This window comes from Pecten maximus, chromosome 12, assembly GCF_902652985.1.
Source record: "Pecten maximus chromosome 12, xPecMax1.1, whole genome shotgun sequence".
In the NCBI taxonomy this organism is placed as follows: domain Eukaryota; kingdom Metazoa; phylum Mollusca; class Bivalvia; order Pectinida; family Pectinidae; genus Pecten; species Pecten maximus.
Window position 1 is genome coordinate 35,941,391 of NC_047026.1, and position 64,210 is coordinate 36,005,600.

Consider the following 64,210-nt stretch of genomic DNA (forward strand, 5'->3'; position numbering starts at 1 on the left):
TTGTAAAATCCGGATCTTTTATTGTATACATATATACCCTTACACATAGTGATATGTGATTATATGCATGTATATAACAATTAATTTACTATTTACATCATAAACAATATCCTATCATAGATTTGTGCTGGAATTGCACATACAGACAATTCAACTACTAATAAAAGTAATACAACATATGTATGAGAAACATTATATGACTATACATAATTATTGGTTATTAAGCCATTCTAATTTTCTCTTCCTTGCAAATTTAATATATTTAGCAAGATTTGAGATATAACTTCTATTATTTCTTGTTAACAGCTCTATTAATTTGAACATGCTAGGTTTTCATACAATTATGAGATTTAATGCATTTCTTTCGTAATTAATACAAATAAGGACAATTTAAGATGAGATGAAATTGAATGGAGTGAAAATAGCCTTCATAGCGTAATTGACTTAATTACGTGGTGGTCTTAAAGTGTACCCGTAACGATTTGCTATTTCAAGTTTAAATGTGATTTAGGATGAAACTAAAAATGCTGAAAGGTCGACTTTCACAGCGACTTTAGTTTTAGAGTAATTGCGATTTTTCTCGAACCCAGAGCCGTTGACTACGTTTCGGTGACCTCTGACCTGTGACGTCAGAGGTTTAATGGGATCAGAGCCGTCATATAGGAAATATATATAGAAACAAACGTGAACACGTGCCTGCAATTAATGCGAATGAGACAACAATAATGAAAGTACTGAATAAACTTTTTGACTTATATTTGTGAGTTAGTTAATAACAAATGTTACCGAAACCAGAGGCATATAATTTTCTATTATAACGTGCCATATACAACATGTAACATCTTATTAATTTTCTATTATACCGGGCCAAATACAACGTGTATCATCTTACTCATTTTCTAATATAACAGGTCGTATATAACATGTAAAATTTGAATAATTTTCTATTTTAACGGGTCGCTGTAACATGTATGGCATTTGAATAATGGGTCGTTTACAACGACTTACATCATATAGCCTTTATTATGAGGGCATTTCCGGGTTGTTACATACCAATATTGATTTCGGTTATAATACTTCTAGTAATAGAAATTTAAAATACAATTCATACACGATGTGAAATAAAAGTTAAAAAATTGCAATTTTTATTAGCCAAAACAGCAATAGATATGTTGCAAATACACTTGAAGATACCGTTATTTGTGATTTTCGGAAAGATTCATAGAGTAAATTTTCAACATCGTGGGTTTATGAATGAGGTAACTTAGGTTAATCATTCTATAGACAAACCTTTAAGATACATTTTTTTCGCTTGAAAGGAAAACGAAACCCACTGAATTCCAAAAATAATATGTTTGATTTCAACAACTTAAAAATGCCTTCCCTATAGTAACACGCAATTCTTAATAAAATTCAAGCTCAATACGTACAACATGTAAAAGTATATCTTCGGAACTTTTTTGAAGTACATAGAAACCAAACGCGAGAACTCACAAGAATTATCGGCGTGTGCCGATTAGAACACCAGACACCTGTAGTGCAGTGACAGGTGTGACGAGCTTGTGGACCATAATTTCACACTTGGTAATTGTTTAGCGGTTATACTAAGCCACTCAATTCGTAATTCTCCGAACATGTTTCTAATCTTCTAAAGTCCTGTTTTAAGTGAAGATATGACTTGTGACACACGAATGGAAAGTAAAACCACAATGATTTCGATCACTTCACAATAATGACACAATAACAAAAAAACATTTTTAATGATAATAAAAAATAAATAAATAAAATTTGAAAAATTCATACACGAAAATTATTGCGAGTTAATAAGTTTTAGTATTAATTATGATTAATCACGATGAACTAAATTGTATGTTTTCTATATATATATAAAAAACGGAGCGAAAATGATGGTTTTAGTAAGAACCTATACTATGTACCTGTACATAAAGTATCAATTATATTATAATTGTTGCGAATCACTTTTATTTAATTTCACTGACAACGATCATATAAAAATTATATCTTTCTCAAGAATGTAATCGTCCGTTATCCCCGAGACCATGACATGTAAAATACCCTCGGGATAAAATCTGTATATGTAGAAGTTTGTTGCAGGCTCCAACACTGGTATTCATACGTGAGAGATTTAGTCTATTGTAGATCATGATGATTATAATATATTACTTTCTGAATTAAATGTTCTTCATGACTTGAAGCGGGTTTTGTATAGAATATAATGCTTAGATTTTATCTCGGCACTCGGCCAACCGATTTTGATGTGGTTCGCGACATCATTCATTGGTTTTTACAAAAAATAACATGTTTGAATATCGTTTTTTTGTTCTTGGTACACTTTAACACCGAGTTTCACCACGTCAGCATTTGAACACCAAGAACTTTAACTCTGTACATGTACCACTTGTGATATATACTGAAATGACTAAAGTTTTATATACATGTATGACTAAAAAAAAAAACCCACATTTTATGTTAAATATTTTATTAGAAAATGTTTTTAGATAATGCAATGAACTTTCAAAATACATGTCAAATACAATTGGTGTAATTCATATATATTCATAAATATATATGATCTCTAGCAATATAGTCTTTGGAAAAAACATTTGATTGTGTCACATGGATTCTAAAATAAAGAAATGCTTTAACAGCTTAATATGTAATACCTTGTATTGACATTCGTATGCGTGAAGTATCACTATCGAAATGGAGATCATTTACAAATCGTGTGCTTTTAACATGCATCTTATTGCCGTACTCAACAAGACAAACACCGTAACATGAATTAAATAACTTCCACAATTCCAATGATCGATGGTAAAATTATGGATTGATATACATGTATTTAACTCGTTATGGTCATAAACGTGATAAAACTAACTTTCTGATAGCAAAACTTTAAAAGAATAGTTATCATTTATTTGAAAATATATTTATCTGTAAAAGATTGATGCATAGTAATAACAAGACATTTCGTAACTGTCTTGTAAATCTTACCTGTGCACGGAGAATGACTTGTCAATCATTCTTATCAACCAATGAAATACGCGCAAAGCCTTTCCGCGGCGTTTGATTGACAGCAACAATGCTCACTGAGGTGTGACGAACTTCAGTGTCATCTGCTTTGTATAAGGTGACTTGTCAATCTAACCGATGAAATTCGTACAAGTATTAAGATTTTATAAAAATCATTGAAATCACATTTTTGATAGAATCAGTAACCATAAAATAGGCCAGAGTGAAAAAAAAAATACTCAGTGACATGATATTAATGTGAAGACATGAAACTGCCGGTACATTTAACACCCATATTATATGGTGCCCTAAGATACGATATATTGCAGGTTTTTGACTATGCAACCAGTATCATTACACATAATTAGTGTTATTCCCACTTATGATCAGTTTCATATGTGGAATTAGCCAGAGTTTCTATTGGCCTCGTCTTGCACACTACGATATGAAAACGTGGAATTCTCCGACAGCTGACAATAAAATCAGGAATGACATAACACTTACATATATGGATAAATGAGATATTTATTTACCCCAATATACCCATTTAGTCACATCTAGGTGATTTATTCAGTCCTTATAGACCCTCGCTTTACGCTAGTCAATATTTCATTCTGGATTCGACGCCATGTTGCTAACTATACATTGTAGGTCGCGGTCGGCCTAATTACCTAACCATGTGCGATGATACAACTTTTATTTCTATAGATTTTACCGCTTATAATTAAGAAATTATGAATTTTTGAATTTAATATAACAGGTTTTGTGAAATAATAAGCTTAGTTTTCTTGATTCAAACTACTTTAGAAGAAAAACACAATAAATTATATATGGTCTTTTCGGTCCATTGCGTTCCGATTCGGGTTGTTAGTCGTACTGTCACTTACAAAATGGCAGGTCAACAGCGTGAAATTTTGACTAGCGTAAAGCAAGGGTCTATACTGACGGAATAAAACACCTAGGTGGGACTAAATGGGTGATCTGGGGTAAATAAATATCTCATTTATCCATATTGGTAAGATACGTGCGATTTCACACCGGTTTTATTGTATTTACACCTTATATCTTAGCGACACCAAACGGTGACGGCACATTCAATGTTTTCATATAGTAGGCTAGTGCGTTCTGGCCCTACACCAGAAATGTATGCAAATTATATCCTTACTTGGATTAAAGTTGTTTGAAATGATAAATGATCATCACACAGTGATTCTTAGATCTACTACTCAAGAAATAACTTCCATCAAATCTACTTTCTTTTACCTTTCAGCGACACACAGCGGAATTTTTACAGTTCTTTATATATCTAAATATACTAGACATTATCTATGTCCCCTCTAGACTACGACTAGTGACAAAAAAAATCATCATATTTTCAAGCTAAGTAAAACTGATGTTTAATTCTACGGCATTTATAAGAGATGGAAACAATTAAAACCAATGGCAAATGGTTATACCGTACGTCCCTGGTCACATCGATCATAGCGTTGATGGGTGTCAGTTATATACATGTAATTACTCCATACCGATTTATATTACAGGTAAATTTTATCGCATGAGTCGGCACCGATGAGTCCTGCTGATCCTCTGTGATCCTCTGTGGTCCTCAGTGTCTCGATCGCGGAGGTTCACCGCGGCACGCTTGGTCACCGCGATCTTTGATGATTTAACTCCGGTGATCGATCGGCATAATTGGTCTATCACCAGGAAACACGGTGATTATTTCTCCATGTACACTCGTCACCATAAATCGCGGGGGAAAGGGTAGAAGTATTAAAAGCTACGGTCCTTACTGTATATGTACTCTTGCTAAGTACGATATATAAAATGGCGCAGTGCACTAACTCCAACGTTGCTGAGTCTCTCTGTTTAATTAGTTATCTAATAACGTATCACACGTCACCATAGTTTCCGGTCCAAAAATGATTGGATTCAAGCATTAAATTAAATTAAAATAAAGAATTTAATTGTTTGGTTTGACTTAATCGGGGGTGTAACATTTGATTTTCCATTTCAATCGGATGGTTCGCATTTACGAGTTTATGAGGTAATATCGATTTTCAGTAAGAATTATGGTTTCCTTTACAATTCGATTTCCTCTTGTTGTAGTTATGATGCTGAGATAAGGTACATCTGTACCGAGCATAAACACTGTAACATGTATACTATTTATAGATATAACCATTCACAACATATCTATAACCACAATTATAGCCGTGAACATATAATCCATGTGATTACCGATAATATGAAACAGGCAATGCCTGAAAAGAGCGAAGCTAGCTAGTATGCCAGTGTATAACATAAAAATATAGTGATAAACGTTTCGCCGTTTAATAACGAGAAAGTAATAATAACGGGAAACCAGAAAGACTTCTCTGAAGATGCCATTTTTCAGAAACTTGTGAAATGCTTTTGTAGTATTTATGGTCTACATGCAAAGGATTTTTTGTGAATTGGTTATCTCCATTGCTTTGTGCTCACTTTCAAAACCCAACATTTTTTTTTTATTTTCTGTTTGGGGTTGACCATTTGGAATTGTTGTCGCCCTTGGTTTTGCATAGTACAGTAAGTGTGATCATTACCAGAGACATGTGAATGATTTATTGCATATAATGTGTTTATATACCAGACATATATCTCTGTATATACCTTAAATGAGAGTTTTCTAAACAGCAGTTCAACTGTAGGTATATGGCCCCATGTATGATGTGTTTTGAACCAATTTTAATTTTTTCTTAAATCTTCCCAGAAAATCCAGTTTTTATACATATCTGTACAGATGTGCTTTCTCAGTCTTTGAGAAAAATCACCATGTAATGATCATGTAATGATCATGTAATGATTAACATAAAATTGCATCACTTCAACACCAATGGTGAACATGTAAACTTGATTCACAGGGGCATGTCTAGTCTTATATTTAAAAATAAATACATTTTGTAGCCAGAAATATCTATATGTTAATTTATATAGGTATTTCTAGCTATTTTTTTAATATAAGACAAGACATGTCCCTGTGGTTGATTAGAGGAACAATTGTTAAGTTCCAATGTAGACAGAGCTATAACCAAGACACTGGACTGTTAATTGTCTTTGATTATTTTCCCCTTATTAGCATTGATACAAAGTAGAATAATCAGTATGCTTAAATGAGTAATTTAAAATATGTAATACCCAAACCTGTATAGTAATTAAAACTATAAAGTGCAGTACAGTACAGTACAGGTCTAACAATGTTATTTCTAGTTATAACCAGAAGTGGATCCAGGATGGATAAAAAATCTAGACAACAGTTACAATTCAGGATGTCAATCGATTTTATTTCTGCTTAATTTCACTATCAATATAACACTTGAGAAAGATGTAGTATTTTGTTGTTCATGGTGCAAATTCAGCAGCTCATATCTATGTAGTTGTTGTTCTGGCCTCTTTATTTAAGCTGCTGCTGACAAAACTTCCAAAGCTGTATCTGAAAAAATACAATAGTTACAAATGTTTTTTTCTTTTATATTTTTCATTTAATGACAACACTCTTATTTAAAGCTAAAGCTTTCATTTTTCTACATGTCCGGAGTATGCTTTACAATATCTCAACAAATAGGATGTATATATTCTATGTATGTGCTATTCCCACCCTATACATAAAGTCTTTTGACATGCTTGCTGTTTACTTTATAGACAAGAAAATAGAAAACATATGTACATACATTTTACATGTATTTTAATTGGTAAATTAGAAAGCTCAGGATTCATATCAGGCAAGGTCATGGATGTTAGAATACTCAGGGGGTGGGGTCGGATAAGATATGTTTACTGATGGTGGATAAGGTCATGGATTAATAACACTCAGGGATTAGATTAGACAGTTTCAAAATTTCACTTGTATTATATTGTAGTTACTGATGTTTTTTTATAGAGGAAGGAAAATCAAATGCATACAATTAGTCAAGCTGTCACACCATTATGTTTGACTGGTTTATAGATTCAAATGTGGTTATTAAATATTTAGTTATAGAATATTTTCATTTTGACTCAATGCCAATATGATAATCAACAGGAAAGTGTTCCATTAAAAAAGTATCACATTATCATTAGATATCCCAAATATTAGTGCCAAATAGAAACATTCCAGTAATATACACATTTCATGTGGCAGTGCATTTAGTAATTTGTGAGGGGAAAATAAGGTTAAGTGTGAATCAGATGTAATTTTGCAACATTAATATTGTTGGTAACAGTAACATAGCTGGTAACTACAATGTAAACTTAATGTCTCTACCAACCTTATGTATATACTGTGTTCTATAGTAGAATTAGAAATACAGTAAGATTTGAGAGATTATCATCTTTTAATTAAAACTGGTATTGGGCACCATTGATACATGTATAAGGCATGATCTAAACACTATTAATTATACATATTTATTGAAAAAAGCTTAATTTATGGTACATCACTACAAAAAAAATCCTACTTTCAGTTTTGAAATATCAAGATGGACTGAGAAATCAACGGAAACAAATATTTTGGCATACTATTGAAATTAATAGCTAATGAATTTGATATAACCACATGGACATGTCTCGTCTTATATTTTAAAAATAGCCAGAAATACTTATATATAAAGTCTTCATATAGGTATACCTAGCTATTTTTTTTAATATAAGGCTAGGCATGCCCCTGTGGTATAAGTTAACTGTAATAAAAGCATGCATACATGATGAGTGTGTTTCAAATGGTATCAGATAGCCCGAGTTTCCTCTGTCCCTATTACTACACCAGACATACAATGATACATATCAGACTGCACGTTAAACCTTGCCACGAGAAAGTGAAAGTACACTGTTGGTGACTAAATACATGAAGACAAGACTCCAAACTTTCGCAGTAAATGCATGTACTTCACATACATGTACTTCATTACACTAGTCTTACTGTACAGTACACAACGGTGACATTACCTTGTTGCTTCTACTTTCGTTTTGACATGCTTTTGTACGCCTTCACCCACCCCCAGCTCATTTTTTATGTCGCTTTTACTTACGTTTTAGGTTCCATGAATTGTAGAATATACACCACCGCCCTCCAATCTATCAGGGTATCGGCCGTAACTGTTGCCAGTTCCCCACGAGCACGTTTTCACTATTTTCTGTTTACATATGTATTCTCGCGGTGTTCAACTGAGGTCCGACAAGTTGACGGAGGAAATGGCGGACAATCGACCTCGCGATCTGATTGGCTAGATTTATATAGCAACCACGTTGCCTAGGAACGACATGGAGGGTGCAACATCTCGGTACATTTTCGGCAATCATCGGAAATATGCCGCATGTTCCCAGTTCCGTCCTCGAAACCATAACTCGAGCTACATTTTATTCGCACACTATAACAGATATTTTTTACAAAAATAATTAGTCAGCATTATGAACACACCAACTGGATTTACGTAACGTTCGACTTTTTATACAGTTTCTGCAGACAACTGGAGCGGGTTGCACACACGCTCACTTCCGGCAGAAAATTTTCAGGCTGTACCATCCCGTACGACGTTATGCGAAGCTGGACTAGAATACTGTACATACGTGCACGTTAACGGTAAAGAGCTTCGCTCGGGCAGCTTCGCTGCCCGAAGAGCTTCGCTCTTATAATTGGATTATCAGTGGGTTTTCAATGAGAAGCATTCTATTTTCTGGGACGATAGTGTTGTTGAGCATTCATAATTTCCTGATTTCCTACTACAAACGAAATATTGAATGAATGCGTATTAATTTAAATGTCTTTCTTCTGAATATGTAGGTAGGAAAGATATCAATATTCTACCTGAGGGGTCACAAAATGTGGCAACACCCCAGGCCTATCGAGGGTTTTACGATGTTTTGAACCCGAGCGTAGAAAATCAATATCCTTCAGATCTACGAGCAAAAGACTATTTTCCCTCATATCTGGCTTTTCTATGCAATTTCCCTTACCTGCATTCAGATATTCTGCCATTTTAATTATCAACTATTAAAGCTTTGCTTTTCAAGATTACCCTGACTTGAAATGAATTTCTCATACCTGAAAATAGAAACCCAAGGTATCGAGAAAAAGAAAAAAAGAAAACAAAGAAATACTATATTTTCTTTTATGAAAACGATCGTGGTTTCAGAAATGACTCTAAATTTTGATGGGAGGACGGCATTCTGTTGACGAGGTTGATGATAATTGGGGCCTTTACTCCTTATACAACATCCCTCCACATTAGCTGTTTTCAATCATCTATGATGTCGTAATATTTTTATTGTTCGGTGAGATGGTCTTATCGACACCCATTGTTCTCGAGTTTGCTTTAGAGAAAAACCTGTATCCTTTCCTTCAACCTGTTACCGTCCTCTTTCTTCCAAAGGAAGGAGTCTCCCAAGTCATCTGAGCATGCGTCATACGGAGTTAAATGATTGTATGTGCCATATGTCTTTGTATGGCACATCAAATAATTGAACTTGTTTAATAAAGACTATATATTTATGAAACATAGCTACGAGTGAAAAACTATGGTCATTGCATATCTGATGTTAGTGAGGATATAAGTCGAGACTGTATGTTTTTTTCTCTATAAAGACAAGCGAGCGACGTCGTATAGTTATCATGACGTCATGCAGCATTGATGACTTCACAGTAGTGTTATTGCTCATGCGTCTTGCGATGTAAATGACACAGCCATATTTCATGGTAGACGACCAGTTATGTGATAAAGAAGGTACATTTTTTTTTGGTATATTCATATTCATTGGAATTTATCTAGATATATCGCTATTCTGTGTTATTCTAGGATGTGTCTATACTTTCTCCTTTCAACCCAACAGACGGCGGCGAAGCTGTTCTGTTAACAAAGGTGAATCCAGGGTGTTCTCTCTACAGAGACAATCAGCGACAAATATATGTGACTATTCTATGTATTTCGATATTATTAATTTTTCTTTGTTTTCATGGTAAATACTCAAATGTGATTGGTCGAAAAATTCTTTTCATTTTTCTATGAAAGAAATTCCGAGAATGGCGCGAAAAATGTGACGTCACAATACGACAATTGACGTTGCGTATTGATTTGAGAAAAATAATCCCATTTAAAACCAGTAAAATTAGGGGATAGTACGTTGTTTTTCGTGGCTATACTGGCGATTAGAACATGAAATTTGGTTTGAACTCGAGATCGAGACTATCCCCATTCTAACACGTTTACTATCGCCTATATTTAGAAACAATGTTTTACATCGCTACAAGTACGCTGTTAAGTACCCTGTGACCTCCGCTAGTGACGTGTCATACTGTGGCGGATTGACCAATCAGAAAGAAGCTTTCAAAGTCGGTCAATTGGCCACGCCCATACTGGCGAGAGTTTGATCTGTATGTTGACGAAGCGGTGTATTTGGATTGTTGTAAAAGTCCTGTTACCGAAGATTAAACGACATATTTGGATTTACTCTGCAGTATGCATAACGACATGTGCGTTTTGACAAAGTCAGTGTCGATGTGTTTCTACAGGCTGAACCGTTATGTGAAGTTGTGTGCACTTGTTCCATTTCATTACGGATTTTACTTGGCTAGATGCCTACACACGAGTCGAACTTGACGCCATATTGTTTTGATTAGAAACGGGGCGTGGCTTAACACGATAGATCATGGTTCTATCGCAGATTAGAACATGGTCCGTAACCAATAAAAACACGCGTTGCAAACGAATCGTGTTAGAATTGTACATAAAACATGTTTTAAATTAGAAAATCATTTTCAAAAATTAATTATAAGCGTTGATGTCAATTATTTTTGGCGAAAGTGATATATCGAGTTATCTCCCTTGTTAAATGAAGAAAACTTTTTGAAGATCAGCCAGAGAGTTATCAGGCTAAGTTTATCAAAAATGTACTTGCTTAAATACTTTATTTCTTCACCCTCCCATAATCCCTCCCTTTAGGATAGGATCTGTGTTCTGCTGTTGTTTTTTTCTTTTTTGTTATAGCTGTGGTGTGAGAAGGCAGGATAGTCATAGCTCCTGACCCCTTTTCGACGACGGATTCACAGCCCCAATTGAAAACTATTCCTTAGTGACGAGCATTGTGACCAACTTCAAATGGCGGATTTCGCGTTACAAACTTTCAAAAGTCAATTTGACTTGTTCAGATTTCGCGGTACAAGCTTTCACAAAGTCATTCGACTTGTTCAATTATTGGTGATTATTGAGTTATTGATTGATATTGATTGATATTGATTGATGTATATTGATTGATATTGATTGATGTATATTGCTTATATTGATGCGAATCAGTTGATATCTGTTTCCCAGTATCTACTGATCATTATTGTCATCTGATTGATTTGTAGTCAGCTGAAATCTGTTTCCCAGGATCAGCTGATTAATTGATTTGAATTGTGTTGTTTAATTGGTTAAGAACTGTTTCCCAGAATCAGTCAATTAATTTGTTTGATTGAAATTGAATTTATTGATGGCGTGCCATTATGGTCTATTGGCAGACCGGTCGCCATATCTTTGCAATAAAGCTGTGACCATAAATCCAAATTTAAATTGTTTGGGATATATTTAACACAGGATTGCAGACAGACTGAAATCGCGCGTTATGATTAATCCGTCTGCAATCCCATGAGAAATATAGGAGAAAGCGAAGGCAGTTGATGACTTATATTTCCGTTCCAGATTTCTGTATTCTATTTCTTATATTCATTCTGTAACATTGATTTCGCATTACAAAATAAAATTTCACGTTGTCGTTTATACACGTGACTAATTCCCGACAAAGAAATGTAGTTCGTAGAAATAAACACAAAATCATCAATTTAATTTCAAAATTATTATCAAGATATTCCACCGAAAGGATATTCACTGTTTACGGCAGAACAATAGAAGCTGTTGCGAGTTACATTGATCAATCAAGTTTTAAATAAAATAAATACTTTTAGCATATAGACGTCGGACAAACGACGTAGTTTAATGACGATGTCACGACCATTGTTCTTCATATACCAACACCTACATTGTATGGTGATTAGGTGAGAGTTATGGGCCGATAACTTTATATGTGTATTACGTTTGCTTTATATTTATAGAGACAATGGAGAGCAAATGGAAATAGCTCGATACCACAAGGACAGTTATGTGATTGTGTCATACCTGATGTATATATCGATATGACCAGGGTATATTGTAATTATGTGGTTGTGTCATACCTGATGTATATATCGATATGACCAGGGTATATTGTAATTATGTGGTTGTGTCATACCTGATGTACATTGTATATATCGATATGACCCGGGTATATTGTAATTATGTGGTTGTGTCATACCTGATGTATATATCGATATGACCAGGGTATATTGTAATTATGTGGTTGTGTCATACCTGATGTATATATCGATATGACCCGGGTATACTGTAATTATGTGATTGTGTCATACCTGATGTATATATCGATATGACCAGGGTATATTGTAATTATGTGGTTGTGTCATACCTGATGTATATATCGATATGACCAGGGTATATTGTAATTATGTGGTTGTGTCATACCTGATGTATATATCGATATGACCCGGGTATACTGTAATTATGTGGTTGTGTCATACCTGATGTATATATCGATATGACCAGGGTATATTGTAATTATGTGATTGTGTCATACCTCATGTATATATCGATATGACCAGGGTATATTGTAATTATGTGATTATTTGATAACTTCCAATGTGCATTTCGATATGACCCGGGTATATTTCAATAAGTTGATAATTTTATATGTTTCGGTATAACACGGGTAGTTATATTAGTTATACGTCTAGTATAATTTATACACGTTGTTCACCCTCGTTGTTAATCAAAAGTAATTATTACAGAATCGGGATAGTGTGCCTTCCAAACATGATTTAGACATTTCTTTCGTCATCGAGTTTCCTCTATCGCCTCAAGGTATCTACACATTTTTAATTGCGTTTTATCAGTAAGCTAACTCTCATTTTTTGTTTGTTTTGTTGTTGTTATTTTCATATATATATATATGTATATACATGTAACTGGCCTTTCAATAAATGCTCATTTTTGTCGACAACCAACGTGGTTATAGTGGTATGGCCAATAAATATAGCAGTGTGTTTATGTGGTTAATGTATTTGTTACAACATACGAAATACGCTGGTTTAGAGACAGACTTGATAGTTTAATTTACCGTTGGCTATACTGTATAGAACTCTCTAAATGTAATAATATCTTGTGTGTCTTTTGCACCCTCCTTTTTATAATATTCGGGTATTACGGTATTACAAACATCACTAACTCTGTAGATGTTTACCATATATCCGATTGATGTTGCTCACTATAATACAGTAATGTCCTATTTCTTTCCCTAAAAACAAAAGCAAACACAAAATGTTACAAACGACATATTTACGATCAATTATAACAATTTATCCTAACAATTTTATTAGGATACAAAATGGCACAAGGCACTGTATTACCGCGGTTTGTTGTTGGTTGGTTCGAGGACCTTACGTCAATTAATGTTATTTAATAAGGGAAAGCTTGGATAATCGAGCCAACGATGGACACCTTTATAGTGTTGTCACACTGAAACGTCGCACCTGGGCATAGAAGCGTATCGTCACAGCCGGTCGATTGCACTAGAATAGAGGTAACCAGTCCTTACAGACGGACACTTTACAGTGGTATCATACTGAAATGTCACACCTTGGCATAACACGTGACGTCACAACCGGTCATTTACAGCAGACACTAGGTTACCAGTATTGTCGCCAAATTTCAAAGCGTCAAGCAGTAGTTACCGATTTTGCAGTCTGTGTACACCGAGACCAATTCCAAGGTATTATGCCCATTATGAGAAATATGTAATTATATGGTGTATATCATGGATCTTACTTCGTCAGTATGGTACATTTTTTTAGATAAATACATTTTAAAGGTATTGTCTTGTGACATACTATGATTATGTTTTATTCATTACATATAAAAATTCGAATGTATTAAACATCAAATGATGTAAAAACTTGATATATTTCCTTTCTTAAGAAATATTTATTCAGTTGCACTTTTGAATATGTAAATGCCAACGTGTTTTAGACACCTTAAATACCACAAGACAGCAGGTGTAAGGCCATAAACATGAAACATCATAGAAAACACATAACATCCTTCAGGAGTACCAAGAATGTTAAAGTCAAGTTCAAGTTACAATAACTGCTGGCTTTATTTCAGATATCATATGTCTAGATGAATGGAAATATCCGACCGTATGACGAGCGACCTTCATAAGGTTTACAACACATGGTGTTGTAGCCATTCATGATTATATACACATACCTGTGTTTTATACATACCTAAAGGCACGAAGGCATTGACGGGTTTTGTTCAGGTGCGAAATGAGTGACTGGCTTGATTTTGACATTTGCATATGAGCCATTGTAGATAATTACACGACAATCCAGATGAAGGTTTTATAAAGGAGATGATATCTAGAGATATTGCATATCTTGTTCTGCTGTGTAACACGCGATATTACAGGGTTAGATCCCGGATCATCCAATTAAACATGCCATGTTTATATGATTACTGATAAGTTGCACATATTAAACATAAACAAAAGAAATGCTGTCTAAATATCCATCTTCATTAAGTCCAAGTCTAAGTATTTTGCACCTTCAGACAATGGTGAACATATTTTTGTGTCAAAAAGGGCTTGGCTATATCCTACACTTGGCACGTATTTTGCTGTATACAGAAAAACAATCCCATTTCGTACTGATGGTTGCATATACAATGGTGGCCCGAGTTTCCTCTGGCCCTTACACCATACACCGCACCACACATTGTGTCAGGGCCAGAGGAAACTCGGGCTAATACAAGGGCAAGCCAAATGGTCAGCTATTAGGAGAGTAATGTCCAGGTTTTAATAAGTTATATTGGATCATAAATGTTCATTAGATGTGTTATATCTTTTTTTTTTAGATATCCAAGTGTTAACGTATATATTTTTATATAATATAGGGACAAGGCATTGCATATCAAACGTGGCGATACATGAATTGACATCAGCAGAAGAAAGAAATATCGGAAAAGAATTAGTATAAGCGTTTAGTTTTTTTCAAATCCTTTATGTATATGTGATTTGTATTGTGATGTTGTGTGAAAGTACTTAAATATTAATAAAACATTGCTTAAAGTAACCAAGGGCGTAGCGACAGATTTATTATATAGTAAAGAAATGACATGTTATATAAAGAATATCATGTTAAGTTATGATATAGAGGAGTATGCTGTGTATTGTATTGAAAAAAGGGGGAGGGGTGTATTAATTAGTTTGGAGTATAAGTTATTGTTATGTACAGGGGGTATATTGTCGAGGTGTCTGAAATGAAAGTGAAAAAGGATGAGTTTGGCTACCTTTTTGTTACCTGTCCCGATAAACGATAAAGTATGACACTGTAGGTTAAACGCTTTACTGTAGTTGTAGCAGCACTGGATGACAATTATAATTACACGTTGTAAGCAACAAGTCCTTGATGGTAATATAACTAGACAATGATATTACTATGACTATACGAACCGTCACTATTTTGCTGGGATTGCATGCTAACAGAAGGATATCTTTAACGCTAATCTTTGCCGGATTAATTGCGATCTAAATGTACTTTGATCGACCTAAATTTGTAGATGACACGACGTCAGCAGGTCGCTTGGCCTTTGTCAGCTTCAGGTATTTACGTACTGTTACGTACGACTGTTAGGGAATGCGAGAGACATGCGGCAGTATAGCGTGTCCTACGCATGCTTTCGTTCGGGACCACATGGATGACTTTCTCATTCATGTAATTCTGATTAACAAAAGTGACGCTGGTACCTGTTTTACAATCGATTGATGTGAAAAGCTCGTTAGCTTTATTTGTTTTTACTGGGCTGTGTGACTCTCTAAAATGTTACACATCCGGTATTAACACTTGAGAACCGTAAGGTATGGAAACTCATATCTCACAAAGTATAAACACAGAGTAAAAGGTTATACCGTCAAGTGCTTGGTAACGAAAACAATCTGTATAGAAGACAGAGATAAATCATACCTTGGCGGGGTTAAGAGGTTATAGGTCAATTAAACAATCCGTATAGAAGACGTAGAGAAATCATACCTGGGCGGGGTTTAAAGGTTATAGGTCAATTAAACAATCTGTATAGAAGGCAGGCAGAAATTCATACCTGGGCGGTGTTAAGAGGTCCAGCCTTATCATAGTTCTAGGGGTCGGACTTTCCTGCAATTAAATGGGGGGAAAGGATACATAAATACATACATGCACCTTTTCATTATTGGTTTAAATATACAATTGCATTCATTGTGACGTCACTTCTAATGCATTACTATCAGTTGGAATTCATATTGATTATGAATGACAGCGGATCTTACAATGTATCGGTTGACATTCATAAAGCAGTATAGATGGCAACTGGAAAAAAGGCAACCTCCAAGAGAATTAGTTGGGTGCCGACTGATAACAGCCCATTACGTATATTTAGCATTTTAATCTCGAATATCACAACAGTCAATCTATCTACCACGCTGATATACCTTTAGACTCGACACTGTCTCTGGGATATAAAAACCATCAATATTTTGAGCCTCTATGGTATTCCATGTTTTAAGAGTTAAAAGAGGAGACCGTCTAGCAATCTTACGTGTCTGTTAAATGCCCATTAAAAGGTCATTAATAACTACTGTATGGTGATGTTAGCGTCTAGAGTTAAACTCGGTATAGTATATCCGATCGGGTAAATGTCATCATCGTATCACCTTCGTACACTGGTATAACGTGTCGGTATGATCTCTTTACGACAAGAAGATGACGCAATCGACGAGAATGCCACCCCACCTATTTATAAATATATATATACCATGTACGTAACTCTATCCCCGTCATTCATATCAGACATTCTTTTAAACTACTACACTCAGGCCCACACTTTCTATTTAATTATCTCAAATGACGAGACAGTCGCATCACCCACGCAAGGAATAGTGTTATGGGTATGTGTTGCGTGTTGTGATGTCTTTAAAGTGTTATGGGTATGTGTTGCGTGTTGTGATGTCTTTATAGTGTTATGGGTATGTGTTGCGTGTTGTGATGTCTTTGGTTCTTACCTTTGCTCTCTACACCATTTGATTTACCGAAATCCTGCGAACACATATTGTTAAATGTCAATGTTTTATTTTGTTCGTTAAGTTTCCATTTTATTTATCTTATTATTTTTTCACAACACTCAGTCTTGATGCCCGGATGAAAACTGGAATATCATGAAAAAGTCAACCTGCCCAGGCGACATGGCGAAAGACGAGCCTGATACCCTCTGAGCCATTCGACCAACCGCTGTTTAGTTGGTAAATGTATCTGTTAAGTTTTATGATACATTAAGATTATTAGAACAAAACAATTTTCTCTGTTGATGGCAATACAAAAATCCTCAAATAACAACTTAATTCTAAATATCCGAAAAAAGGGAATCAACATTGAATGTCAATGCAAAAACTGAAGTATTGTCGTGCCAAGGTGGTGCGTTGACTACTTGTAAATAACAATATAAGTCGCAAAGTTAGGCTCACGTTTATTCGCGGCAGACTCTACAGCAACAACGGCGGGAATTCAATCACGGCAATATATATGTAAGAAACGGAGGACCGGGCCCAAATATCCGGACAGCTAATAATATTGGACCCAGACCTAATATACATGTATCCGGAAACGTCTGAAGTATTGTTCGGAGTGAGTTCAAACCAGGTAAGACAAATCCCTCAATTTTCAACACTGTAATATTTCAAAAACCATTAAAGGAAAATAAGACCTAATAGCCTTGAGGAAAGGTCAGTCTGCTTCCCTGCACGTATCTTCACGTTATTCTACTAGGTCAAGTGATAACCAGAGTATCGCAAACATACACAATGGTATCATGTCGATCATCCCCTCTTTGTCATTCCAACGACTACGGTAATAGTTAGCGACTGGGCCAATTTGTCGTACATTGGTGCCTTGTTTTGATGATGCGTTGCTATCGGGGTCAACAGCACATTGAGTGTGGCCAGGTCAACAGCACATTGAGTGTGGCCAGGTCAACAGCACATTGAGTGTGGCCAGGTCAACAGTACATTGAGTGTGGCCAGGTCAACAGCACATTGAGTGTGGCCAGGTCAACAGCACATTGAGTGTGGCCAGGTCAACAGCACATTGAGTGTGGCCAGGTCAACAGCACATTGAGTGTGGCCAGGTCAACAGCACATTGACAAAAACAAAAACAATAAAAAGGTACAAGATACAAGAAAGTGTATTTATAGTCGTATATACGAAACAATCCATAAGCTTGTAGAGCTATTATTACGACACACATAGGACATGGATATCAGAGTAAGGTAACAAGGTATTAAAACTACTATCGCTTAATAACGGGAGATAATTATGATATATATGCTAATATAGCAAAGTATAAAAAGAAAGACCGAATAAGGACTTGCATAGTACGATCTAAAATGCATACAGACTTTGAAATAAGGTTAAGAGGGGGAAATTAAACATAAGATGACAACCAAACACAAAACATAATATTATTTTACATAACTACAGTATATAACAAGCAGCTCCAATAACTCCAAAGCAGTACCAGTGATGTAAACAAGATACTATTGTATTATATTATATATTACGAGGTTAAGTACATAGGATATCATATGTTAAAGGGGTGTAGTTATGAGATAAAGCTTGTGTTGTAATTGTTGTAAAATAGGTGAAGTTTACATTTTAAAAAGGCAACCGCTTAAAAATGTTAAAATTGCTCACTGAATGCTACCTTATCTAACATTTCATATAATGTACCATACTTATATTTGCTTTTACGCATTGATTTCAATCCTCGAATTTTTGAAAAATGATAAAAAAGGATTAAAACGGTATATCTTTCCTAGATGCGTCGGGAATGTATATAAACACATCGCTACACAAACAAATAAAATATATAATGTAGTTTTTAACAGTGAAGGGATAACTAATACAACCAATTAAGCACGGCAGGTGTCGTTGCAGGTATTGCTATCCTCAGAAACAAAAATACCCGTACTCAACCTTGATCGAAACAACCATGCAATCAAAACAAGGAAAACAACTCACACCAAATTGTTAACAATTGATATTATTATCACGCAAATTTCGTGAAAATCCATACCGTCTCGTATCAAATAATCCAGTGTGTGGGTTCTACAGATAGCACATATATATGCCTTTTAAATCATTAAAAGATTGCAACATAAAAACAAAAACATTGATTTGCATAAAGAGAAAAAGTAGAAGGAGAATCAGACAGGATGCTCTAACAGAATAAGCCTTTAGGTGGACACTTCAGTTGTGTTTGTGTTGTTCTGTTTACATTATAACCAAACGTTAGGAAGTGGATTTTGTTGAACACAAATGCTGATTTAAAATGTTTGTATAATTGGGGAACGTAACTCTACAATAGGTTCTGTATGTGATACACCAATCATGTGTACAACCAAAACACCATCACACCAGTCTACATTTAATTCCATAGAAACACGTGGCATTCAAACTCAGTTGAATTCGTCCTTTTGAAATATAGCTGCTAAAACATACAAATATGTAGACTTTGGTTCGATCGATATCACTTCGCTGTACAGTAGATTCCATTTGGCACCAGTCTGTATATATCAGTATTAACCGATGTATGCATTTTAAAATGATATTGAAGCATTTGCAGGAAAAGTAATGATATTGCACTCTGTCATACGCTTTTTGTACCTATTCCGTTACGTTATCATCGCGTAATCCTCGTGTAAAATAAATTCTGTATTAAAACAGAACAACGAATGATGATAGGTATCTAGTAGTACAAGCCCCTAGTTGGAACTCCGTTATAACATTCGATGAGGATGAAATATTGAGTCTGAACTTCATTAACAATAGTCGGTATCACTATTGACAGAAACATGACATAGATGACTCGTGTTTTGTACCTGTGTGACCCGTTGGACCAATACCAAACATTGCAATAAGGTCATATTTAGATCATTATGTGGACGATAAATTCAAAACATTCCAGAGGATCTCAATATCATGCACTGACGCTGTTTGTACCGATTCAGGAAAACTGATGTGATGTTCGATGTTCTAAACTGAACAAAACTTAGCATGTTTTGATTGGAAGCGCCGCTCTTGAAGCGGCCATACCAATTTTTATTTCGTAACTGAAGACATAGATCCTTTGGTATTTAGCTTTACATATTAATATTTGTGTTTTTTATGCAATTTGAATTTTTAAATGCACACATCTTTATGTAATAGAGTAGTTGGATGGAACTATTTCTTTTCCGGCTAGAAGTTTTGTTAACTATGATCAAATCCATCATCGATCAAAGCCATACCATACATTAACAGTAGTTGATTTATCTTTGACATCACTTAGTCCGACTAGATGTCAATTTACCCGGCTATAAACATAAGCATGACTCTTTTGAACTTTGTTCGGTTGAATAACTGCACTCATTGTTTCCAAAACAATATTACCGTGATTTTTATAAATTCTTTCATGTTGCAATGCTATCTTGATGAACATAACCAGGAAAATATTTTGAACAAACGGTTGTCTGATTGATTTGATATGTAGATATGGATTTAATATAGGTTGATCACATCCTCTATTTTGATTGTAGTGTAGATCAGACGAACATCGAATTACTTACTATAATCCTAACGCAAGTATATTTTGGCAGCACAACAATCGTATGTCATCGATTCTATCTTAATTGTTTATCAGTTGATTGATATGAATTTTAATTAGATAAAATGTCGAAACATATATTACGCGTGAATAATTCAAAACCACAAAATTTGTGCCGTGTTATCAGTCACTTTACACGGAACCACGCGCGTTTTATCTACATACAATAATGTATTGATTAATTATATCAATTTGTCATATAAAATAGAATCGCTCGCCAAATAATGACTAGAAATATTCAACAACAAAACCTTTCCGATATATATGTTGACAGCTGTAAAGATAAGAACAGTACGCTTTTCGTGGGAAATTAGACAGCACATGCTGTGGAACCGTGCCAAAATGGTCTGGCATCTTATAATTGAACTGGCTGAACTAGCACATATTGCCAATTATGACTTAATGACTGATTGAGAAAGATACTAATCAAATCTGTTTAATTAATTTTGAAAAAACACCATTTTCTTATCTTCCATTATGACTTCTTTATTTCTCGCAATTGCAAAGTATATACCTGTAATTATGACCTAAGATACCCGATCATCTATACGATAATGTGGGGAGTTTAACCCGGTACAGTCTATGCACATTCCCGTCTGATAAAGTCACTAACACTAATTGTCTCGTAAAAAGATATTTAAACAATCGAAGCAAAATTCATATTCAACACTACATTTGTTTCTGCATACGTACACAAATAATATACGTTTTAAAAAATGTCTAAAAAGATGATAGAAACACAATATCATACTCTATAGATATAATGGTTAACGTAACGGTATCCACAACTCTTTATTAGTCCATCCGATTTATGTGACATATCTAACTCTACGAATGACCTAAACAGGGCTTAATTGCCCGCATTTTTTGTTTGTAGAAATAAGACATATTTTAGTACGGAATATGTTTTCTTTTTAAACATGACATTAAAAGATATTTTTAATGGGTTAATGTATGACGATAAAATTGCCATCACTGCCAATGACGATGATGCCGGTGGTGGCGGTGTTTGTTACTGTGGTGATGTTGGTGACGGTGGTGATGCTGGTGACGGTGGTGATGTTGGTGACGGTGGTGATGTTGGTGACGGTGATGTTGGTGACGGTGGTGGTGTTGGTGACGGTGGTGGTGTTGGTGACGGTGATGTTGTTGACGGTGGTGATGTTGGTGACGGTGGTGATGTTGGTGACGGTGGTGATGTTGGTGACGGTGGTGGTGTTGGTGACGGTGGTAGTGTTGGTGACGGTGGTGATGTTGGTGACGGTGATGTTGTGTGACGGTGGTGGGTGTTGGTGACGGTGGTAGTGTTGGTGACGGTGGTGATGTTGGTGACGGTGGTAGTGTTGGTGACGGTGGTGGTGTTGGTGACGGTGATGTGGTGACGGTGGTAGTGTTGGTGACGGTGGTGGTGTTGGTGACGGTGGTAGTGTTGGTGACGGTGGTGATGTTGGTGACGGTTGTAGTGTTGGTGACGGTGGTGATGCTGGTGACGGTGGTGATGTTGGTGACGGTGGTGATGTTGGTGACGGTGGTGGTGTTGGTGACGGTGGTGGTGGTGACGGTGGTGACGGTGGTGATGTTGGTGACGGTGATGTTGGTGACGGTGGTGATGTTGGTGACGGTGGTGACGGTGGTGATGTTGGTGACGGTGGTGATGTTGTTGATATTGACGGTGGTTGTGGATGTAACGGTGTTGGTGTTGGTGATGGTAATGGTGTTGGTGTTGGTGACTTTGGTGTTGATAACGGCGGTGGTCGACGTAGTGGTGGTGACCATGGTGATGTTGGTGACGGTGGTGATGTTGGTGACGGTGGTGATGTTGGTGATGTTGGTGACGGTGGTAATGTTGGTGACGGTGGTAGTGCTGGTGACGGTGGTGATGTTGGTGACGGTGGTGATGTTGGTGACGGTGGTAGTGTTGGTGACGGTGGTGATGTTGGTGACGGTGGTAGTGTTGGTGACGGTGGTGATGCTGGTGACGGTGGTAGTGTTGGTGACGGTGGTGATGCTGGTGACGGTGGTGATGTTGGTGACGGTGGTGATGTTGGTGACGGTGGTAGTGTTGGTGACAGTGGTAGTGTTGGTGACGGTGGTAGTGTTGGTGACAGTGGTAGTGTTGGTGACGGTGGTGATGTTGGTGACGGTGGTGATGTTGGTGATGCTGGTGACGGTGGTGATGTTGGTGATGTTGGTGACGGTGGCTATGTTGGTGGTGATGGAAGTGTCGGTGACCGTGGTAATGTTGGTGACGGTGGTGATGTTGTTGATATTGACGGTGGTTGTGGATGTAATGGTGTTGGTGTTGGTGACTTTGGTGTTGATAACGGCGGTGGTCGACGTAGTGGTGGTGACCATGGTGATGACTGTGGTGGTGATAATTGTGGTGGCGGTGATGTATTGATAACGGTGCTGGTGACAGGCATAGTGTGACTCTTACGATACAGTACATATTTGTTAGTAAAAGGCGAAAATCCTTACAGTTTCAATATTTATTTGGTATTGGTTTATCAAACAACCTTAATTATTTACATATTACACGGTACCAAATCGTCATCTTGAAAACAAAGATAAATAGAAATTATTCTTTGATAAAGAAATCTCTACCTAGGCAGAAAAGCATTGTATGATGTACATATTTATTCTTCAAACGTTAATAATTTATAGCGTTTCTGTTCTCTACTAAGTGTTGTAAGCTAGCTGTCAACACAATAGGGCGGCCATACGAAGCCTTTCGATGGTAACCAGGGCGAAGTTCTCGGACAATTGTGGTTGGCAGAGAGCGGTGTGTTAGATTTGAGCAACTGTACATGCGATAGCAGACATAAAATCAACACATTAAGTGATAAGATCACTATCCTAATACAGGAGGCTCATAGGCTTATTTTTCTTGCTGATCAAACTTTCGGGAAAATCAGTGTATGTTCATTTATATCAAATTTCAATAATTGTTTAAAGGTTGGTCGTGGTTATTGAATTTACTTGATAGCTTACTGACCAAACATCATTGTTACCAAAAAAAAAGGTTGTTTTTTCGAAATGTACATGTACATGTACATGCTATCTTGAAAGCCATTCCATTTCCCCCCAAATTTATGCTGTTCACTTATCGTATATAATTATTTTTTCAATTTAACATTCCATGTATATCACGGGATCAAATACTTTATTTACATTAATTGTCTAAATTATATGTTTGTATTTAATCTTACCACAACTCAAATTTGGACGGGGTGACATTTATTTGAAGATGACATTTCAGGGTAAGAATGCGATAATCTATAAAATAATAATAAATTAGATACAGGGATAGTTAGGCTCTTGCCTATTCAACTGGTAGATTAGGATTTTTAATTAGTGATAATCTTATTTTGACTAATGGGGGATAACAGGCAGGCCGTCAATCATTGTTCTGTACAATCGGTGCACTGATTTGTCGTAGACAGTCATAATGAGACCGGCACAATCCACCTATTGTCATTGTACAATCGTATGTAGTTTAATTTGTTTAATATACATGTTTGCTTGGCTGCATCATCACAAAGAAGGAAGATGAATAAAATATCTTTAATGGTAATTGTAAGAAAAAAAATGTCCATGGTCATGTATCAAAGAGAACTTTTTACAACAGTTGGATAAGAATTATAATTTAAAAAATCGCATTCGTTATTTTCATTAGAGAAACGGGTTATTTTGTAATATTTCTATCAAAGAAATATGCTGTCAATTAGAAAAAAAATTTCCATGTAAATTTGAATATTTTCATGAGATAAATGATATGTTTATTTATGATATTTTCATCAAAGAAACGTTGTGTTAATTTGTCACATTTCAATAGGAGAAATTCGTAATATTTCGATCAGAAAACGTTCCGGTAAATTTTAATATTTTCATTAATACAAGTTTTGTTAATTCGCATTATGTTGATGAGTGAACGGTTTGTTAATTTGTAATATTTTCCTCAGAGAAACGTTTTGTTAATTCGTAGCACTTTTCACCAAAGAAACTTCAATGTGTTAATTTGTAATATTAAAAATGATTTCTTAAATATAATTCAATTTATCATATGAAGACCAACTTATCAATTTTGGGGCTAGTTCGATACATTTTTATAAAATTTCTTTTTCTAGTATGCACAGGAATTATTCATTGCTTTGTGTGGCGTACCAGGTTACCTCCCCTAATCTTGGAGATATTCCCGTTCGCACAGTATATCCGGTAGCCATATTTGGACAAGCTACCGAGACAGGTAAAAACCCACCCTCCCTTCCTATTTTAACATCCTTCTATCTGAAAATTGCTGGATACTTCGATTATATACTAAACGTCATGTCGGTGAGATTTAGTAAACCGAATAAAACAATAGCTTTCGTTGCGTTGCAAAATTCCAATTATATATATACGGTATACACGACGTCATGAGCATTCTTTCCTCTTTGTCATGTTGCATGCTAGTAATAATTGTAACAAGTTCTATCTCGCTACACCAATGTTATATATTTGCTTTCACTATTACCAAGCATTCACATCTACGCCAATATTTGACAGCTTAGTGTTGGTTATTTCCCCAAAATTCGGTAAAGTGAAGCATCGTTTTACAGGCGTGTCTGCTTTTTCCTGCTGTTACTACACATTCATCAACCATTGGCAAATATCACCCGTCCATTATTGTATAAGAAAACATGACCAGTATCTTGTAGTTAATTTCCCGAAAAATCGATACCAGTTGTACATGTTCATGTTCAATGTTATTACTATTTTTCAAATTTCAATTTTATTTACCCGAATTTTCAAATTCCGTCCCCTATCATATATAATCAGCTACTTTATTCTTGACTTCCTACTTGCAGACCTGATATTTGTTTATAATATTGTTTATTTTTAAATCATCAAGACAATGGTCCCTTGTTCCAGTGCAATGTTACATTGGGCCGTTCTCGTTACCTCCCAGGTAAAAACACACATGTAGTGTGTAGTATTTGTTGAAACATTACATTAACTAATGTCAGTCGGCTGTCAGCGACTATTAAGGAATCTTTTCGTTCGTAACCAGGGCAAAGTTCCCACATAATCCAGAAGGAATTTTATACCGTATGTCTGTTCTTACCTTTTATGTTAACTATGGACGAGCCGCATTGTTAAATCAACACTATCGTCTTATCAATGATTGGTTTATTTAAATCAGATGGCTGCGATGTAAATTTAATTAAACATGGTACATCTATTATTAAATGTAATGTTTTGATGTTAATGACTTACGACAATATGATTTATACTGTAATTAATGCCGACTAATAAAAGAGATATAAAGTTCGGTATTAACCCCATCGCCTCTATCAGATAGGAGGCCGGGCTTATTTATTGGTAGTGCTGATTATAACTATTTGTTCAGTATAATAGCTACGCATCAAATAAGGACGGATTAAAAAGGAATTGACATTAATATTGTCATATAGGTGTGCTTTTACTTCTTCACTATCATATTAATATTCGTAAGTAAATATAGTAACATATATCAATCATCACGTACATTCAAATTCAGACTCTTTTGTCGTGTTTCAACGCACGTCTGCATACATGTATGTAATAATTATCTTCATGTGATGTACGGCACATTGCAATTTGTGCAATGGAGAATGGACAACATCATTCTATTAATTATTTTCTCAAATTAGCTGCATCATTTACAAACAAACTCAATAGGTATTACTTTTTTGTACATGTATATCTGTAGCTCTTCAAAGTTTTGACCAGGTTATTTTTTTTATTAAAACATTTTGATATTTCTCATTCAAAACCCTTGATACAATGCGCACATTTAGAAACATCTTTGTATAAATACAAAGTTACACAATTTAAGTAAAGTAGCCTCACACTGACATTTTTAGTAATGCAGTCTCTCACTTACTTATATAGTAATACAGTCTCTCACTTACTTATATAGTAATACAGTCTCTCACTTACTTATATAGTAATGCAGTATCTTACTTATATAGTAATGCAGTCTCTCACTTACTTATATAGTAATGCAGTCTCTCACTTACTTATATAGTAATACAGTCTCTCACTTACTTATATAATAATGCAGTATCTTACTTATATAGTAATGCAGTCTCTCACTTACTTATATAGTAATGCAGTCTCTCACTTACTTATATAGTAATGCAGTATCTTACTTATATAGTAATGCAGTCTCTCACTTACTTATATAGTAATGCAGTCTCTCACTAACTTATATAGTAATACAGTCTCTCACTTACTTATATAGTAATGCAGTCTCTCACTAACTTATATAGTAATACAGTCTCTCACTTACTTATATAGTAATGCAGTCTCTCACTTATATAGTAATGCAGTCCCTCACTTACTTATATAGTAATGCAGTCTCTCACTTATAAAGTAATGCAGTCTCTCACTTATAAAGTAATGCAGTCTCTCACTTACTTATATAGTAATGCAGTCTCTCATTTACTTATATAGTAATGCAGTCTCTCACTTATAAAGTAATGCAGTCTCTCACTTACTTATATAGTAATGCAGTCTCTCACCTACTTATATAGTAATGCAGTCTCTCACTTATATAGTAATGCAGTCCCTCACTTACTTATATAGTAATGCAGTCTCTCATTTACTTATATAGTAATGCAGTCTCTCACTTACTTATATAGTAATGCAGTCTCTCACTTACTTATATAGTAATGCAGTCTCTCACTTACTTATATAGTAATGCAGTCTCTCACTTACTTATATAGTAATGCAGTCTCTCACTTATATAGTAATGCAGTCTCTCACTTACTTATATAGTAATGCAGTCTCTCACTTACTTATATAGTAATGCAGTCTCACTTATATAGTAATGCAGTCTCTCACTTACTTATATAGTAATGCAGTCTCTCACTTATATAGTAATGCAGTCTCTCACTTACTTATATAGTAATGCAGTCTCTCACTTACTTATATAGTAATGCAGTCTCTCACTTATATAGTAATGCAGTCTCTCACTTACTTATATAGTAATGCAGTCTCTCACTTACTTATATAGTAATGCAGTCTCTCACTTATATAGTAATGCAGTCTCTCACTTACTTATATAGTAATGCAGTCTCTCACTTACTTATATAGTAATGCAGTCCCTCACTTACTTATATAGTAATGCAGTCTCTCATTTACTTATATAGTAATGCAGTCTCTCACTTACTTATATAGTAATGCAGGCTCTCACTTACTTATATAGTAATGCAGTCTCTCACTTACTTATATAGTAATGCAGTCTCTCACTTACTTACATAGTAATGCAGTCTCTCACTTACTTATATAGTAATGCAGTCTCTCACTTACTTATATAGTAATGCAGTCTCTCACTTACTTATATAGTAATGCAGTCTCTCACTTACTTATATAGTAATGCAGTCTCTCACTTATATAGTAATGCAGTCTCTCACTTACTTATATAATAATGCAGTCTCTCACTTACTTATATAGTAATGCAGTCTCTCACTTATATAGTAATGCAGTCTCTCATTTACTTATATAGTAATGCAGTCTCTCACTTACTTATATAGTAATGCAGTCTTTCACTTATATAGTAATGCAGTCACTCACTTACTTATATAGTAATGCAGTCTCACTTACTTATATAGTAATGCAGTCTCTCACTTACTTATATAGTAATTCAGTCTCTCACTTACTTATATAATAATGCAGTCTCTCACTTATATAGTAATGCAGTCTCTCACTTACTTATACAGTAGTAATGCTATATCAGTAATGCAGTCTCTCACCCTTACTTACAAGTAATGCAGCCCTCACTTATTTATAGTAATGAAGCTCTCACCTTATTATATAGTAATGCAGTCTCTCACTTACTTATATAGTAATGCAGTCTCTCACTTATATAGTAATGCAGTCTCTCACTTATATAGTAAAGCAGTCTCAACTACTTATACATAATGCAGTCTCTCACTTACTTATAAATGTGAGTAAGCAGTCTCTCACTTAATATAGTAATGCCTCTCTCACTTTTATGTTTTGCAGTCTCCACTTACTTATATAGTAATGCAGTCTCTCACTTACTTATATAGTAATGCAGTCTCTTACTTACTTATATAGTAATGCAGTCTCTCACTTACTTATATAGTAATGCAGTATCTCACTTACTTATACAGTTAAGCTGTCTCAAACTTCATTTATAGTTAAGCAGTCTCACACTTACATAATCAGTTAAGTAGTCTCACACTTACATCTATAGTTAAGTAATATCACATTTACATCTATAGTTAAGTAATATCACATTCACATCTATAGTTAAGCAGTCTCATGCTTACATTTATATTTAAGTAGTCTCACACTTACATCTATAGTTAAGTAATATCACATTTACATCTATAGTTAAGTAATATCACACTTACATCTTTAGTTAAGTAGTCTCACACTTACATATTTAGTTAAGTAGTCTCACACTTACATCTTTAGTTAAGTAGTCTCACACTTACATCTATAGTTAAGTAGTCTCACATTTACATCTTTAGTTAAGTAGTCTCACACTTACTTCTATAGTTAAGTAGTCTCACACTTACATCTTTAGTTAAGTAGTCTCACACTTACATCTTTAGTTAAGCAGTCTCACACTTACATCTTTAGTTAAGTAATATCACACTTACATCTTTAGTTAAGTAGTCTCACACTTACATCTTTAGTTAAGTAGTCTCACACTTACATCTATAGTTAAGTAGTCTCACACTTACATCTATAGTTAAGTAGTCTCACACTTACATCTTTAGTTAAGTAGTCTCACACTTACATCTTTAGTTAAGTAGTCTCACACTTACATCTTTAGTTCAGCTGTCTCACACTTACATCTTTAGTTAAGTAGTCTCATACTTACATCTATAGTTAAGTAGTCTCACACTTACATCTTTAGGTAAGTAGTCTCACACTTACATCTTTAGTTAAGTAGTCTCACACTTACATCGTTTTTTAAGTAGTCTCACACTTACATATTTAGTTAAGTAGTCTCACACTTACATCTTTAGTTAAGTAGTCTCACACTTACATATTTAGTTAAGTAGTCTCACACTTACATCTTTAGTTAAGTAGTCTCTCACTTACATCTTTAGTTAAGTAGTCTCACACTTACATCTTTAGTTAAGCAGTCTAACACTTACATATTTAGTTAAGTAGTCTCACACTTACATCTTTAGTTAAGTAGTCTCACACTTACATCTTTAGTTAAGTAGTCTCACACTTACATCTTTAGTTAAGTAGTCTCACACTTACATCTATAGTTAAGTAGTCTAACACTTACATATTTAGTTAAGTAGTCTAACACTTACATCTTTAGTTAAGTAGTCTCCCAAATTTTAGAAAAACCCCCCCGGGGGGGAAGAACCCCCCTTTACTTAAAGAAGGCAACACACTTTTTGAAAGCTACACGTAATTTTTTTTAAGGCCCCCTTTTAAAGGAAGAGCCCCAAAACCAATTTTAAGGCCAAAAAGAAGGCCACACTTAAAAAGGGGTGCAACCCAAAAATTTTTTTAAATTTTTCCCCCACACTTTTGAATTTCCCAAAATACAAAAGAATGTACCCCAAAAAAAGTAAAAAGTTTTAAAATTTTTTTTAAACCCAACACTTTTGGTTTAATATTCCAGTAATTTGGGGTTTTGTTTAAAAAAAAAATAATTAAAAAAAAAATTTTTACCTTTTAAAAATTTAAATTTGCCTAAATTTTTAAAAAAATTTCACACAAAATCTTATTTTAAATTCCGAAAAATTTTTTAAAGCCAAAAAATTATTTTAAAAGGGAAAAAAATTTTATTTTTTTTTTTCCCCCCCCCCACAAACTTTTTTTTTATATCTTTAGTTAAGTAGTCTCACACTTACATCTTAGTTAAGTAGTCTCACACTTACATCTTTAGTTAAGTAGTCTCACACTTACATCTTTAGTTAAGTAGTCTCACACTTACATCTTTAGTTAAGTAGTCTCACACTTACATCTTTAGTTAAGTAGTCTCACACTTACATCTTAGTTAAGTAGTCTCACACTTACATCTTTAGTTAAGTAGTCTCACACTTACATCTTTAGTTAAGTAGTCTCACACTTACATCTTTAGTTAAGTAGTCTCACACTTACATATTTAGTTAAGTAGTCTCACACTTACATCTTTAGTTAAGTAGTCTCACACTTACATCTTTAGTTAAGTAGTCTCACACTTACATCTTTAGTTAAGTAGTCTCACACTTACATCTTTAGTTAAGTAGTCTCACACTTACATCTTTAGTTAAGTAGTCTCACACTTACATCTTTAGTTAAGTAGTCTCACACTTACATCTTTAGTTAAGTAGTCTCACACTTACATCTTTAGTTAAGTAGTCTCACACTTACATATTTAGTTAAGTAGTATCACACTTACATCTATAGTTAAGTAGTCTCACATGCTTACATTGATAGTTAAGTAGTCTCACACTTACATATTATAGTTAAGTAGTCTCACACTTACATCTTTAGTTAAGTAGTCTCACACTTACATCTTTAGTAAAGCATTCAAACACATGCATTTTTAGTTAAGTAATATCACATTTACATCTATAGTTAAGCAGTCTCATGCTTACATTTATATTTAAGTAGTCTCACACTTACATTTATAGTTAAGCAATCTCACACTTAACTCTTTATAATCAGACTTACACTTACAGTTATAGTTAGGCAGTCTAAAACTTACTTATATCGTTAAGTAGTCTCATTCTTACGTTCAGTGTTAAGTAGTTCCACACTTAAAACTAGAGTTAAGTTGTTTCACACTTACATTTATAGTTTAGTTCTCTTACACTTACATCTTGGATCTGCTGCTAAGTACCATAAGTCAGACACTCACTTACATCTAACATATACTTACATCTAAAGGTAAGTACAATCAGTCTTACACTAACATCTACAGTTAAGTACACATAATCTTAAACTTATATCTTAAGTTTAGTACAATTATTCATACACTCACATCAAAAGTTAAGTACAATTAGTCATACACTTACATCTAAATTTAAGTACAATCAGTCTTACACTTACGTCAAAAGTTAAATACAATCAGTCTTAAACTTACATAAAAAAATAAGTACAAATAATCTTACACTTATATCTAATGTTAAGTACAATCAGTCCTACACTTACATCAGTATTTAATTACAATTAGTCTGACACTTATATCAATAGTTAAGTACAATTAGTATGACACTTATATCTACTTTTAAGTACAATTTGTCTTAACCTTAAATATAAAGTTAAGTACCAATAGTCTAACATTTACATGTGAAGTTAAGTACAATTAGTCTTACTCTTAAATCTACTGTTAAGTACAATTATTTTTTACACTTACATCAAACGTTAAGTACAATCAGTATTACACTATAGACTACACATGTGTATGTCGTCTTGTATGTTCATTATATAATATATCGATGCAGCAACCTTTAAAACAGTTTAACCTGGCAATATGTAATGGTTCAATTGTTTGCGGGATGTTGTTATTGAAATAGATCTCAAAATATTTTTACAGCTGATATAAATCGTGTTTTGTGTTTATTGTTTCTGGTGGTGGAACTTCTTGTGAGTCAGCCTTAGATGTCAACGAGGGGAGATGGGTGTCTTTAATAAGCGGTTAAGATATGTAAGTCGATACGTCATGCCATACCATTGCTGCAATAGTATGACAAATATGTTGAAACAAAAGTAAAAACATTGATGCGGTGTATATCCTTCATTTTTGTACACTTGTGTTTATATTGCGTGGTAATATTTACCTTTATATACTGTGTATATATGTCATCATAAACTTCACATAACATGTAAAGAGACAAAGTGATGGAAACCTTATAAAAATATTTCTGTTGTTTATATTGTTTATAAGCAATTTAAGCTAATTAAGATTAATTATGAACATTATAAGTGTTGTTCTCTACCGTGTATTTACATAAAAAGGTAAGTCCCTTTCTCTCTTGGGGACCAACACAGGGGTCTATATACACTGACACAGTGTATGGTCAGGAACAGGTATATCTATGTACAGATTTATTGAAGGGTTGGCCACCATAAAACTTGTGGGGGAACAAACGGCAAGACGTGTACCCCACCTCATCTAAACCAACAAGAGATAGGGGGCAAATGTACGGGGGGTCCTAATCCTTATCAAATTCAGGACTTTTTTTGCGAGTAATTTTACAACTGTTTAAATGTCCTTGAGATATAAAATACGACTATGAGTAAGTCACCGAGGGCATCTTGATCAGAGATTTAGAGGAGACGTCCCGAGTTCATTCATGAGTCCGGTATGGATATTGTTTGGTGGAGCGGTCGTGAATGAATGGACAAGCATTGAGTTATCAATGATTTACTTCCGCTACGGAAACAATGTACCCAATACACAGGGTCACAATGGGACGACTTAGGATATGACCAACGTCCTCGTATAGTTCTAGTCAAACAATCTCACCTTATTGCATCGTTAGGTAAAATCGGCAGTTTTTATATAATCATTACAGATTAAAGTTAAAACAAAAACAACAAACTGTCAACCGACAATAGATTTTATAAAAAGTATAAAAATCCAAATGTAGATATAAACATTGAAACACATCATATAAAGGAATGTTAAGAAGTTTATGTTTTATTATACTTGACCAGGTAACAATAAAAGGATATATTAAAGTTTCATTATTCATGTTCAGACATCACATTAACTTAATTCTATATTCGGCAATTTAATATATATCATTCTGTGCAAATGTATGAATCAAATTCCATCACGACTTTTGTTTTTATTTGTACAAGGAAACTACAATTCATCCTGATAATGGCATAGGCAGTTCTAAATATTATGTTGTCATGTTGTTCGGTAGTCTATAAATGCTAAATTTGCCAATAGGACAACTCCGTTGACGTGATTGTGTATGTTTGTCAGTGCACAGGCTAATGAATTGATGCTATTCGATATAATAGTGCCACTACGTACATTGTAAGTCAGACTAACTCGGCTTACCTGAGAAATGATATATCTCTTGTTTCGTGCAATGCAGACATTTGTTTTGTGTAAAGTTTATGAAGTCTCATTTCATTTGACTATCATTAAATGTCATCTGTTAACAATATACTTAGCTTATCACTGACCTAAACTACCAGTTAGTGACCTGAAGAAGGCTAACAATACGCCAACATTAGGGTATCATCTTCACAATCAATTAACACGACAAGCTTGTCGCTCTTCTTATGGTAGATAAAATGATAATACGCGTCAAACAATAAGAATCTGTTCTCAATTATGCTGTCGACTTATCTCGTTAATTTTATGGGTTGATATTAACTGAATCATCTACACAAATGTAATAATTCTATCAAATATTTAATTAATTGTAATAAATCCTTTGAACTTTTTGCCAGTACGCTATTCAATATCTTTTATAATAACAGGTGATTTAAGCAATTGTTCTGATAAAAAACATATTTTGAAGTCATTTTTGAAGAGAAAAAACAGCAGACAAGCTGTCATTATGTGCATTTCAAAGTCATTAGCCATACATATTGAAGCAAAAACAACCGAATAATAGTTTATATCAATGAGGATGATTGAATGCATTGTAAAATATGCCAAACAACTTCAATAAAGTATAGCTTGTCATTCAATGAAACAGGACAATATTTTTCTGCTGTCATGGCCTCGGTGTTATATTATTAGTATCGTGTAATGATTGGACATGATAGCTGTTATAAAAAATCAAGATATAACAGCTTTGTTTTCATGCTCAATTTAACAAGATCAAAGGTTGAATGCTGTAGATCCGATTGTGTCTGTAGAGTGACAATCACATTACCTATATTGTTGTAGAATTATTAGTTTATTAGAACACAGTCAAACAGGGGAAGTGCGAGATATAAGGAGATCGTGACGCTGAAGGCTATCAAAAATACATGTAATATAATATCACTTTGATAACTAACTTTTTTTTGACGAGATATTAAAAAATCAAAATATTTATAACACAATTATTGCATCTGTTGACATATTTGTGGAGGGGTGACACAATAAGATGTTCTGTTGATATATGGTGACCAGACAGGCTGAGTGGGGTGACACAATACAATGCTTTATTGATATATGGTGACCAGAAAAGCTGAGTGGGGTGACACAATACAATGTTATATTGATATACAGTGACCAGACAGGCTTAGTGGGTTGACACAATACAATGTTATATTGATATACAGACACCAGACAGGCTTAGTGGGGTGGCACAATACAATGCTTTATTGATATATGGTGACCAGAAAAGCTGAGTGGGGTGACACAATACAATGTTATATTGATATACAGTGACCAGACAGGCTTAGTGGGGTGACACAATACAATGTTATATTGATATACAGTGACCAGACAGGCTTAGTGGGGTGACACAATACAATGTTATATTGATATACAGTGACCAGACAGGCTAAGTGGGGTGACACAATACAATGTTATATTGATATACAGAGACCAGACAGGATGATGATATGTGTGTTTCAGGTGATATATCTAGAATCCGCGCGTAATACAATCCCCTTCTATTGAGTCATTGTTAAAAGGTAAAATAGTTTTGATTCTACAATGCACGACTTCACAGATTACACATGATTTTAACATTTGTTTTGCGCTGGCTCATAAGTTACTCAGCTTGATTGAGATGAATCGGGACAGTGACATTTAAATTAATATTAGAAATATAGTTCATGTGACACCATCGATCTGCCCAATGTGCATTTAGTAATACATGCAATTCACACAGAATCATGAGCATAAAACTATCATGCATCTGGTTCGATTTTCTAGGTCTTCTCGGTAATGTTCGGAACCAATATTATGGAAATCCGGTGGGAATGGTAGAAAATCAGAACGGACTTAATACTTGTATGAATATAAACGGACTTTGTAATTAAATCAATCATTTTTATCAGCTATGACTTGATATGATTTAACTCTAACATAATCTAAATGAATGTATTATATGTATGTAAAATTATATAGGGAAAGGGCTTAAAGAGGCTTACCCGCAGACGGACCGGTAAACGGCACATCTCCGATCACTAAATAAACTTCAGTACACGTTTCTATGTGACAAAATTAGAGGCTTTCCGACTTTATTTCTTGAAAACAATTTCAGAATATGTATTTAAAAGACGTTTTAAAACTCAACCTGAGAGGGAAATGTATGGAATATAACGGCAAATCTTCTTTGTAAATCGCCGCTGCCTTTGAAGTTATCACTGTGCGGCACTGTGCACGTGCTTGTTTCTTTGATGTGTCAATCAAATTAGACTTATTGCGGGTTGCGATTAAATAAATAATATTTAAAAATGAGGTTTTAATATCACTTTTCAGCGTTTTATAAGGAAAATAAAATGAAAAACTCAACAATTCCAACAATCTGTCATGTGTAAAAAATCTTTTTCTATCAGCCAAGCCTCTTTAATATAAGTTTGATAACTTGTGCCCAATTCCCATGTATATATTAAGATACAATAAAATATGTTTCAATCAATAATCTGGACAAACAGCTGCATTCGGGGTCAGTATTATGTACGATACTATGACGGAAATATTAAGACCGGTCTCTATTTCCTTTTATTTCCTTTTCAGTATAAACCAATGTATCACCAAATGTACCAGGATGTGTTCGATTGTGGTTCTTGGTTCTGTTTTAAAATTCAATATACAAGACGAAGTAATATTATAATAGATGAAAGTGTTTGATGTATCTACATATTAGTAGTATGGGTATCCAGATGTGTAATGTTCAGCTTTGTCCTCATATATAGATCCCCCCTCAACCACCCACTCTATATAGCATTTGCGATATAATAAAAATAACAAAAGTGTGAGACTAATATTTACTTCTCCTTCAAGCACTTTATCATTTGATTGAAATGGACCAGTTACCTTAGGGTATGATAGACCATCCAGATCACCCACGCAATGACCTTCACTATTGTACAGGAATGGCGACTTATTGATATCCACGTTTAGTTATAATTTCACTCATTTTAACGTAGTTTCCTGGCAGAGGATCTTGTTAATGCCTATCTTATCAATCATCTCTTCAGTGAATGGCATAAAGCGCCTTGAATTATGAGTTATTGAGACCATAATAGACAAGGGCTAGTGCCTTTGCCTGTCTCCTGCCCTGTGTCTCTTGTGGTGATAATCAGGATATTTCAGAATTGCTTCGGTTTCGGATTTCCTGCATGTACTAAACTGTTACCGGGCCATCGTTACAAAAGCATGGTTCTGTCCTAACTTCACCTTTAATGGGCTGAAGAGTATACCAATTTGATTTCCAAAATAGCTAAATATATATATATATACATAACACACCTGAAGAGCTTGCTCTCAAAGCATGTGAAAGCGTTTGTGTTTTTTATTATTATTACTATATATGTATATATATATATATACATACAATTAGATAAAAACACAAGCCAGAAAATCACAGGCGCTTTCGCTTACTTTCAGAGCAAGCTCTTCAGGTGATAAATATGTATATATACATATAATGTTTCGATTGATTTTATTTGTTGACGAGTATTAGGAATATGAAAGAAAATGACTTGAATTAAGCTATTTCAGATATAAGTTTCAACATAATATCCTTGTTTAAGAAGAATTGCAAAACCTGTTATCTGATTATAATTTATCTCCCAGAATGTCAGATCAGTAATACCAAATATAACACCACTCCATCAGTCGTATTATCATCAGTTAACTTTAGTTAGTAAATGTAGGTCGCCTTCTGCCAAAATCGTACATATATTAAACCTCTGGTAAAAGGCTTCCGTTAGTTTTCGTATTGAATCTCAATTAGGTATTTTTCGTAATAATGAAAATGTTAGATTTTCTGAACGCGAATCAATTTCATCCTGAACTTGCTTTCCTTATGACCTTGTATTTTCTTCCATATAATCAACTTTGCTCCCAGTAACTGTTTTGAGTGTATGAACCCCTTGGTAATAATCCATTAAAAGATGCAGTAGTTTAACACTACATTACGGATGATATTTAAATCGCCCGTCACTACGTGTCCATGTAGATCTGATGAGATGTGAACAGAAAAGTGTAAACGAACACGTCATTCTTCCGTCAGTTAAAGTTAACGTAGTCTCGTGTTGGAATCAACGGAAGAAATTAGGAAGGAGATGTTACCTTAAGGCACCCTTCCCACCGGAAGTACGATTCCATGTTACCTCCCACATGTCTGCTGTTTAGATGGTGATGTTCTCGGTATCTAACTGACTAGGCCTAATACATTATACAAATGTACATATTTCATATCAAGACGAGTCACGGGAGCTTCGCCACTATCCATATATACCATAACACAAAGTAACCAATCGATTATTTCTCTCATCAATCATTTTAGAATTTTTCCTCGTGTACTTTTAATTTCCTCCTTGAAAGAAAATGTTATTAAATGTAAGGTTGAAGCGACTAAGGTCAGTTATACCCGAGTAACCACTGAGTTAAAACTGAGTAACCACTGAGTTACCACTGAGTCTCGGGGGACGCTTTGGTCGAAAAGTTAATTGGTGTCCCGAAACATTATCACTAGCCCTTCACCTCTGGGTTGCGACCTTTCGAAAGAATCTTACTTCATGCTTGTATCTTTTCACAAAGCTATACTTCCATGTTGCACGACTGGTATACAAACTGTGTATGGACGGTGTCAAATGATCTCTGACTAGTTAGCTATGTCTAAAGACATAAAACTCACATGGATACATGTTACGCCATTCAAACTTATGAACCTTGGCCCAACAGACCCCTTTAAGACTTTCATTGCCTAATCTACAGTGTGATTCCTTTTTCGTGTTTTATTTATGTATGTATAGTTCAACGATTAAAAATGAAAAAGAAACTTAAAAAAAAAAAACCAAGACGAAGTAGAAAACGAAACAAAAAGAAACAAAAAACGAACTTTTCCCTTAAAAAAAGCCGAAAACACATTAAATATGAAAACTATATTACTTAATGAAAATATCCTAATTAGACAAAAGACTCCCACCAAAAGTATTAACACCGCAGCAATATTCTATCTGAACGATCAGCTTTGCAGAAAATACTACACGACTATCTAAAACATCATTATTTGCGTCTGGACAATATCGAATAAATAATGGAAGCGATTGTGTCTGTACGTGTAAGTAACATACAACTCCAATGTCACCAGTGTGACTTTTTCTACACATATATTGCGCGTGATATTGCAATGTTAGGTAACAGATAACATCCGTGACAATTCATACTGTGCTATGTATAATTGCGTTTATTCTAAGCTTTGAACTCAGATCATATAATCTACATCCACTTCATCAAGGACCTATCCTTTATCTTTATTATAGTAAAAATAATATACATAATAAATTATATAACTGATGTATTTGTATGTTTGTATATTTTACGTACGTCAACATTGGCGTCACTTTGTATGTATTATTTATGTCAAATTATTGTTTAAATGTATGTATTATATATTTTCATGCTCATCATGTTGGAGAAAATAAAAACGACAATTAGTAACCATCACTATAAACATTCGGTGAGGCATTAAGATTCCCAACAATTCTCTGTAATTATGACTAGTGGTGGCAATGGAGCTTATATGTACCATATGACATTTTGCTAAAAACATATTATAACAGTGTGATTTCAAAGTAGTGTATAGTGAGCCTCTGTATTATAGGAGTAAAACCAATGTCTTCCCTATGCAACGACACATTTCAGGGTCGACTAATGCAGTGATGGGTCTGAAAAGCAAAATACCTCTGTTCTATTACATAATCATTGGGCCGACAAGTTTGATCGAGGTAAGAAATGTATCTGGTCTTTTCGTGACCCCCAGCTCCCGCGGCGGGGAAGGTTTGCTGTAAATACAATCAAGGTCACTAACTGCTCTTATGATGCATAATGCAAGTTCACACGTGCATGTTCCATGAGTGTAGGTCATCACATGCGTACCTATTGCAAAGGCTAATTCACGGTAAACCTCAATAAACACTCTTTTTGTATTCGCCGTGAAAGTCGCTCATTGATATATCAGAACTAACGAACATGTTACAATACTACTCTAACATAGTGATGCAGAGCATTTACTTAATATCGTTAAACTTGGTTTCAATCTAAACTACCACGATCCCCGTCTACTAAAATGAACAAGAGACCTTAAATCCGTAAAAACGTAAACAAGGACATAGTAGTAAGGAAACAGTCAGTTCCCGTTGTCTTAACCGTACTCCGCTGGGTATCGTGCGAAAAAAGATGGTGACTTCCGGGTCATAGTGTTTATCTCACCCGTCATCAGTAAATGGTTTTATCAATGAACTGTAAAATAATAACTTAATGTAGACAACGCTGTTGAATTGCTACAAACTCTCGGACAGAGGGATTTTTTGGGGGAAACCATAATTAAAACAGCTTTCCATTTGTTGTCAATTTCACCAGGTGATTCTGACTCACTGGTGTTCGAGGTAGATGGAATATAATCTACTTCGATAAATACTTAACCATGAGAGTCAATTTCTGGTTCGATACCAAGGCAGCGAATGTAAAAAAAAAAACTCTTAAAAATTCGATAGTGAGCAGAAAATCTCATAATGCAATAGATTTCATAATGTTTTATATATGATATGATTTGTGTCATAGGCCAATGTCTTCAGATTCCAAATTGTGAATACATTTAAACCGGAAATAGCTCATTTGGTATCAGTTCTTAGCGCTGCTATACTAAAACTTCATCTTACTGTGGAGTAACCTCTGAACATTATCGCTCACACTCTTCCCGTATCGGGGCAGCATTGGAGGAATCTAGACTGGATGTCGGTGACGAAATTATCTAATATTGGGGGAGATTGCTGTCGCGGGCATTCATGTTGTAAAATAGGGACACTACATAGTATAATGGTTGTAAAGTTGGGAGAGAAGGAGCGAGTGGGAAGGTTTCTCGGGGCATATGTCATGATCAGCCTAAAGCGATTAGCCCACATGAATGATAGGTCCTAACCACTGCCAGGGAGGACAGGTTCATAACGCGACATAGCTGTGTATGTGATTTCATCCCGGATGACGGGTACTACTAGTATTGGTGAATGAATTACAAGTATGATATTAGGCCTGGGCTAAGGTTGCGCCAACCCTATAATACATGGGGTGAACGTTAACGTGTCAACACCTTCAGTACCCAATTGACGCAGTCAGTCTTTTTTTTTTTTTTTTTGGGGGGGGGGGGGGGGGGGGGGGGGGGGGGGGGGGGGGGGGGGATCTGCTGTTGCCAAATTGAATTACTTCAGTAAATATTGGAGGTTTGACTGGATAAAGCAGCATTAATAGTATCAATACATTTTGTATATGTAACATAAATGTTTTCTTTCATAATCCTTGAATTCATTACACATTATAGGTTTGAATATAACTGTCCTGGAAAATACATTTTTAAAATAATTTTATCGTAGATATTAAGCGCGATTTTTTTTCTTTCCTCTTATTCTTCTTTCTTGTTTTGGTTTTCATGAAAATATGGCTCGTTTTCTCCTTTTGGAAATCCTTTGATGCAATCCAGACCGTGTCGTCTCAAACTTTTCAAACAAAACTATTGTGGCAAGAAAGACAACTCGTGTTCACCGAATTCTCATTGTAAGACACACGGATGGGACATTTGGTATAGTACGGTACGACAAATCACCGAAACCGACCGAAACGGAACCGAAACGGATCGATTAAAAACTTAAAAGCGAAGAAACGTATAACATATATGTTTATTTTTAATAGTAAGTGACGAGACATGTATAACGTTATATCAGAACTAGAATATAGACGTCTAGTTACATATACGCACGGTATGTTCAACCGAATCGGACCGAAATAGAATCAATAAGAATCAAAAGAAACAAGGTGTAATTGTTCACGTGTATAGAGTATTTTTTATAACAATTTAAAAAAAAAAAGAAAAAAAAGGAATATTTGAACAACACCAAAAATGCATATGTAGTTGTCATGTCAACAACAAAAATACATGTAATTCCAATACAGTATTCGCCTATAAATCATGTCTGCAAATATATGACTACTGTGACAAATGTATATTCCATATGAAAAATAGAAATAAAGAAAGTTACGAATGTTTTATAATTACATATCGATTATTCAAAGGAACAAGGACTTATCTCCAAAAAATAAAGGGTCTTATCTCAATTTTATCTAACGGTTTTTAGATTTTAATAAATTGCAATAACGAGTGAGCTTTTCTTTAGATTTTGTACATTATATCAATTTCGGTCCGTTTCGGTGATTCGTCGCACCCGTATAGTACATCAGTTAGTTTGATGTTTTCATTGCTTCCGTATATATATTTTACCATTGGTATACTCATAGTGTAAACTTTTCTGAACTTACATGAATCTTCATTTTTACTAATCTGTACCTGTCTAACTCTCTGTACCTGTCTAACTCTCTGTACCTGTCTATCTCTCTGTACCTGTCTATCTTGGTGATATATTGCCCTCGTTTAATCGGCGATTTGAGTTTTAAGTATGGCTGCGTTATTATGTCGGTATTCTTTTGTCGTTTTGTCTTTTTTCTTTTCTTTTTGCTACATTAATTTACTATATGATTTATGAATATTAGATCACGGTCGATTTTAACCCTGCTAATGTCTCACTAGTTTCCCCTGTAATTTGATGTTCTCCAATTGTGGAATGTGATCCTTTTATTTATTAATACATTTATTTAAAGGATTAATTGTCAATTTTGTTGCTTGCATGGACTGATGAAGGCAAATGAACCGCGTGCAAATAGAGTGAACTGCGAAGCAGTTCATGTACCATTTGCACGAGGTTCAATTCCCTTCATCAGTCCATGATGAAGGCAAATGAACCGCGTGCAAATAGAGTGAACTGCGAAGCAGTTCATGTACCATTTGCACGAGGTTCAATTCCCTTCATCAGTCCATGATGAAGGCAAATGAACCGCGTGCAAATAGAGTGAACTGCGAAGCAGTTCATGTACCATTTGCACGAGGTTCAATTCCCTTCATCAGTCCATGCAAACAACAAAATTGACAATCAATCCTTATATTTACGTTAACTAAATTAACATCCTCGCCGTCAGATTGCAAAATTCGGTCGCACGGTATGAAGTAAGGGCGTCACTTTGTAACATTGTTATACTTATCGTACATGTGTGTACAGTAGTGGAACAGCAGACAGTCAGCTATCCTCGTCGTCAATGCAACACAAAATATAGTCCCATACACGTTTTGATTATTACGATGTTGATACACATAAATACGATATTTTCAAGGTAAGCTATTCATTTATAACAAATAGTTATCATATTGTATAATAAAAACTTAGCAATACCCATATAAATACGAAATTAAAGTGCAGTGTTGACAGTAAAGTATGTGTGTGATTTGGTCACTCGAGACACAGGGACTCGATTAAAAAAAATGAGCACAAGGTTAACGTGACGACAGTTCGGTGAGATATAACAACATTAAAAAAAACAGTGTTTATACATGTATAAATCGAATGAATGTTGGATTCTTAGTCTTGCAATTATTTATAGATGTCATATGATACTCAAAATTTAACACCGAACCCCTGTGACCGTATGTGATGCAGTCTAATAGCCGGGATACAATGTGGATTTATGTCGCGGGTTATCTGATTCTGTATATGGTGTTCTTTATAATACAAAAGTAACTCGTTAAAAAGCAAAAGTAATGCGTTATTTTGTACACTCAAAAGTCTGCCCTGCAGGTAGGGCGTAAGAATTGTACCTGCTGCCCCCATTGCATGATCGTAAGAGGCGACTAAATTTGGGATCTTATCTTTTCTCTTCTTTCTTAACAGCTTTCTTCCTAACGTCTCCCTTGACAATGCCTCACTTTTGGCCTTTAGTTGAGCGTTCGCCCCTGTGAGGAAGGCTTTGGGTTCTGTCCCCTGGCCGAGACATACCAGAGTCTTTAAAAATGTAGTTGCTACTCCTGCTTAGCGCTCAGCATATTTGGAGTGGGGCGACTGGTTCGCCCGTTGTCAGTATAATGTGACCGGGTGGGGTGTGCTGCTGGGTGTCTTCGGCAGTATGCTTCAGTGAGGTAGCACTATAAATCGGCAAAAGTTCCGGCCTATCACAAGGAGACTTAACACGAACATACCGCAGCCTCCCAAAACACACATACGCACTCACCACACGCATGCATGTCGCACGCACGGGAGGCCGTCCTTAAATGACCTTGGCTGTTAATAGGACGTTAAACAAAATAAACAAAACCAAACCAAACACTCAAAAGTAACGCGTTACTTTGTACACTCAAAAGTAACGCGTTAAAACCAAAAGTAACGGGTTACTTCGTAAATACAAAGTTTCTGAAACTGGTCAAGAGTTTTCAAGATAAAAAAAAAAGCACCATCATCATCTATACAGGACAATGGCAGAAAATGAAACAGAACACGTTGAATTAACCACTCTGTGGCGCATTGGATAACCTTACTTATACTAATTCAGGGTTACCATCTCATAAACGGCCAGCTAACTTATACTTATAACCACAGGTCAATTGGGTCTCTAAAATAAAACCTTTTTATTGGGACCTACTAGAAAAAACAGTGATATGCGCAGAACTTTTGCTAGTTATGTACATCTTGATGATAAGATTAAATGTATACCTTTATACCACGTATACCTATATACCATGTATACCTATATACCATGTATACCTATACACCATGTATACCATGTATACCATGTATACCTATATACCATGTATACCTATATACCATGTATACCTATATACCATGTATACCTATACACCATGTATACCATGTATACCTATATACCATGTATACCTATATACCATGTATACCTATATACCGTGTATACCTATATACCATGTATACCTATATACCATGTATACCTATATACCATGTATACCTATATACCATGTATACCATGTATACCTATATACCATGTATACCTATATACCATGTATACCTATATACCATGTATACCATGTATACCTATATACCATGTATACCTATATACCATGTATACCTATATACCATGTATACCATGTATACCTATATACCATGTATACCTATATACCATGTATACCTGTATACCATGTATACCATGTATACCTATATACCATGTATACCTATATACCATGTATACCTATATACCATGTATACCTATATACCATGTCTACCATGTATACCTATATACCATGTATACCTATATACCATGTATACCTATATACCATGTATACCATGTATACCATGTATACCTATATACCATGTATACCTATATACCATGTATACCTATATACCATGTATACCATGTATACCTATATACCATGTATACCTATATACCATGTATACCTATACACCATGTATACCATGTATACCTATATACCGTGTATACCTATATACCATGTATACCATGTATACCTATATACCATGTATACCTATATACCATGTATACCTATATACCGTGTATACCTATACACCATGTATACCATGTATACCTATATACCATGTATACCTATATATATCATGTATACCTATATACCGTGTATACCTATATACCATGTATACCATGTATACCTATATACCATGTATACCTATATACCATGTATACCTATATACCGTGTATACCTATATACCATGTATACCATGTATACCATGTATACCTATATACCATGTATACCTATATACCATGCATTTTAAGATTCGGGTGGCGATAGGTCGAGGGTAGACTGTATGTAATGTTTATCTTAGTTATAATGCGTCCATTAGTAAAAACATGATTTTTTTTCAATACATGACTAGTCATTATAGGAGCTGTAATTCTTGCCACATTCTTTAAAAAATAATTATCAAACGTTAATCAAATTTCAGTTGGTACGTTATGGATTGGTAAATGCCAACTGGACAAAGACATATCTTATAAAGTACACTAGTATTAATCAGCCCATGACTGCCAACTGAAATGACATACATGGCATAGTTATATAAGATAAATGAGCAAATATAGACTTACAACACATTTTGTCAATGTTTATTTCATAGAAAAGAACGTGTCTTATCAGTGCAGTTCCAAGGTTCATGGTGATAAACATGGAGTACCAAAACTAAGTGTGGAAGTAGACCAACTTCGCTACTTCTCCAACCATTCAGTCATGCTCGGTACAGGCTTGGAATCTTAGAATTCGTTTTGTGACACGCTCACTGATTGGTTACTACATTTACAAAAGTAACGCGTTACTTTTACATTTTAACGCGTTACTTTTGCATTTTAACGCGTTACTTTTGCATTTTAACGCGTTACTTTTACATTTTAACGCGTTACTTTTGCATTTTAACGCGTTACTTATACATTTTAACGCGTTACTTTTGCATTTTAACGCGTTACTTTTACATTTTAACCAGTTACTTTATGCCGTTATTGGCACGGACCGCCACCCATAGGTGGCCTACTGCGCTACGTACTGTAGGTCCTGAGCTCGGTGCTATCGGGAGTGTCGGTGTTCTGTCAGATCCTGTTTTCTAAACTGTCTGCATAAAGCGGCTCTTCCACTTGTGTTTATATATGTTTATAACAATGTTACACAATTCACAAAATGAAAGTGCATTCAAGTCTGAGGCTGTACAGAACTCGATCGCCATTGTAAACTCAGTGAATGTATTCACACGCCAGCAAAAAAGTGATTAGTCTCTCAGAACAGAAGCACGCGACCCAAAATCTTCAACAGGAAATGAAGTAATCTGAGTTTACTATGTTCATTGAGGCGGAGCGAAGTGAAAATGTAAATATATATTTATAGGTCAATTTTTGTATGTACTTTTTACCGTGCCATTTTTGGTGAACTGTTTTACTGAAACATAACTTTCATTTTTAAAGCATTCCAAGATCAAAAGCACTGTCACTGTCAAATATGACAATGTGTTGTCACCGACATTACAGAAACCCATGTATCAAGACGTTAAGAAATAAGTATCAGATGTCATGCATAACCTCATAACCTCAGTTTTACAATACAAGGGACATAACTCTAGCTGGATGGAATTGGACTGGACTGTTATCGCGGTTATATACAACTGTTCTGTGTCTAGTCGATCGTGGTCGCGACAGAAGTTTAATTGTGAATGTTCCGCGTGCCTTCCAACAAAACGGAAGGTACCTTACAGAGGGAGCAGTCATTCTCGAACTTTTAGGTTTTGCCGGTCTCAGAGAGTCTCGTTCTTTATAAGATACATTTTGTATCTTAACAATTTTTCTTTATAAGATATCTTATATATTACATAAGATATCTTATACCTTTTATGAGATATCTTTTATACTTTATAAGGTATCTCATAAAGAAAAGTTTATAAGATATCTTATATATCATATAATATATATTAAAAACTTTGAATAAGATATCTTATATCTTTTATGAGATATCTTATATATCATATAATATATATTAAAAACTTTGAATAAGATATCTTATAAACATATAAGATATCTCATAAACATATAAGATATCTCATAAACATATAAAATATCACATTAACATATAAGATAATTCGTAAACGTGATTTTTGGTGAATAATAGGATAATGTATAGTATGCAGACACTATTCGTCATATATATTATATATGTATCTAGATGTATACATATATGGGGCAAAGAAGTAATTCAAACAGTGTGGACAATGAGGCTTGTTAAATTTTCGAGGCAATCCGCCCCTTTATCAATTAGATGTATACATATATATATGTGTAATTGGATAACATCACATTAACCGACCGTGCCAGTAAGCAGGTGTTTGGACAGCCCCTACCTACATGTACCACGCTTGCTGACTAGTTTACAATATTATATGAATGGAATATGAAACAATCATAAAAAATGCTACATCTCGGGGGGAAAAATCCAACCGAACGTCATAGTTACTCAACAATTCAGTACAGCTTGTAAGAGTTATCCCCCTGTGAGCGTTGATACATATTAGATGCAGTAATGATGCATGTCGGGCTGTGACACCATGAAAACGACGGGGCAACGCAACGAAATAAGGAAGATAGCTCACTTTTATGCGGTAAAAATTAAAAAAAATAAATAAAAAAACCCCAAAAAAACCACAATAACTTTTTATGAATCTACTATTTATATTCCCATGCTTGTTCTGATCCATAACGTACATGTACTTTCAAAGTGGATTTATAATCATTTTTTTTATAATACGACAAGCTTTTTCTGTGTCTTTCCCATTTTCCTAGTATTTATAAGATTACAAAAATTGCGTGAAAGAGGGTGAATAATTTGGTTTAATAAAATAAATAACTTTAAAATGGTAGCTTTGCATTGTTTTATTTCATGACGTTTAACTATAATAAGTAGACAAAATTGTTGGAAGCTCATCCGATTTGGTGATCTTGGAAAGCGAATGATGGTTTTGGATACTTTTATGTTATTTCCTATGCATATGGAAAAGTGTTGTTTTGCTGGGTTTGCCGATGTTTTGATCAATTATTTTCATTTTGTAAATCATTTCTAAGATTAAAAAGGCTGTCAATAGTTTGAGGTAATGTGTTGTCATCTAAATAATTGTACAGGCATAAATTTACAGCATTAAACCGTCGTTCAGTAATGGATTTAAACAAAAAGAGACCCTGCCATAGCCTTGGATGACTTCCTTCCAGGTAAACAGTCAAACGTCTTAAACACGTTCGTCCATCGGGATAGCACCTAATGGATGTTATTGTTCAAGGTCTGACACAAGCTATTCAGTAGTCGCAACATGACAGTCTTGACCACGGGCGCTCGCAGAGAAAATGCTAATTTAAAAAAATGATATGGCAACCTCACTTCAATCATATCACTACGGATTTTCACACCAAGAACAGTATTTTTTTCTAATTTTTTGTCGGTGATGTTGTTGTCCTTTCCTTTCCCCCAACTGCATCATATTGGTTGTTAAAACTGCGTTTTGAAATCGGAAGATTGCATTTAAATTTACCGTGGTCAATAACTTGACAGAATTGGAGGTTTATTTTTCGAGGAATTGTTGAAAATTGATTGTAGTTTATAAATCAGCGCTTGACAACCGCCTAATCAAAAGTTAATGATAACACCAAAAATTCTTTTTTCTCATTTTTTTTTTATTTTTCAATGTTCACATACTACATGATAATGTAATCCTAATACATGACACAAGCATACTGAGATTATACCAAACTGTAGTATTAATACATATAAATTTTTATTTAACTTTACTACGCCTCCGTGATTCTCGGTCACTGCCATATATTTCCCCCTTGGGTCCAAGTACCGGGTAACAACCTATCAATTCCCACCAAAGGACATGCACAGTTAACTAATGTTTATATGTATAATAATATTCATTAAAATAATGAACTGAACTTTTTATTTAAGTTAATGGTTAAAAAAACAGGGTTGATGGACATGTAGTTTACTAATGTATATATGCATATTAATATTCATTCAAAATTTGAACTGAACAAAAGTTTTTATTTAAATTAATGGTAAATTAAAGAAAAAAACCCCCAAAAAACAACAAAACAAACAGGGTTGATGGACATGAACAGTCAACTAATGTTTCAAAAGTGTCCTATCTATCCGTACTTTATATATAGTGTAAGGACAACAATGGATCAATTGAATCCATCTAAAAATGTAGGTTGTATTTCTGGTCCTTCCGGATCCAAACGGCACTTGAGAAACGTAGTTAACTGGAAGAGCGGACGGAACCAGGAGAAAGCCACTTACGCACGGGATGTGATGAACATTTGAAACAGCTGAAAGATTGGAAAGTGAATAGTGTAACAAGTGTCGTCTGTGTCGGGAAGGATCGGAAACACAATCTCAGTTCATTAATTTTACTTGTTGCAAGCTATACAAAACTATTGTCACCCCCCCTCTCTCTCTCCTCCTGCCTGTCTCTCATTCTCTCTCTCTTTTTCCATCCCTAATAAAATATAACCTTTTTTTTTTTTTTTTTAAGAAAGACAATTCATAAATCATCTTTTGTTTATCATATTGTTGAATATTTGTACATATCATCATGTGACCACTGTATATTATCATATGTCATTTATGCGGGAAAGGTCATCAATAAGTTGGCAAAACTTACCGACCAATCCCTTTGTCATTTTATGTCAATAAAATATGTTTAAACTAAACTAATGCTTATATGCATATTAATATTCATTTAAAAATGAAACTGAACAAAAACTTTTTTATTTAACTTACTGGTTAATTAAAAAAAACAGGGTTGATGGACATGTACAGTTAACTGATGTTTATATGCATATTAATATTCATTCAAAAAATTGAATTGAACAAATTTTTTTATTCAAATTAATTGTTCATTAAAAAAAACACAGGGTTGATATGCTGTATAAATGATATGTAACCGAATGCTGTATAACCGAGAACCCTAGATATGTAAAAGATTAAACATCTACATATATTAAAACTGATACAGTGTAGATATGATGCCTGTAATGTCTTACGATAAATTAATTGTCTAATTCCAGTGCTGTGGTAATATCTCTCCATCTCTCCCTAACTGTCTCTGCTTTTGTATGGGGATATAATATTAAACTATGATTATCAATCTGTCTGTAGAAGGATAACATTGACAAGACGCCATCAACGGATGGAGTAGTGTACTTACATCTGCAAGCATATACATGTACATATTTTTTACAAGTAAAATACAATAATTGATGCAATCAAACTGTGGATCGTTGTTTGAACCTAGTATCCCAGAAGAACATGTCATAGGATAATGTATAGTGGAAAAAGTATCAAACCTATCTTTTTTTTAGAAATTCCCATAAAACACGGGAATGAGGAGATTCCCTGCTTGCTATACAAAACGTACAAAGCTCGCTTTCTACTAATTACATTTTCATCAGTCTAGTGTTTGTATAAATAATTCTGTGAAGCAATTTGTACTGAAATTTTCATCAGTCAGCCTGATCGTAGATTTAAATATTAATTTCCATTCTTCTGAATTGAATGTAGTTTCCAGTTTTTCATTCCATTTGTCTATGTTTTTTACTGGAAAGTCCTGGTATTTTCTTACTTTAAGGTTATAGAAATATTTGGCAACATTAATGTTTAAGTAGACTTACATTGTATATGTATTTGCTTAAAATATAATTAAGTTTTCTACCATTTTGTATGATATCTTGTTTCCAACTTCTTGGAATAGCAGAAAGTAGCCCTTGATAGGTTACAAAATTTGTATTTATATTAAATTTCTGTTTAAACTCATTCACAGATAATGAATTCACCAATCTCATTTATTAAGTCATCTATAAAGAAGACTTTACCTTCAATCCACTTATAGTATATAACACGCCTATTATTTATTAATATTTTATCATTTAGCCACAGTGGCTGAGATAGTACATTTTGTAGCTCATCAAGGGTTGTGGGGAGTGTACCAGACAAGATCGAGGCCCATATCTGAATAACATTACACCAAAAACTTTTGAATTTCTGTGAAATTTTCATTAATCCTTCCTCATTTATATTCCATATCTTACTGCCCCCCATTTTTCTACTTTAGTTAATAACAATAGTTTCCAACTGGAATGGTTTTCCGGATTCAGTAATTTCTTTATCCATGTTATTTTTTGTGCTTGGCAGTACGATTTAACATGGGGCATTCCCAAACCTCCATTTTCATAAATGTTTATCACTACATTTCTTTTGACTTTATCATTCTTACCAGACCACAAGAAGTTAAAAACATATTTTTTGAAAGATTTTGCAAGAATGCTTCTGGTGGATCCGGAAGTGTAGAAAATAAGTGTGTGAATACTGGAAGTGCTGAAGTTTTAATCACTGTGATTTTTCCCAAGTAACTTAGGTTTCTAAAAGACCAGTCATCTAGTAATTGTTTAACAGATATTAACTTTTCATCAAAATTGTGTTTGTTGATATCTTCCTTAGTAAGATCAAATGAAATGCCCAATATTTTAAACTTCCCACTATGTTTGTCTTTGTTATCTTCGGTTAATAATTTTGGAAGAAGTTTTTCTGTAAAGTGCCTTTTCTCCAGATTACAGAAGTATCTAGTACCCCTCCCCTTTATTCTTTTCCCCTCTAATTTTCTTTAGTTGTCCCTCTACCCTAATTATTTCGGCTTCATTTGTATTAGCCCCTTCCCCTAAGTACAGATCTTTTAATTCTAGTTCTAAATTTTGATCCTCACCTGCTCTGATTTTTTTTCTTGTGTGAACAATATTTTATGGTTAGGCCCCTTATCATTAATTTAATAGTTTCCGAGAGTAATTGGTCCCAATTGTATATTTATTACACCAAAAATATAACAACCCCAATAACATAGATACAAAAAAAAAATGTTTCCGTCGTTTGGTATGATGGAGTTGATCTTTCACCCGTTACTGTGCCCTTCTCTCCTAGATCTCGAGATGGAGATTATATCCAGCTACTTTAAGAATGCTATGCATTACTCACCGGAACAAAGATTTATGTTAATCAACAAAAAATAAGGCGAAAACATGATTTTCGACACCAAATTACAGAACTCGCCCCTCGGTAATAGAATTTCGTATTCTTAAAAGCACCGCCAAGTTTCCTATCCTGTCCTGTCTTTTCACAGGCTGAACACGTCACCTCTCTTCTCTTGAGGAATGCCGCTACAACACAAAGAAATCATAATATACGATCCTTTGATAAGTACTTTAGTCACATGGGATCGAAGTTGATAGTCACGCACATAGTCACAGTCTAAGAACGCAGGCTGCTCCATGTCCCCTTTACATCAAATCCTGGAATTTCAAAAGCAAGATTTTTCTTTCTTTCTTTCTCTTTTTTTTTTTTTTTTTGAAATGCGTTCCCGACAGTCTCAGAATGTAGGATTTCGCACAATTTCAAAACATCAAGGGGCCTAAATTCCTGTCTCATTCCATTTCCTTTCAAGCTCTATCTGAATTTCTTTCCTCCGTGGTTGCAGTGGTGTTCTAACTTTCTATAATATCCAAGGTAATATAGTATGGTCGATGTGTTCGAATACATTCCCATCGTTCTTTGACTGACAGGGCACTGACAGCTGTAGCCTTTAATTGGAGTTTCGTCATCAGGTGACACGCTGAACTGAATTAAAACATTGTATATGGTCTGGCTCTGGTATCCAGGTATAATCTGGAGCCAACGATAACTGGTAAATTCCCTATATAATAATCTCCAAATACTCTTAACCAAGCTCGGGAAAGGTAAGTGAAGTCACATTTTGCGTGGTTGACTACAAGGAGTTAGCGCGTGATAGTTTTCTCGAATGGTTCGCCCAATAGGTGGTGCACCTGTAGTGGCACAACTGAAGTGGCACACCTGTAGGCCTAGTGGCACGAAATGTACGTGTAGCTGGTGAGCCGGCAGTCAGTTCAGTACAATACACTTGTTTAGAACGGACTCATTAATTTTTTTATTTAATTGTTCAGAATGATACAAATATTGTACAGCTTTAAGTGTTAAAGTGTTTTCTAGGAGATGATGAACAAATATTTTGTTATCTTGTATTTGTAAATTTCTTTGTAATTTTGTTTTGATGATCAATAAATGGCATCCCTGGTTCAGGCCGGTGCGTTGTTAACAGCCAACTGGTGCGTTGTGAACAGCCTATTGGTGCGTTGTGAACAGCCTATTGATGTTTGTTGTTGCCGTTTAAAGGTGGGCCATTGGAGAAGATGCATTCATCTTGACACCTAGCACGTGTCTAGAATGTAGCCAACAGACAGAGCGATGCTCATGAGTTAATGGTTATTACGCTTCTTCTGACCACAGTAGACTATTCTCTGGATCTTATGATCAGCACTCTTTTGGATATATATATACTTACCATCTAGTATGGTGATGACCTTTTCCCAAAAGAATATTTATGAAAAGACAGTGTTGTGTCCAGTTGACTGTTCTCTGGTCAAGTGATCTGGGTCATGAAACAGTGGTACTATGGACTGGTTTAATTCCTGTACTATGGGGCGAATTATTCTAGATACTATAGAATTGGAAACACCAAGCAGAGAACACTGATTCCAAGCAATATTTGTTTTCAGAGTGGGTATTGAGGAACTGATATTTGGACCGAACTTTTCCAGGCTTTGAAATCATGGTCTCTTCGAGAGGGTTCTGTGACAGAGTGTGCGACACTTCTAACATGTCATTGATTATTTCAGATAATTTTGTAGGTAACTGGAAATCTAACGATACTCGCCCCTCTAGCACCAGTTCCGCAAAAGGATTAAAGTCGTTACCAATAACGTTAACGTGACTGGAGCAAATACGAGATGAAACAGAGTACACCATTGTTTGTGCGAGTAGATCAGGTGATGTCTTGCACGGTTTTGCAACAACATGGATATTGTCCCAGTTGGTAAAAATGTGATAGACACAGGCGATACTCTTTGTGTGAACATGATCCATCTAATAGATCCTGAACTCTCAACAAAGGTAATACAGGAGGTGGTTCATTTTCCCTGGTTGTTGTCAAGGTTCTGAATCGGGCTAAGTTCTTTTTCGAAGATACTTCGTGTAATATTGTTGAAAAAGGCGTGCACGTGCTTGTCCTTTCTTTGCAGAATTTAGAAGGACGTAATATGTAGGACCTCATTCGGAATACTGCAACCAAGTTCGGAACCCACATCTTACACAATAAAATACCAGGGAAAATATCTTCGAAGTTACTTCGTGTAATTACCCCCCCCCCCTCCCCCACCACCACCCCCTGTAATACCCCCCACCCCCCCCCCCCCCCCCCCCCCCCCTTCATATTGAAATCATTTTACCTAAGCACCATCTATATTGATTGTTTATTATTTACATTTCATCTTTGGACAGTTACTTCCAATAACCCAACTATAACAAAATATCAGTCCAATAACAAACACGAACTTATTACGTATACTAAGTAGCAAAACATATACAGAAATGAGATTAATCAATTAAGCGAGACTAATAACACTTACGTCTGTAAACAAACAGATATATAATAACAAAACAATCAAGAAAATTACATTAATTGTACATTTACTAATTTTGATATGAAAATGAATAAGTAAAGTGACGTTTTAGTTTCGGAAATGAATAAAAAAATCTGATCTGACGCCTATATCAGTATCAGCTTTGTATGATTAAAGGGACACTCCGTCGTTCGAGTGGCATATATGAGTTGCACAGTAATTTTTGAGATTTAAAAATAAAATAAATTGATATTCACATTTGTGACTTACTGTGATTGAAGAAATAGAACAACCAAGTTACAGTAGTATACCCAATAGAGAAGTCGAAAGGGGGCAGGCTAATACGTCAACATAGCACTTCACGAAACAGTCCCTTCTAAAATTACATTCGTCCCAGACAGGACAGGTTTCTAGGCACTTAATTTAGTGACCCCTTATTGGAGATTTCCATTGTCTTCAATATATATATTGTGTAAGATGTGGGCTCCACACTTGGTTGCAGTACTCCGAATGACGTCCTTCTAAAGCCATCAATGTAAAACAACCCGTATGTTCCTCATCTCGTAATCATTCTTGTACTATGTAACATATATAGCTTTGTTGATTTGTATCGGTACCTTCTAAATACATGTTCTGTGATAGATAGACGACGATTTTTAGGCGATCTTACAGTATTATGCTTACAGCACAATGTATATTTGGCAGACGTTAGAATATCGAGGTTAAAGATTTACTGCAATAATGAATGCAATAACATACGAGATAAATAGAAATTATGTTTATGTTATAATAAAATAAACGATATTGGAATTCCTTAGACTTGGCACCAATTTTAACGAATGGTCCAACATACATGTGTTTGTATTAAACGTATCTTGTATAATTGCTACTCCATCACATAGCCAGAGTATGCACGGATAATATTGGAAGTTTAGAACCTCCTTAAATACACGGAAACATGTATGCATCACTGGTTTACATGTGTCGTTATACTTTTGTAAACATATCTAAATGGTCTAACGTAAACGAAACTTGTAACAGAGTTCTCACAATACCATAACGCCCAGTCAATGATGTACATGTATTTAAAACGTGATCAGAATTATTTCGGAACCACTTCCGTTTTATCTGGCTGGTCGCTCCGTCTGGTCTGCTGTATTTCCAGTAATGGCGAGGACGTGGATCTTTTTACAACAGTCCTTCACTATAACTACGTTATATTAGGAGGTGGGAACAAGCTGCTCTCAATTGGCATGAGTGGAGCGCGTGTCCTTAGGGATCACTGGTGCGAGCTCTGTATAAAACAAGCTCTGGGACACAAAAACCGATATCAATATATCCAGGTCAATGGCTGCCATCGGTAATGATGACCAATGTACGGTTGTAGTGATAATATGTCTACAGGAGGTAAACCTGAACTCGGAACATATATTAATGATTCGTACGAGGATTCTGTTTCTTAGATAGGTAATATTGAAAAATGGATTGAATTATATTTAAGAAAATAGGAAGCCTCGGAAAGCCTGGTAGTTCATATAACAAAGCGAAAACAATTATATATATATCACTAATATTTTATTAAAAGTGAAAATACCTCGCCACACAGAGACATTGATCACGTGTAACGTACCCATTTACTTTGACTTGTATTGTTTCTTTAATTTCATTTGCATATAATTAATATGTTTATTTGTAGGGTAGTGTCGTCGACGCCAATACATTTAGACGATTATATATTACGACATATCTATATATTTAGTAATAATAATAAAAAACACAAACCAGAAATTCACACTAGTGCTTTCAACATGCTTTGAGAGCAAGCTCTTCAGGTGTAATGAAAGGATTTATTTGTGACGTCATCACTGTGTGTCATGGTTACGTCAAAACAACATAGATTGATGACGTCATAAAAGACAATGATCAAAATACACATAAATACAAAATTGATTTGGAATTACACAGAACTACATGAGTTAAGACTTGGTTTTAATAGATTAATAAACATATTTTCTTTTGATTCTCTTTCTATAGCATCTGAGCTAGACATTTGGTATATAGGTAAAACATAAAACTCACTTTGAGAACATTGGTATATATGTTTACTAACTGTTAAAAATCTTAGATTGTCTGTTCTTATTTGCTGTCTATGTATTGTCATACGTTTTCTAATTTCGTTGCCCGTCTGGCCAATGTAAAATTCTGAACAATTTTTGCAAATCATAGCATAGATAACATTTTTAGATATACAATTCATATTTGCTTTGATTAGAAATTTAAATCCATTTTTGAACGTAAAATTGGAACATTCTATGATACTTTCACATGTACCACATCTAGGTCTACCACATTTAGATATACATGGAATTTGCTGTTCAGAATCAAAATTTGAACGGCATAATAAACGTTTCAAATTTCTTGGTTGTCGCTTACAATTGGTGATTTTATTTCTGTCTAATACCTTTTTCATCTTGTCACTATTCTTAAGAAAATCCTCACAACTTCTAATGATTGGAAAAATGTTAAAATTGTTTGGATTGTATGTAGAAACAAAAGGTAAAATGTCTGTATTCTTTTGGCTTGCCACATAGAAAGTAAAAGGTCCCTTTTCCTTAGCTTTCTTTATTCCATTCAAAATTATCTCAGTAGGTTAATGTTGTTTTTTTCAAAAACACAACTAAATCACAAAGTCGTTCCTCTAATCTGTTATTATCACTCACAATAGTAACTAATCTAGATGCAAGATTAAATGGTACATTGAGTTTTGTATGTTTAGGATGACTAGAATAAAAATCTAAATGATTATGGGAATCTGTTGGTTTACAATATAGATCAGTAGTAATAATGTTGTCTTTCAATTCTACTAAAACATCCAAAAATGGCAATGCATTCTCACTTGACTCAAAAGTGTATTTGATATCTGGATGTAAATTATTTAATTTGTTCTGAAACTCGATTAAGTCCTTATCAGGAGGCCAAATTACAAAACAGTCATCCAAAAATCTCCAAAAATTTCTTGTTAAAAAATCAGCAAATTCTTCATCATCCTGAAAAATATTTTCAAGAAGCATTTCTTCTAAATATCCCAACACTAAAGTAGCATACGTAGGAGCAACCTTGGTTCCCATAGCCGTCCCTTTTATTTGCTGATAATACTTTGCATCAAAATAAAATATGTTTCTTTCCAATACAATTCCGAGAGATTCAATAATGAATTTTTTTGATGAAAATCTAGTGTCAACTTTGTCTGGATATTTTCTAAGCCAATACTTAATTGCCTCAATTCCCAAATCATGGGGTATATTGGTATACAAGCTTACTACATCAAACGAGACAAGCTTAGAACCAGGTTTAACTGTCCTTGGTAAATGTGAAAGAAAATCATAATCGTCCTTAATGAAACTTTTTACAGACGAGCATAATGGTTTTAAAATCATATCCAAAAAATGACTCAAGCGTTGTGTTGCGCTTTGTGGTCCTCCAACAATGGGTCTAAATTTGAGATCATTGGGGCTTAACAAAGAAATATATTCACTATTTTGATCTTTAATAGCCTCATTTATAACAGAACTCTTGTGTACTTTTGGTAAACCATACAGAAAACTAGGATAATTTGTAAAAATTGTAAGATAATCCTTTTCTTGTTTAAACAGGTCCTTATCTTGTTCACTAACTAATTTATCAATCATTTTACGTGTTTCGTTATCGGCACCTTCATTTATGGTATTATAAAATTCTTCATCCGACACCATTTCAGACATTTTTTACAATAATAACTACTATCCATAACCACCACCATACTGCCTTTGTCTGCCTCTTTGATAACAATCGATCTATCATTAGATAACGATTCAATCGCCTTTCTTTGTTTGAATGAAATATTACTACTACTTCTCGGTTTCGTAAGCGGGTACTTTTTTAGATTTGAAACAACATCTTCCAAACAAATATCGCCACTTTTTGGTGGGTTCCAATTAGACTTGTTACGAACTAACGGTTCAGCATCATTTTTACAATCATCATTATCTGAAAAAAAATCTTTCACTTAAACGCAATTTTCTACAAAATTGCGCAATATCACATTTTAATTCTTTACTATTTGAATTAGGTGTTGGACAAAATTTCAACCCTTTCTTTAAAATATCAATTTCATCATTATTTAAAATTTTGCTTGATAAATTTATTATTTATATATACATGTACTTATAATGCTAATCGTTAAATTTGTCATAAAAGGTACAAATACCCTTGGATGATTTCCCTGATGATCCGTGTCCATATACAAGAATCGATATGACAATGAGGTAAATGACGACACGTTAAAAAAACCACACCTTACATGTAAAACATTCTCAGAACCAAGGCATGTTTTAATTAATTACAAGGATAGATTAATCTGATAGGTTTAAACATCTGTCTTTGTTCAACTGAATCGTATCCTGTTCCATTAACGGTCAAAGTAAATGGACATATAGGGCTATTTTTGGCCGGTAACGTGGCGATGGTCTATTCTATTAGACAGTCGGAATGCTTGATATATTGTTCTCAGGAAACAGTTTTTTGGGCCTGTATAACTAAGGTATGATTTAAGAGAGAGAAAAAAACACGGGAACTGTATGTTATCTTTAATACGAGTTTGTTTATTTCCGGTAAGGATGATACGTTAAAAGAGAATATCTAATGACGATCATCGCGTGTCTGGCTAACTTTAATTAAGTGTCTGTCTCTCGATACTTTAAACACGTTCCACAATAGATGCCGTTTACGTAGAAAGACTTAAGGACTACGACATGCATCTGTGTCCACCATCATGCAATGGTGTCATCGGCTTTGGTTATTTTGACGACTTTGATCAGTCGATTGTTCATTTGTAAGTATACAATCAACGCAATTTTAGCGTTTTCTCCTGTTACGCGATAATCTCCGACTTCAAGTGAGTATTTTGTCAAAAACTATACCGAATATTGCGGTAATGGGTGCATGTTTAACTTCTCCGTGAGGTAGGCTAACGGCAAATGGCTGAAGCGTACAGTTCCTAGAGAACACTTGACACTTCACTACTAACTCTGTATCAATACACGCTGTGCTTGACAAACATATAGTCAAACCGAGACGGAAATTGAGGATTACGAATATAGCACTTAATTAAACTGAAATAGGCATTAATAAAAAAAATGTTGAGTTGTTTCTTTTTATTTTATCAGCAATACTGTTGTCTTTACGAAGATTCGCTGGACTGGTCTTATCTTAGCAACCGCAGCTGCCGTAGTTACCAACGTCACAACATATCTCAACTTTATTTTCTTCCTATTGTGTTTCAACGATTTGTTTGGTGCAATTATATGCATTGAACGATGTTTTTATGGCGTTCACGGAAGTATGAACGGAATGGAACAGACATATTATATACAAAATATATATCGCTAACACCCTATTCAGAATATGTTAGTATCCCATTGAAATAACCACCCGAATTTCGCCAAAAATTATCAAGGTAGTTTTACAAGAAATTATTCTTAAACTGCGATCACCTTTTAAACCGCTGGGCTCTGATTTCTACTTTACTTGTTATTGCAATTCACCAGTCTGCAATTGCATACTCTAAATATCTGTGTCTACATTCACACACCTATGAATATGTTTGTGTTATTTATAATTCTGGACCAATTCCACTCGAGTACATATCCAATAGATGGATACACATGTATGACTTATTTCACTGGGTAACGGAGGTTGTCAGCCTCAAATTAAAAACATTATCATAGAGAAATTCCATTCGTCTCTATATAACACCAAACAAAGCGCGATTCGATATACTTATTTAAGGTTCATTATATAATGTTTTCCATCGGGCGGACCACAGACTCGCCGCTTAACGGAGGTGGACGCTTATTCAAGGTGGCCGTTAGAGCAGGTTTGACTGTACTAACATGTAATTGAATATAAATCAATTGAAACGATAAGCTATGGACGTTCGAATTAGCCTGTAGTCACATAATACACGTATGTAATAGATGTTTGGGCATTCACGTTGCGTGGGCGCACTAATCATTAAATGTATTGGAGAAGGTATTCAATACTCACTAGATTATACTGGTAGGCTATAAAACATCTCACATAATCCTTTTCATGTGTGGCTTTAACTAAGCGCATTCTTGCCGTTTGGGAAACAAAGACATACAAGTATAAAAAAAAATATGCTTCAAATCGATTCGAATTGTCTAAATATATAGGTTTATATCAAATTATATCAACGAAAGTCGATGCTGATTTGATTTTATTCTATCAATATACTGATACAAAACAGGCTCGAATTAGATACGGAATTTCAGTGTCCGAATGACATCAAGTGATTATATTGTCAGTAGTATCCAAGGTAACCAAATTTCACGTGAGAATAATGACTGTAATACAAAACAAGAAACTCCTGTAGGCATTATTACATTCGATGGGAAGGTTTGCGTATGAATGTACCTAGTAAATAATCTTTTAGCCTTAGCTTTCTAATATTTTGTTTGTCTCCGTAGTTTCTGTTTAATACAGCGAATGCCATGCTATGACAAACCAAGGATCAATTTCAATATATTTCATTAACGCGAAATATTCTTAATTAACTTGATCGAACGAGTAGTAACTATGAGACTATGAAGATTCAAAATGTTACTTTCTAATTACGACAGACTTAGTGGTGCAACATATGTAAGCGCGATCTACTAACAGTTAATTTTATTGTGGTATTTTAGAACGAATGTGTCGCGAAATCATGTGGTTTTGCAAGAAAAAATAAAATTCATTATGGTCGATACGTGAATTCATTAACCTGGGAATTCACCCTGTGTTGATATTATTTTCTCGGTTGAATAAAACCATGTACGTCTATAATAGTTTATTATCAAATGACAATTAAACAATAATAGCGAATGACAATCTAATTAAAATTTAGATGGCCATTCTCACTACGTTACATGAACATCTAACAACATCCCATAAAGGGTCACGTTCTGATGACCTTTGAGGTGTGTGTATTTCACTTTCAGGGTGAATTATCAATTTGTCGATGTAATTGAAGCAAAACATTTCGTTACAACATGTCTCTGAAGCAAATGATATCGGCACAGCGTGTATATAGCTATATGCTTTTTGGGACGAAATGACTTGAAACAAATTGATAGATTATGCAAGCTATGCACTCAAATCATGCTAATTCGGACATATAAAATGCACGTCCAAGATTCTGGAAGTAATCATTTGATTGGCTAACCTAAAAGGTCACCACGACGTGACCCCTTTTGGATTGTTGTTAGATGTTCATGTACCGTAGTGAGAATGACCATCTAGATTTTAATTAGATTGAGCGAATGATAAATATTCACTGAAAGATAATACAAATGACATATATACCTTTTACACACTACACAGGCCACTATAACTATGCATCAAAAGTACATTTACTACACTGATGTATAGATAGTTTAGTTCCAAATGTAAATGGAAACACCTGGTCAATAAGTTTTTTGTTTACATGTTTTAGAATGAGATGTCGATATTGTTTGTAAGGGAAGTTACGTAACCTTATCTCTACAAATCGTTGATGGAAAAAATATCATTTTGTATTAAAATTGGCTGTACAAAAGTCAATATTACATTTAGCCAAACAACAGTGTGTTTAATTGCGTTTCATAATATGAAAAGCCTATGAACTGCAAACCGTATTCAATTAGTTTTTATCAAAGTGTCATAAACATGTGCACGCAGAGTTACATATATCAGACTCCAGTCATTTTACTGAGAAGAATATTTCAACTAGAATCATAAATTTGCAGTTAAACACGAATCCATCATACAAAAATCAAACCTATCATGGCATAAATATAATCTTCTGTCATTACATGAATGATCATATTTACGCATTCATCGTTCACATCATGTCATAAAATAAGTAGATAACCCCCATATACGTCTTGTAAGTTTGCGAAGATACAATTTAACAAATGACGCAAAATATTTTACATCTTTGTGTGATTTCTGCAATGCTGTATGTTTCCGAACATGCAAACTAGAGTGCAATGTTGAATGGTAACAGTTACAGGCGCAATGGTGAATAAGCAAACACACATAACAGAAAATAGAAAAGCATGTACATGACATATATTCTGCAGCATACTGTAAGTGCGAAATGCGCCAGAATAATATTGTCGCTAAAATCTGTTAATTTGCCGAACGATACTCCATCGGTGCTATCTACCTTATTACAATAGAACAGAGTTACAACAAAAACGATGTGATTATTCCTTCCTTGATTCCGATACGCAACACTCCTCTGTAGAATAAACAAGAAGAAACCTTTCAGTTATTTATTGTCGCTATGTATTGTATCTTATCCAGACAGGTGATCAATTCTTTGGACTTCTTTTATTTACGTGGCCCATCCTAGTTTTCATTGGTTGGGCTGTCAACTAAGGCAATACTCAGGTGTAAGGATTGTGATGGTACCAATATCAGCTTACCTCCCCCGTACGCCATGAGATAGGGCCCTGTTACTGTGAGCTTTACTACAATGTAGCTTATTTTATCAGATATTGCTAAATGTCTTAATATATCTCTCGAGCATTTATTTAGTTTTATCATCTTTTTTGCAGTTGATAGTGTCAAGTTGTCATTTATCATCATCAAAGATTTAAATGTTCTTCCTAATAAAAACTATGATTGAAGCTAACAATGCTTAGTCTCCAGTGCCCTTTCGGATACAAGGTGATGCTCGGTAATCGATACCTTCGAAATCCCGCTGCTCTTATAAATAGTGTGGCGGGGACCCAGAGTAATACAAAGGGGTCCATTGACTTGAGGAGGTGCTGATCGCTTGTCTATACACAGAGGTACGTCACCTTGTATTGTTATCAACTTTAAATCACATTCATTTATTACGGTGTAACTCTTTCTTAATTCTATCTTATCAATATCGTTAAATGTTTTAAGGACAATATTTATGTGAAATCATTCGATGAACCGTGTGGCGATACTTTTCTTTTCATTTTCGAAAACGAATTGAAACGTTTTCACTTTTATTCATTTATTTAGCTTTTTCATTATATATTGATCAAATTTAATTTATGATTTGCCTGCTTCCAACGGGCTGAATTTAATTAGCGCTGGTTAGGTTAAGATAATAAAAATGAAGATAAAAGGATAATTTGTGCACATTATAGTTTTTCTTTATATAGTTTTCATAATAGATAACATTTTCGAATGTATCGATCATTCAATAACGTTATGTAAAAAGAAATAT

The 64,210-nt window shown here is 34.6% G+C and overlaps 2 protein-coding genes and 1 long non-coding RNA gene across 3 annotated transcripts in view; 2 read left to right on the top strand and 1 right to left on the bottom strand.

Moving 5' to 3' along the window:
- Nucleotides 1–6,335: 6,335 nt before the first annotated feature.
- Nucleotides 6,336–8,673, bottom strand: LOC117339131. Its single transcript, XR_004535091.1, has 2 exons — nt 8,079–8,673; nt 6,336–6,505 (listed from the first exon to the last, which is right to left on the bottom strand). It is a non-coding gene; the product is annotated as an uncharacterized LOC117339131 (long non-coding RNA).
- Nucleotides 8,674–21,805: 13,132 nt separating this feature from the next.
- On the top strand, nt 21,806–23,285 carry LOC117339023 (glycine-rich cell wall structural protein 1-like). Its single transcript, XM_033900386.1, has 2 exons — nt 21,806–22,128; nt 22,247–23,285. Exons 1-2 carry the CDS (start codon nt 21,806–21,808, stop codon nt 23,283–23,285), a joined length of 1,362 nt encoding a protein of 453 aa, XP_033756277.1.
- A 40,395-nt stretch (nt 23,286–63,680) lies between these two features.
- LOC117339129 (hypertrehalosaemic prohormone-like) overlaps nt 63,681–64,210 on the top strand; it is an 11,679-nt gene continuing 11,149 nt past the window's right edge. The window contains exon 1 of the mRNA XM_033900543.1: nt 63,681–63,800. The gene's annotated coding sequence lies outside the window, so the exon portion shown is untranslated. The remainder of the gene's footprint in view (nt 63,801–64,210) is intronic.

What these genes read in the sequence shown, in the direction of transcription:
- LOC117339023 (XM_033900386.1), top strand. Translation starts at nt 21,806, where the DNA reads ATGTATGACGATAAAATTGCCATCACTGCCAATGACGATGATGCCGGT. An exon ending in GTTGGTGACGGTGATGTTGT is followed by an intron (nt 22,129 to 22,246) that starts GTGACGGTGGTG and finishes TGACGGTGGTAG; the next exon opens with TGTTGGTGACGGTGGTGGTG.